Source organism: Dermochelys coriacea, chromosome 1, assembly GCF_009764565.3.
Source record: "Dermochelys coriacea isolate rDerCor1 chromosome 1, rDerCor1.pri.v4, whole genome shotgun sequence".
NCBI classification, from domain to species: domain Eukaryota; kingdom Metazoa; phylum Chordata; order Testudines; family Dermochelyidae; genus Dermochelys; species Dermochelys coriacea.
In genome coordinates this window covers 214,257,787-214,325,026 of record NC_050068.2, presented here as the reverse complement: position 1 = coordinate 214,325,026, position 67,240 = coordinate 214,257,787, and the positions used below count along the sequence as shown (strand labels likewise).

Genomic DNA, 67,240 nt, shown 5'->3' with positions numbered 1-67,240 from the left:
GTTTGTCCCATACCTGCCCTGAAGATGTGTGAACTGCCTCTCTGCTCTTGGAGAGTTTTTGCCTGGGCTTATTTTAAGCCATGAGGAAATATTTTCAGCCTCATAACTACATACATGAAATTATAACCTATAACATTACAACATTATTGTAACAACAATGCTCAGTGCATCATGAGCCTTCCGATATGACTAACTTTGCATTGGACACCACACAATCATTTTACAAGGATGAACATGGGGGTGCTGGGTGTTCCTCTGAGGTACAGAGAGTCACAATTGCACATCAGCAAATTATTCTGTTATGGGAGGAAAGGAGAGGCATGTTGGCCAGTACGCTCATGTACTGAAGGGGCCCATTGGCCAGTGCTCTCCAGCTCGGGTCAGAGTGCATTGCACAGCATGTTCTAATGGCATAGGGGTATGTTGGCTGGCTTGACCTTTCCAATTTCCAGTCAGGGACTGCCTACCTGGACTCAAACAGCACAATTACTTTTCAGCCTGCCCATGAGTTCTTCCACCTGTTTTTCTGTTATTTTTCTTCCTCCTACAGTCTCCATCACCATCTCCACGGTGGTGGCTCATTGCAGTGATTCTTGAGATCCTCTGTTTGGCTTTGCTGATAGCCGCGAGAGTCTTTGATGCCAACTGTAAGTATCAGCAGGTAGATACTACAGGTGATCATTTTACTTATAAACATACAGCCACGGCATGGGGAAATCAACTCACATATTTCCTAATGGACATGCATTTAGACATATAGGGCCAAATTCTGCCCATTGTCTCCAGTGAAGTTATACTAGCAGAGAATTTGGCCTATAAACCATGCCAAATGCAAGCATTAACAATGTACAAAACCCTAAATCCAAAGTAAGTTATCCTCTCCCCTATACGTATCAGGGCATTAGTCTCCTGGGCTTATCTGTCACCCATAGCCAGCTCTCCGAAACCTGGGGCTGGGCCCTGCTGGCTCAACATAGGTGAAGACTGATGGTTCTCTCTATTTCCCTCCCTCTCCATTCTGCTTCTTTGTCCCCTTCTATACCCCACTCTGGACTATTCCATTCTCCCTTCTGCCCTGTCCCCTTCCCCTTCTGTCACGTCCCCCACTGCCTTCTCTTTCTCCTCCTTTTGTTCTGTCTGCATCCTTGTTCCCCTTCCATTCCCTCCTCTTCCATTGTCCCTCAGTTACTCCAGGTCTCTGGTTCTTACCTCTCCTGAATTCTTATAATTATTGTAAATTGTTAACAAAGGTACCGATGGATTTTGAATAGAAGGGCCACTTAAGAAGAAAACAGAAAAGATAAGCAACTGGTAGAGCAATAGGCAGAGGCAAATAAACTCTTTCTCCCTTCTTCCAAATCTCTCACCCATCTTGCATGCCACAACTTTCAATCTAGCAGCTGCTCAGCTCCTCTAATTCCCTCTCAGCCTCCAGCTCTGATGGCTGCACGTCCCTGCCATTTTCTCCCTTGACCATGCTGGTCCCCTAAACCATTCTTGTCAGCTGCACAGGTCCCAGCCTTGGCTTCTTCTTCACTGCCATTACATCCGCTCTGCTCAGCTGAGTACTTTTGGAGGAAATTCTAGGATTTGGCTGACTTCCTTTGCTATCAGTTTGTCCTCTCTTCCTTCAGCTCTGATCTTGACCCTACAATCCTATTTCTCCTCTCTTATCTGCTCTCAGGTCTCTAATCCTTGACAGCTCTTTGTTGCCTTAGCCTCTGGTTAAACTCATCAGAAGTGGTTCCTTGTTCTTCCCTTTTGCACCCAGTATTTTTCCCCTTTATTGATATTCATATGTGAACAGAAGAACAGCCATACAAGGTCAGACAAATGGTGCATCTACCCCAATATCATATCTTCTGACAGTGGCCAATGCCAGCAGCTTCAGAGAAAATGAACAGAACAAGGCAATTATCAAGTGATCCATCTCCTGTTGTCCAGTCCATGATTGTAGCAGTCTGTAGTTTAGGGACACACAGAGCATAGGATTTTGTCTCTAATCACCTTGGCTAATAGCCGTTGATGAACCAATCCTCCACAAAAATATGGTTAAAGATGCATGAAATATGGTTAAATATGCATGAAAACATGACTGTGTCACAAGTTAAGAGTTTAATCTAACCAGCCCTTGGCTAGTGCCATTTATCAATCTCTTTTACTATTTAATGATACTTTCATTTTACTCTCATTTTAAGATAGTCAGCTCATTTGACTTCTATCTGCTTATCACTCTTTAAAATCTGTTTGCTCCTTTGCACATTTGCTAGCTCACCTGTTTACACAATTGCCAGACTAGCTTCCCAGCGACACACTGCCCAGCCATTAACTTCTGCTTCATTATCTTGGCAAGCTGTGCAGGCTTCTGCTTCATTTGGCATAGCCATTAGACAGGAAACTGGCTCTTCATCTCTATCTGCTGATGCAGAACATCGGGGAATACTGACTCAGGCAGAAACATTCCTTCATGATGTCTGATTCTTTACCAAAGCCAGGTGGATATCTTCCCTTTCCAGACATACATTAAACATAAAAAGAAAAGGAGTACTTGTGGCACCTTAGAGACTAACAAATTTATTAGAGCATAAGCTTTCGTGAGCTACAGCTCACTTCATCGGATGCATTTGGTGGAAAAAACAGAGGAGAGATTTATATACACACACACAGAGAACATGAAACATTAAACACAGTGTTCTTCAGCCTATTCACCCTAATTCCACATTGCTAACTGATTAAGCTGAGTCATAGACCTTCAGTGTGTCCAGTGGGTTGCAGCAAAGAGGTGAATGTTGTCAGCAAGACTCAGGTAATTTCAGTTCCCCTTTCTTCTCACATAATTTGTCCTAAGATGTTCTCCAGGCAGGAGATGGACATCTTGAAATGGAGTATTTTCTTCTCATAAGTGGCTGACTCTCACATTGGAGTAATGTTCATTATCAAACTTTCTTTTACAATACCACAGCACTGTAGGTGTACATGGCTCCTTTCCAGCAAATGTAAATAGGTGAGGCCTGATTCTGAACTGACTTACAATGGTTTTACCTCAGTGCAGTTTCTCCTAATTTTACCAGCTAGCGTCCCCCCTCATGGCTGAGTGTAGCAAGCTCTCCATTTCTAGTGCCATAGATGCTGGAACTAGGGATGCTGGGGGTGCTGCTGCACCTCCACGCTTGAAGTGGTTTCCATTATATATAGGGTTTACAGTATGATTCAATGGCTCTCAGCTCCCCACTCTACAAATTGTTCCCGCTCCCCTGTCTAGTGCCCCTTGCCAACAACCACTCCAACCCTGCAATGGTCTGATTCTTCTCATGACTTGGCTTTCCAGCCAGGCTGCATTCAGTCCCACCCCTTCCAGGGTAGGAAAGTCCCACAATTAATAGTCCAATGATGCTATGCCAGCTCTTTGGCTCCTAATTGTGGGCCCAGTGTTCCTTATAGCCCTTGTCTCCAGGCTTTCAATAGTCCTTACCCCTTGTATCAGGGTTTACTGCCTCATAGGACTGTTCCTACCTTAGCCTGTCGCTAGATCCTTTTCCACAGCCCCTTTCCAGGCTCAACGAGTTCTTTCCAGCTCCTGTAAGGAGCAATGTCTCCCAGGGCCTTCTCTTGGAGGTTGGCTCCTGCCCTTTTATCATAGCTCACTACAGGACTTCACTCCACCACCGTGGCTTCCCTGTTTCTCTCCTGCCCTTTTACCAGAGTTCTCTTCCTAGAAGAGGATCCCAAGGCCTGGTCTTCCTGGGCTTCCTGCCTCCCTACTATCCTGAAGCCCTTCCTTTATATTTCCACTTAGCTCCGACCCAGCTGGGACTCATCCTTAACTGGGCCTGACACACACTGTAATTGCCACCAGATGCCATAATTGAGCCCCCCAGCTACCCTTAACCCTTTCAGTGCCAGCGTGGGGTACACACCCCATCACCCATTAGTCTAAGTGAGACCAGAATATGGTCCATTGTTCCTATCTCAAGACAACTGTGATGCAAAATTAGACCAAAAACACTGCAGCAGCCTTGTTACCAGATGTGCCCATTACTTTGGGGTATGCTCATTTATTAGGGTTACTCTTCTGGGGGGAGGGGTTTCTATAATTCTATTAATGTACTGCTTGTGTCACTTGTGTGTTCATATGGAGCTCTACTCCTTCTTTCTGCAAGTCCCCTCCCAATGGAACTATCCTGCAGGAACTAGGTTCCCCAGGATTGGATTTCTCCAGCCCTAGGACTAGATGAACACACACACAGACACACACACACACACACACACACTAACAGAGCAAGTCTGAGTGGACTGAGTCATTGAGCACTCTCAAGCTGATCCCCTTATATGTCCCTGTACTCAGTGGGCTGGGTTAAGCAGCACTTTCAAGCTGTTACCCTTATGTGCCCCTGGTCTCAACAGGCTGGGTCAAGCAGCACTTTCAGCTGCCCCCTGCCCCTTATATGTCACAGGTTTAACACATCCCTATCCCCACTTTCACGTCACAATTGTACGGGTAGTAACCCACTGGATGAGCAAACCCCACAGTATTTTGGGCACTGCAGGGATCTTTAGCTTAGGTAAAAGAAGCGCTGCTGCAGAGTAAATGGGGGAAGCTAAAAACACAAAAGAGTAAAGTTCAGAGAGAGAGAGAGAAGCAACCAGTTTAACCATAAAAGTTATTTATTGAATAATAGTGATAACTACACAAGGAGGGCTAAACAAACATAATAGTTACATTATTAAATACCTGAGGTAGAAAAGAAAACAGAGAGTGAGAAAGAGGGAGATCTCACCCATTCTATGGAGCTTGAACTGGTCGGGGTTCCCAGGTGATGGTGGTAGCTCAGGGTCCTGAGTGCTGGAGACAGGCAGAGCTCCCAGCACAATCAGTCAGGAGATGGAGTCTCAGTGGACCTGTTGCATAGTTTTGATCTAAGCATTAGAACACGACTGGAGGGTGAGTAGGGATTTTTGTAGAGAAAATAGAATGGTTCAAAGGAGAACGCTAGATTTGTTTATGGATAAACTGATGACTCAAGGGTTTTCTTTAGGCTAGACAAAAGGAGCTGATCACTCTTGACTATGGGTGGTGTTTTCTTCCAGGGAGCTCACAATGCAACTAGGCTGCTTCAGTATTTTGAATATCAATCAAGGATTTATTACTAGAATTGGTCTGATAATTGCTGACCTGGGTGTGTGCAGGCATAGGTTTATTAATATCTGGAGCAGAGATTCCCATGATGCAGTGCTTCCCTGCTTTTCTGGTCCCAGAGTTCAGTGCGGTTCTCTGTTCTTCATTCTTTATGCTAATCCCTGTCCCATCTTTCATGCAGCTGAGCTAGGGAAGTTGTCTCTGTTCTTCATTCTGTATGCTAATGGAGATGTCTTAATCTTGTCACCCTTGTCAGGAGGGGTCTAGGTGTGTCTCCCAATGACTTTCACTGCTCTCTGCAACCTTTTTCTCTGATCGGTTTTGGTTCAAGCAGAGACTGGTGCAGGGTGGAGGTGTCTTTCATTAGTCAGACAGGCTAGATACTATGCCCTGATTCCCCAAAAACACAGAGCTCACTTGTATCAGCCTCCAGTGGCTGAGGGCAGGACTATGATTTATAACATAAAACATTACAGCTGTTACAAAAAGAAAAGGAGTACTTGTGGCACCTTAGAGACTAACAAATTTATTAGAGCATAAGCTTTCGTGAGCTACAGCTCACTTCATCGGATGCATACAGCTGTTACAGTGATCATTGTTCTGTCAATTATTTCATTTCCTCCATGGCCCAGTAAAAACAATGTATTGTTCCCTTATTCTGATCTGAAGCCTCTCATATGTCCTTCCTGGAAACCAGAGAGCATGACAACCTCACCCAGGAGAGGGAAAACCTGGAGAACCTCACCGAGCAGCTGGAGCTTCTCCAAGCACAGAACTTAAACCTTTCAGAGGCTGTCCAGCAGCTGGCAAGCTACCGAAGTACTAAACCATATTGGGGAATCTGCTGTCATCCCAAGGCAGTTTCATAATTGTATGCAAAACTGTGTTTATACACTTGGAGCCTGCTTCTGCTCATGGTGAAATCAATTATAATTTTGCCATTGACACTTCAATGGAAGTAGGGCAAGTTCCTTAATCATGCAACAGCTAATGCCATTTTTGGCATTAAGTCCTATTACAAATAGACTTAAAAAATAATGATGGGTGAGTGGTACTGGAGAGTTTTAAAATGCAAATGTTTCCAGCCATAGAATGATATTTTGCTAGGTAAATTACTCTGAAATTAAACTGCATCACCCTCAAATGACTGATAAATATGATGTAACCCTCAACTTGGTTTTGTTTTGAAGGCTCCAAATGCCGCCTTTGTCCAGATAAATAGCTAAAACGCAGAGAGGATTGCTACCACTTTTCTAATTAATTTAAAATTTGGAAAAAGAGTAAAGATTATTATTCTTCACTTGCTTCCAAGCTGCTTCAGATAGACGGCAAAGAAGAACTGGTAAATATTTCTTTCTTTTTTAATACTGGTAGACATAAATCAACAAGATAAAAATGTCTTAATGGCCTAGGGCAGAATAAACTATACAACCCACTGTTATATGGCTAAAGGAAAGCTGCAGCTATTCATTATTTAGAACACAATGTAATTGCAGTATTTATTAGAAATGCTTTTCACTGTTCAATTATCTTCCTAACAGGCTGTAATGCTGCTGGTGCTTGCTTCATTGGCCCAATACTGAGAATAACCCCACTGGTTTCCCCTCAACTGACATTAAAAAACAAGTAACTGCTAGAGTAGATGGGACAGAGCTATTTTCAGCACTGTTACAGAACATTAGAGTCCTGTAGGGTCAAATTGACATGTCCTATGCACCACCTGAGTCCCATTTAAGACCTATTGTGAGGGCTTATGTGGGACTTAAAAGCATTAAGGCTGTGTGCTGGCTTTCTGCTTAGCACACTTTTGGGAGCAATAAAAATAATTGATAGTAGGGCTGTTGATTAATCGCAGTTAACTCACAGTATTAACTCAAAAAAATTAATCACAGTTTTAATCACACTATTAAACATTAAAATTTATTAAATATTTTGATGTTTTTCTACATTTTCAAATATATTGATTTTAATTACAACACAGAATCCAAAATGTATAGTGCTCAGTTTATATTTTTTTTATTACAAATATTTGCACTTTAAAAATGATGGTCCACACTGCTTTGGATTGTTATTAAGTAGCACCCATCATCAGCATGGACGCACGTCCTCTGGAATGGTGGTTGAAGTATGAAGGGACATATGAATCTTTGGCGCATCTGGCAAGTAAATATCTTGCAACACCGCCTACAAAAGTGCCATGTGAATGCCTGTTCTCACTTTCAGGTGACATTGTAAACAAGAATCAGGCAGCATTATCTCCTGAAAATCTAAACAAATTTCTTTGTCTGAGTGATTGGCTGAACAAGAAGTAGGACTGAATGGACTTGTAGGATATAAAGTTTTACATTGTTTTATTTTGAATGCAGTTTTTTGTACATAATTCTACATTTGTAAGTTGCACTTTCATGATAAAGAGATCACACTACAGTACTTGTATGAGGTGAACTGAAAAATACTATTTCTTTTGTTTTTTTACAGTGCAAATACTTGTAATCAAAAATAAATATAAAGTGAGCACTGTACACTTTGTATTCTGTGTTATAAATGAAATCAATATATTTGAAAATGTAGAAAACACCCAAAAATATTTAAATAAATGGTATTCTATTATTGTTTAACAGTGCGATTAATTGCGCAATTAATCACAATTTTTTTATCACATGATTAATCACAATTATTTTTTTAATAGTTTGACAGCCCTAATTGATAGTAATTAATAATGGTGAAAACATGATTGAGACTCAGGACAAATACAACAGCATGAACTTAGGTCTTGGGAGATAAGGGAAGGAAGAGATGATTTTCCCTATTTCATTTTAAAATTATATAATTTTCATATGGAATGATAGCCATTAAAAAAATAAACTTTGTCATCCATTAATACAAAATTACCACATTGTTACTACAGTTATTTCCTGCTAAAAATAAAGAAAACAATGTATGGTGACTGTTGACAAAAAGTGATTTGCTAATGGCTACAATTATATTTTGTTACTGATCTGAAAACTTAAAAATGCAAATCTACTCTCCAAAATGACTTCATAAAAATGACAATTTATTATTTCACAGATTAGCTCCTTGTGTGTGCAGTCAGAGTCAGAGCTGCTTAGCTTAGTGATAAAAGTGATACTTTGAGATAAAATTTTCAAAAGCACCAATGTGATTTGGAAGTCAAAGACCCATTTTCAAAAACAAATTAAGTACTTAAGAGCCCAAAGTCTCATTGAAACTCATTGGGTCTTAGCCTCATAAGTGCCTGGGACACGTTTCAAAATGGCACTTTGGCTCCCAAGTCATTTAGGTGCTTTTGAAAATTTTACCCCAGATCGTCAGCTAAAGTAAATCAATGTTGCCCCATTGGCTTCAATAGAGCTACACCAAATTACACCATCTGAATTTCTGACCTTCAGGCTCCAGGTTGAGTTTACAGGGATGGCAGTTAGATAAAGGTATATTTTTACCTGTAATTTGTCAAAATTTCATCTTGAGTTACTGGGAGGCAATGGACAATGAACAAAAAAGTTTGTGATGTCATTTTAGCAGACGTACTGAATAATAAATATGCATTTCAATAATAAAGCATGGTCCCAGTGCTGTTGTGCTAGGGATTGTATAAACATATAACAAAGAGACAGTTCCTGCTCTGGGCAATTTATAATCTAAGCCTCTCAAACGATAAAAGTTCTGGGTCTGATCTTCAGTTGGTATAAACTTGTGCTAAGTCTTTTGAGGGTAATATAGCTATGCTGATTTACACCAGTTGAGAATCTAGCCTATTTATCTCCTAATATCCTCTGAAAGCACTTTAATTTTATTTGAGAGAACCAACTATAAACCTATGTCACAATAAAATGCCCCCACCACACCATATTACCCCGGCTGGCTGGGATTTGTGATACAGGCTTTTGGCTCTTTGGCAGCAGAAAGCTATGCTACTTAATCAAATGTTTGCACACAAACAAGCTCTCTGCTCTCTCATATAGCTATGCTGATTTACACCAGTTGAGAATCTAGCCTATTGTCTCCTAATATCCTCTGAAAGCACTTTAATTTTATTTGAGAGAACCAACTATAAACCTAAGCTTCCAGTATGGGAGAGAAAAAAGGAATGGGAGGGCTGATAGACAGCCAGCTATTTTATTTCAGGACACTAAAAAGAGGGACTCAGCTGAGAAACTTAATTCTTTTTATTTTTCTTCTGGTTAGCATATCCTGAGGGCGAGAATTTTTCCAAACTGAGTGAGATCATCTTTGGTCTGTGAAATCATTAACTGCATGAAACTCCAGTGATGATACATATCACTGTGCAAGAGCACTAACATTGATTACTCTAATGAGACTATCCTGTCATTTCCAATGAAATATTCAAATGGGAGAAACTTACATTAGTTCTCTTGTTCTTGTGCAGGATTTCATAATGCAGGAGTTATTTAAACTTTCTGATGTTTGCCACAGTTTTCGTTACCATGAAAATTACTGGTTTGGACTGTCATATAACACAACCATTAAGAAGTGGGTATGGGAGGATGGCATCACTTTATCCTCTCATCTGTAAGTATCTCTTGGCATTTTAACCCATGTTTGCAATAGGATTAAAGGTATCTGCCTTAAATGAAATGTGAAATCTGACTTTGCATTCCAGGTTTCAAATCCCAGAAAACAATTATATATTTTATCGGAATGGGGGGGTTTGTCCCTATTTTCAAGGTGAAAAAAGTCCTTGCTGGAGATTGTTGGCAATTGGGATATATTATCTGTGAGAAGAAAGGCAGATTTAGTGCCTGGCTGGATTAAGACACCAAGAAGAGAAGATGAAGCAGAATGGAACAAAGATAAGTGTATCCCAGAACTTTTGAATTGATAAGAGACTGGTCCCTTGGGATGTTACAAAACAACATATGTTGTTATGTACATTTTTATTAAACAAAACTGGTTTTAATGATCGGGACAAATATTGAGGGATTAGGAATGTGGAGCAGCAGCCTCATTTGATACACTACATCCTTGGGAATGTTCCTTATCTGGTCAAACTTCTCCCACAAACCTGAATAAAGGAGAGATTCTGCTCTTAGTTACACAGTGGTAAAATGGTAGTAACTCCTTTGAAGCCAATGGAGTTACTCCTGATTTACACCTCTGCAAATGAGAGCAGAATCTCTCAGTTCAGAAGCACAGGGAGCTAAACACGAGCACACTAAAGAGGAGTTTCATCACTAGAACTGATTTTAAAGCAAAAGAAGAGTACTGATGCACCCTAAAGTTTCTTTGGCTTGTCATTCCTACCTGCCTTCCTCTTATCATTTTTAGAGCCATGTGCTCAAACCAGTGACTGCAACCAGATCTGAATCTCTGTGAAGTTTGGGAAGTTCTGACCTGGGTATTAATTCTAAAGTTTTAATAATAATCTCTCATTATTTTAAATGACTGTTTGATATAGTCTGTCTCTCTCCCTTCCAGCATGGTTCTTCCTGCTGCCAGAGCTTGGAGTGATGTTGGAATATTACTAGATAGTAGGAAATGAAAGGAGTGAAACATCAAAAGCTCAGCTTTATGACCTCACTGCAGGATGAGATTAGATGGGCTGGGAAGCAGCAAGCCTACTAGACCTAACGGGTCACATTCCATTCGCACACCAATGCCATTTCTACGGCCTTTTGTGAATGCAGAAAAAGATTGACTTAAACACTTCTTGGAACCATATTTATAATTAGCGCCCTACCAAATCCACAGTCCATTTTTGCAAATTTCATGGTCACAGCAGTTTTAAAAACTTGAATGTCATGGTTTCAGATATTGAAATCTTAAATGTCATGGTGCTGGAACAAAGCATGAATATGTATTTTTAAATGGCAAAATATAAACACATAAAGTCTTTAAGTCAGAGTTCCTCAAACTGGGGGTCCCGACCCAAAAGAAGGTGGGGAAGGATGTTGCTAGGCTATTGTAGGGGGAGTCGCAGTATTGCCACCCTAACTTCTGTGCTGCCTCCACAGCTAAGTAGCCGGAGAGCAGCAGCACCAATGCTAAAGGCAGCACCAATGCCAGCAGCAGCACAGAAGTAAGGGCGGCAATACCATACCATGTGGTGTTCAGCCTCTTAATCCTCCACCGCTCAGCAAATGGGATTGGAGACACTTTCCACATCCAGGAACATCTGTCACCATTTATGACAGTGCAAACTGGCAGAAATTCTTTAGTGAGCATTTACACTGGCAGTGGATCTGGCCTTTTTTCTGGCAATCAGCCATCACAATGAGAAAAGTTAGAAAACCACGTGAATAAATAGTTAATGGACTTTGTAATGTCTTTTATATAAAAATGTTCAAATATGTATTTCCAGCCTACATTACTTTTATTTCCAGTTAAGGGAAACAACAAACAGACAAAGAACTATAGCGTGTATGAGAGAGAGAAAGAGAAAACAGTGACTCTGTAACATTTTGCATCTGAAATGAGCTGCTCTACAAAAATGGAAAAAAGTCATAGCACTGCTGCCACCCCATCCCCCTCTAGCTAATAAATGCCTTGTATTTAAATTGACTACAGAATCCTAACACCTCTTTATGCATGTATGTGGGTACACACACACAAACACACACACATACTTATCAAATATGCCATTCTGTGCTAAGAATCTTCATCTATATTTTTGTAAATTTTCCAAGATTATGTAAACTTTTAGCTGATCAAAACCTCTCATGCATCTGGAGTTTTCAGGCACCGTGAGCACCTCAATTGATACAAAAGACAAACCAGTATTTTAGCAAAGTGAATTCCAAGGTAGTTGGGCAATTCAAATTGAAACTCTCTCTTGTAAAGATACATATGTCCACCCCCGCAGAGCTTTGGTGAGAAATACAGCACATGTACAAGCCAGCTATTACTTCCTGTGTGGTGTCAGCCAAAGAAGGCACATAAGAGTCCAGTTCATGTACATGATATCTGCGACAGGCCCAGGGTTGGACACTGATATGGCGTGATATGCTGTTCTTTTTCTCCCCTTTAAATATTCTCTTGTTTGAGGAAAAAAGCCCTGCAAAATAGAATGCTAACAGTCATTTTGGGCCTCCTTTATTCACTTCAATGTAAAATAAGGGTACTCAGCACCTTAGGATCTCACTTTGGGAAAGCAAAATACTTCATTGCATCTTAAGAAATAAAAGTATTGACCCAAAGTGTATTGATGGACCCTAGCCAGCTACCAAAGGACTGTGACCTGGATTCACAAAAGGTCCTTAGATGTTGTGATGCTGGGCATTGTGGGAGAACCAGGTTCAATTTCTCTCCCCCACTTGGTAGGGAGAAAGAATTAACACCAGGATCTCCCACTACTCAGGAGAGAATGCTCTAATCATGGGGTTAAAGGCTATTCTTATAGTCACCTTCCTCACTCTCTCCTGTTGAAGTTGTTCCAGTCTGGATAAATAACTAAAAAGTGACTGGAGCAGGGGGACTGGACCCTAGATCTCCCCCTCTCAAGTGAGTGTCCTAACCCATGGACTAGAGTCACTGTCTTGGTATTTAAAGTTATTTTACTGTGTCTAAATACTTAAATAATCAATGGGACAGGAAGAGAATGGTTGCAGGGCCCAGTTCACCTGCTCCACTCACTCTTTATTTATCCAAACTGGAACAACTTCATAGGAGAGGCAGAAGAAGCCTCACATCAGATTTATTATGCCGCAGGAAACATAATTCCAGCAAAGGATGTTTTCATGGTACGCCCAGCTCCACTGAAAACAGAAAACTGTGGAAACCTCATGTGAAAAGTCTGTTTGCTCAGGGTCTGAGTCTGCTTCTTTTGAAATTAATGGTAAAATATGCCACTGACTTCAAGACTAGCAGCCTCAAGCTTTGTAAAAGTTTGGATGCCTATTAAAAAAAAAAATCTCACAAGCTCCCAGATATTTTCAGATAAGACTTATACGTCACTAATTATAAAATAGACTATGAAGCATGCAAAATAATCCATATGATTATTCTAATACATTTATCCCTCTTCTATGCAGACACTTCTGAGATGAGGGTGGCATGGTGAAAAATAGACTTAGTCCTTCTCTCCACTGGGATGTTAGTCACTAGTGTAGTTGCCCTGTGGCAAATTACTAGTGTAGATACAACTGACATCAGTGCAGTGAGGTTTGCTCTGGGACAGCTTCCCCTCAACTGGAGTAAGCTTGCCCAATGTAAATCATACTGAACCAGTATAGATCACCAATGCAGTTATACTGGTGACTAAAACCCTAGTATAGACAAGGCCTGAAATTCACAGTAAAATGGCATGCACTTGTACATGCCCTGAGCAAAGGGTGTCATATAAAGTATAATATCCAAAGCCTCTGTCACCACTAAATCTTGACTTCAAATCCAGCAGCTCACTGTTATTCGCAGAATACCTATGCTGTCACAACATTAAGACAAAATAGCTATGTGGTCATCAATTTATTTACGCAGCACATAAAGCATTGCCACATTTGTTACAGAGTAGCCATGTTTGCTATTCACACAGCAGATTAGATATCACCACCATGTAATTTTCACAATACTCTACCATCACCTTTTATTCTTACCCTATCCATGTAATCTCCATATTGTTTTCATATTAGCTGTGTCATGACAGTAACCAGATGCATTTTACAATGCTAAAGTAACATCTCAAAAAACTAAAGCAATTACCCCAGGAGCTAGAGACTGAAAGGATAAATGTATAAGAAAATAAATTGCTCTGCATCACTTGGGCAGAACAAAGGCTCATCAGATGCCTTCTCTGACAGTGTGATCTCAGTGAGGACTTCTCTCTGAGATGGTGGGATGGGAGCTTTTACTCTTGAGCAACCCTTTGACAGCTCAGCCATCACTCACCAGGAGTGGCAGATTTGTATAATTTTTGGTAGTGCCTAGAACGGGTCCAAGTCCCCGCCTCCTCCCCAAGGCTCTGGGAGGGAGTTTGGGTGCTGGGTGCAGGCTGTGGGCTGGGGCAGGGGGTTGGGTGCAGGAGGAGGTGGGGGTGCGGGCTCTGGGAGGGAGTTTGGGTGCAGAAGGGGGTTTGGGGTGCAGGTTCTGGGAGAGAGTTTGGGTAGAGGGGTGCAGGCTCTGGGAGGGAGTTTGGGTGCTGGGTGTGGGATCTTGGCTGGGACAGGGGGTTGAGGTGAAGGAAGGGTGTGGGAGGGGGTTTGGGTGTGGGACCAGGGTGTGGGGCTGAGCCAGAGATGTGGAGTTTGGGGTGCAGTAGGAAGGCTGCCCTGGGGCCGGGGTAGGGGGCCAGAGAGAAGGACTCTCCCAGCGCTCTCACTGATGGCAGCAGCAAGCTCTGGGGGAGAGAGGAGCCCCTCCCCCAAGCCTGACACTCACCCAAGACCCCCCCCAGGCTGTTGCTCAGGAGGTCCAGCCAAGATAAGCCCCTCCCCACTGGGAGTCACCTGCCGGGGGGGGCTGCCATGCACCTCCTTCCTCCGCAGGCGCAGCAGCTGCCTTAACCCGCCCCCGGTGCCACTCCCTTGTAGCTGGCAGTGGCCAGTGAGGAAGTGCAGCGTGGAGCTGCAGGGGAAAGCCGCCCACTGCCCAGGGCAGGCAGGGACGCTCCGGGAGAGGCACGCAGGGGTGGCAGGCAGGGCCAGGGTGGCAGGCAGGGCTGAGGGAGAGACCTGGCCCAGAACATTGGTGGAGCTGGGCCCCCAGGCCCTGAATTTGCTGGAGCCTGGGCATCACGGGCCCATACAACTAGCCGCCCCTGCCACTCACCACAAAACAAGGCACATTCCTGCATCAAGTGGTATGTTAATATAGCTATTTCTGCTGCATCCCTTAACATTCAGGGTATTTAATTCTATCAGAATACACAGTGTCCACTATTCTGCAGTTGGTTATGACATAAAGCACCATGGGGTGGAATGTTTAAAAGCAATGTTACCCTTCATCTGATTGGGCCCTCAGTCAATAGAGGAGTTAGAGATGGAAAAGCCTTATTTGGTAACACCTAATCCATCCACTTTCTTATCTCTAGGGCCACTCCAAGATTGTGTCCTATAGCATATTCTTCTTTTAAAAGGTTCAAGCAATGGCACTTCCAGCACTTCCTTGGAGGGGAATGGGAGTGTGGGGCGGGGGGCAGGTAGGATGACTTCCAAAAATCCTCACAGTTAGGAAATGGTTCTTGATATCCATCTGTAATTTCCCTTCATTCATTTTCACCCAGTTTCCTCCCACTTACATGCTTTGGAACCAAGCAATCCCTTGCCACCCATGGTGTCCACCTCTTGTAAATCCTTGTAGACAGCTTTCATAGAATCGTAGAATATATGGGTTGGAAGGGACCTCAGGAGGTCATCTAATCTAATCCCCTGCTCAACGCAGGACTAAACAACTTTCAGTCCCATCCACATAGTTGCCATTGCTGCAGGTCAGAGCCTTCTCTTCACATGTATGACTAGAAAAATCAGCAAAAGGGGTGTGTCGTGGGTGACAAGATTTTTTACCACCCCCACCCTTCTCCTATGGTGGTACTGGAATGCTTCCTTGTCACAGATTTCATTCACTCAAATCTGTACAACTTCGTAACTGAGCACCACCTTGAGGCCACTCAGAATGATTGTTCCTGTTTGGTTGGTCCCCTTCAGTGCAGCCAGTCATGATGTAGAGAGGTGTTTGAGTGGTGCAGGATATACTTCTCAATTCCAAAGTGGCGAGTTGGGAGTCCCTTCTGGATCCTAGTGTTTATTTCAGAACTTCCCACCCTCCTAACTACATTCTGCATTAAAAAAAATTAGAGGAACCCCTCCCAACACACACTCCATTCTGATTTCCAGAGGGGTCAGCCCCTTGTTTCCCCAAAGAGAATCCACTCCTTCCCAGTACACACAGGCATGCTTCAGAGCACAGTGTAGTCCCTGGCGAGACTCCTCAAATCAACCCCAGCCACATCAGCATATAGTTCAGGCACCACCAGCTCAGGCACCTGGAGCACCACTTGGTCACTGCTGGTCTTCGCTGCCGTTTGCAGGCGCTTGATCAGCTCTGTGGGTGGCGGCCGGTCTGTAGCATTCCACCGCCAGCAGGACTTCATGATACCATACCTGTAAAACAGAGGAGTGGTGAGAAGCCAGGAATGAGGAACAAGGACAAATTTATGCTACAAAGGAATCCCCACCCCTCACTAAAAACTCTGGAGACCATACCTTGATCTCACCTACATAAACATAGCATAAGCTAGCATAAGGGACCTTTGAAATCGCACACTTGCTAGTATTAGAATTCACCTATGAGAATAGAATGAGGGAGGAGGGGTCATGTTCATTAAGTCATACCACTTCCTTCCTTATTGAGAGAGCTACCAGGACTCCTTGTTGAATGTCCAGGGGCTCTTTTGTCCAGGACTGATGTCAGCATAGGAGGTACTGTCCCACTAAGATTATACATTCATTTAAGGGAGAATTCCTTTATTTCCAGGGGGAACGGACAAGTTATTATCACGGAGACTCCTGTACCATTTGGAAGACCTGATCACTGCTTTGACATTTCCTCTAATTTCTGAGAGTCAAGAAAACCAGGTTCAAATTGGGGTAGACCCAGATGGTACAACAGCACATCAGGACAGATGGGGGATCAAAGTGGCAAGAAGAAACTTCAAGCGAAGGAAAGAGTCCTTTGGGCAGTCAAAGTTTCATACAGTAGCATCCCAAAGAGATTAAAGAGATCTGTTAGAGCACATCTGGTCCATCCTCCCATATCTCTTTAGCCAATAAATAATTGCTGCCTAGTCTATTCTCCAGGCTTTTTTTGAGTCCTAGTTTTAAGTGTCCTAAGTGACTGGCCTCCTCTGTTTCCTTCCTTCCTATAGTCTCATAGCGTGTGATTTTTAAAGGTATTTAGGCACCTAACTCCCACTGAAATCTATGGGAGTTAGGCACCTACAAATCTTTTTTTAAAAATCTGTTCCATAGTCCCTCACTGTTATTTAATGTTCCTCAATATCCAGCCTCAACTTTCCCTTTACTCACTTTCATTCAGTTTAGCCCTTGCAATACTCTCTTTTACCAGTACCAAAGTAAATAACTTAGCTCCCTTATTATTTACATCCTACAAATATTCTAGTCCATTCCATCCCCCTCAGATATAAGAACATAAGAATGGCAAAACTGGATCAGACCAATGGTCCATCTAGCTCAGTATCCTGTCTTCTGATAGTGGCCAATGCCATGTGCTTCAAAAGGAGTGAACAGAACAAGGAAATTGTCAAGTGATCTACCTCCTGTCGCTCAGTCTCAGCTTCTAGCAGTCAGAGGTTTAGGAGTTGCATCTCTGACCATCTTGGCTAATAGCCATTGATGGACCTATCCTCCATGAACTTACCTAATTATTTTTTTTAACCCAGTCATACTTTTGGCCTTCACAACATCCCCTGGCAATGAGTTCCATAGTTTGACTGTGCATTGTATAAAGAAGTAGTTCACTATGTTTGTTTTAAACATGCTGCCTATTAATTTCATTGGGTGACCCCTGGTTTTTGTGTTATGTGAAGGGGTAAATAACACTTCCTTATTCACTTTCTCCACACCAGTCATGATTTTATAGACCTCTATCATATCCCCCCCTTAGTCATCTCTTTTCCAAGATGAAAAGTACCAGTCTTTTTAATCTCTTCTAATATGGAAGCTGTTCTATACCCCTAAGCATTTCTGTTGCCTTTCTTTGTACTTTTTCCAGTTCTAATATATTTTTTCTGAGAAGGGGCGACCAGAACTGCACACAAAATTCAAGGTGTGGTCATACCAAGGATATATATAGTTGAATTATGATATTTTCTGTTGTATATATCCCTTTCCTAATAGTTCCTAACCTCTCTATTCAAATCTTTCCTCCACTCCCTTAATCATTCTCAGAATTCCTCACTAGTCTGTCAACATCTTTCTGGTAGTGAAGTGCTCAGATATAGACTGAGACTGAAAAAAAGAAGAAATCCCTCAGCAAGTAGTAGCAAGGACAGTGTGTGATCTTTGAGGGTAGGTGTAAATAAGTAAGACAGTGGTGTGCAAACTGGGGGTTACCCCTCTGGGGAGGGAGGTGCAGGAGGTTCCCTGAGAGGAGCACAAAGAAACTGGGATCACATGGCTCCCATTGGACCTGCTGCCATAATATCAGGAGCAGGGAACAGAGTGGGTATTGCAAGTTAGGTGTGGAATTAATAAAATAGTCCTCCCATGCCACAAAAAACATGAATGCCCTGGCCAGCAGATGCCGCTTTCTAGCACCCAGCTCTAAAGACAGCACCAGCAACAGCAACAGCACAAAAGTAAGGGATTACTTCAGATTACAAATTATGGGGGGAGGGGAGACAAATTCCATGAATGGTAAGAGGGATGTGACTGGAAAAATTTGCAAACCGTAGCTGTAAGAGCTTCTCCATGCAGCTCTGAGCTAGGAGCAGAGTATAAGCCCCACCACTCAGATCAGGTTAGAAGAAGAGGAAGCCCCTTACATAGCTGGCTGGCAGGTGGAGGGCCTCTTCATGACCTTCCATCTCTGAAGGTGTTGTAGGATATGAGAAGGTGGCACCTCAGGAAACGGTGGAGCCCCTGGAAGAGAAAAATTAACAACAAAAGTTAAAACTATCAGAGAAAATGATTTCCAGGCTCCAGCTCCAACATGAGGCCTATACTCTTTCCTACCACAAATAAACCGGCAAGGGTGTGATGCCAACTTTCCTTTCCCCTCAAAGAAATGCTGAGTGATGAATCATGAAAGGTTAACACCTGATGGCTGGACAGGGTAATGGCACAGAGCAAAAGTAGCATCTGTAACTAGATTAGGGTGGCCAATTGTCCAGGTTTTTCCAGGATGATTCCTTTAACATCGCTGTCCCAGATTAAATGGTTCGGATTTCCCAATTTTTTGCAACTCAGAAGTGACAGCCCTAAACCACAGTGTGGAAATGTTTCAGAGTAGCAGCTGTGTTAGTCTGTATTTGCAAAAAAAAAATGTGTACTTGTGGCACCTTAGAGACTAACACATTTATTTGAGCATAAGCTTTCGTGAGCTACAGCTCACTTCATCGGATGCATTCAGTGGAAAATACAGTGGGGAAATTTATATACATAGAGAACATGAAACAATGGGTGTTACCATACACACTGTAACCAGAGTGATCACTTAAGGTGAGCTATTACCAGCAGGAGAGCAGGGTGGGGAGGGGAACCTTTTGTAGTGATAATCAAGGTGGGCCATTTCCAGCAGTTGACAAGAACGTCTCAGGAACAGTGGGGGGTGGGGGAATAAACATGGGGAAATAGTTTTACTTTGTGTAATGACCCATCCACTCCCAGTCTCTATTCAAGCCTAAGTTAATTGTATCCAGTTTGCAAATTAATTCCAATTCAGCAGTGTGGAAATGTGCAGCATAAAGGAAGGTGAGGAATAAGGGTGACACACTGTGGCAAGACACAAGAACTGCAGTCTTTTAATCACTTAAATTCTTTATTCTTTTTTGGTCTTTCCTATCTCTCTCTTCTTCCCATGTTTGTAAGGACAGAAGAAGAGAGGCACATTTTTAGATACGGCATAAATTGAATCCTTATTTGGGGAATATGAAGATAACTGCTGGAGAAGCCCCTCTAAAAATGTGCTATATATCAGAAATGGAATCTGTAGCGATGAGATAGCACAGAATTTAAAGAATGGGATATGGAACCTTTCATTTCTAGGGCAATGTTTCCAGAATAGCTAGGGGGACTAGATGGCTCAGGAAGATTGTGGAACAGGGGACAGAGCCTTTCTTTTTTAAGTTATCTGACACTAGGTGAGTAAATGCAGAAAGATATTCTCATCTGAAGGCTGTTCTGTTGTCTCTGTGAAATGAGTTGTAGAGGTCTCAGTCCAGTTCCTAGCAAACAGAGGTGACCACATGACATAAAAGACACCATGGCCATTTCCCACACACTCTTGATTCTGATGTTGCATGCAGCAGCAGTAGAATGTAGCCCATCTTTTTTCTGTAGCCATAATGCCAATGTAATTCAGACCCATAAGTCAAAATTTTCAACCTTGGGTGCCTAAGGTTAGGCTCCAGAATCCATATTTATGCTCCTAAAAGGGCATCCTGGTTTACTGAGGTAAATCCCATTGACAGGAAATCCAAAAGGAGTAGTGGATGATCTACATCTTTGAAAAAAATCAAACTGTTTATTTAAACACCTAACTGTACACATTCAGGTTTGAGACTGTTAGCCTGAGCTGTCCCTTGACACTCCCACCTTTCCCTAGGATTTTATTTTTTCTTCTTACCTAATGTGATCATCTCATACAGTAAGATTCCAAAGGACCATCTGTAAGAAAACACAGTGTCAGTTTCACTGGCAGGTCTTATTCCAATCTTTAGCCTGAAAGCAACTGAAAAAAGTAAGGTAGTAATTTAAACATATGATAACAATGAGTGTGAGCTGGGGAGGTGAGCAGAGGGAGGAACGGGCGAGCCGCCAGGTGGAGCTCCATTCTGGAAGCAAGGGTGAGCCCTACAGTGGAGTTTTGATCTGGGGATCAGAACACAATGTTGTGTGAGGAATTGAAAGTGATAGATAAGGTTTGAAAGCTAGATATAATTTCACCCCAGAACAAACCATACATGTCTGCCTTGATGCTGGGAGGTTTCATTAATAGCCGCTCTGGTGCCTGCCACTTGAGGGGCACAATCTGTGTGACACAGCTGCTGCCATAGGTGTGGGTTTCACATGCCAGACCCAGCCCACAGAGTTTGGCAGTGAAGTCAGACTGAAGCAGGACATTTCTGGCTGCCACATCCCCATGGAAAAGCTTCTTCTGCTGGAGAAACTCCTGGCAAGTTGGAAAAAGGGGAAGAGTTAGTCGTTTTTCTTTTTAACTGACTGAAAAAATCAATTAATTTATGCCCTTTGCCCCCACCAATGGTGCATGCACCACAGTGACCTGGGTCCCTGGCAGCCAGCCATGTGGTGAGTGTACCTGGCACACCTACATAATACCACGAGGAGCTTTTATCAGAGGCATATTCTCATTGGTTAGGCTAAGAAGTTCCAATACGACACAAAGACCTATCATGCTTCCGCAGCCCTTTGGCCTTTCGTGCAAAATTCTTAAGGAAACTCATTTCAGCTACCACCACTGAAAGCAGCCACCTATAGTGAATATCCATCAGCAGGGGCAACACCTAATCCACCAAAGGAGGGTGGGAAAATCCAGCAATAGAGGTCCTTGCTCCTACTGAAGGGAAAATCCACCAGTCAGGTGATACCTACTCCTATTGGATGGGAAAATCTGCCAAAGAGGACATTCTATTCCTAAAAGAGTGAAAATCACTAATTGAGAGACCTTCCTCTTCCACTGAGAGGGAACATCTGCTCTAACTAGTGAGAAGTGGGAGGGTAAATCCATCCAGTGAGGGAATCCAGTCCTGCTGAAAGGGAAAATCCAACAGTGGGGAAACCCATTGCCTCTTCTCTTTTCCCTGTTACTCTTGTGTTTGCTTCTCCCTTTCTTTGCTATAACATCTTCACTCATGAAACAGAAGGGCATTTTGGGTTTCTCTAATAATATTCTGTTCAGCATTATTATTGTATTTGTGAGATTCACAAATCTTTTTCTAGCTGGGTTAAATATTTGTATTCCAGTAGTGCCTAAAGGCCTCAACTAAGATCAGGCCCCATTGTGCAAGGCACTGTACAAACACATAGTAAGAGAAACCCCTGCCCCAAAGAGCTTACAGTCTAAATAGAAATGTATTATTATCCCCATTTTACAGACAGGTGACTGAGACACACAGAGCTTAAGTGACTTGCCTAAATTTGTGACAAAGCTTGCCATTGAACATTGATGTTTTGAGTTTTTGTCCAGTGCCTTAACCACGCTACCATCCTTCCTCCATTTTTATCTCTTCTGTTTCTTGGGAACTTCCATTTTTAAACTACAGTTTTTCTAATGAAATGTCAGTTTGTGCTACTACAGCAGGTAAACAATACAGATTCTTGAACGAAAGTAATTCCTGGCCTGTTTCAAGGATTAATAGAAACAGGCAGTAACAGTGTCTTATCAAATCTAAGAGGAACTAAAACCATTTTTGCTTCCTATTTAAATCTAGCACCCGTAATTTTTAGTGGATTCTAAATTTGAAAGAATAGAGTTCCCCCAGGTTGGACTCTGACGTTAGAGTGGGTTTCTGTCTCTTTCTTTGTCTCTCCTATCATGATAAATGAATCAAGATGCAGACTTACCAAGGCAGCTGCAACCTGCTGCCCGACTTTATATACCTGCCTCTCCGTGAAGTCATACGGGATACCATCCATGGTCATTACATCCTAGAGAAAGAGAAGCAGAAAGCACATCAAACAAATGCCATAGTAGAGAAAAAGAGGGGGAATTCTGCTTCTTTCTGATGAGATTCTGGTTTCAGCAAATGGCACCATATCCATCTAACCCTTGCATCCTTCTACAGGCATCACTCTCCTTACACGCCCCATAGCAAATTGGCATTATTGGCCCTGCTTGAGATAGTTATTCTTTATAAACATTTATAATGCTCAGGTACTGCATCAAACACAAACATGGAAGAGATAAAAAGGTGAACGGTTAGACAATTGAAGGGTAGGTGCTACGTTGGAGGAATGGATGGTTGGTGGGGTAGGTGAGTGATATAGTGGGGATAGCTTATGTGTAAGCAGCAAGGAAGGGGAAGTGTGACAGGAGGGGAATGACTAGGTAGAAATATACATACATAAAGAAGCAAGAGTTGTATTGTGAATGGATGGATGGTTAGAGAAGCCTATGGATGGATGGATTAAAAGAACCACACAGGATAAAGATATCTTCTTAAATAGATGTATGTAAGAGACATGGACAGAAGTGGAGGATAGACATGATAACTGGTCTGGCATTCACTTCCTCAGACTCACCCTGCGGCAGGTCCACAAGAAATTCAGGAGGTCCCCATGGGACACATCCTCCAGGATCATATAAAGAGGCAGCTGGACTACACAACATCCTATCAGTTCAACCATGTTATCATGATGACCAAGGGACTGATGGAACTTAATCCTTCCCAGGAAATTCTTCACCTCACTGGGTCCAGCAGTGTCTGAAAGTACCAGAGAAAAAGACAGTATCACCACAGGGAGGCAAAGAAGAGAAAAGATCCTATTCAATATTCTCAACACAGATTCAAAGAATGATAGGACTGGATGGGACCTCAAGAGGTCATCTAGTCCAGTCCCCTGCACTCATGGCAGGACTAAGCATTATTTAGACCATGCAATACAACCTCCTTTAACATGCATATATACTGCTTGTGACTAAACCCTGCTAAGACCAAAGTTTAACCATGACTAGCTGACATAATGATTAACACTACTTGTGCTTGCCTACAGTGAATGCAAAATCATGGTCAGCATCTTGTCAACTCACACCTTTACAGGCATATTCAAATATGATCAAATTCTATAGTGAAGTCAAGGCCATAGAGAGAGATTGAGAGGGTACACAGAGAGAGAGGAATCACTGGGGGGATGCACATAGGAAAGTAGGGTAGCTCACAGCAGAGAAAGGGGCAGCCCCTTGTGCAACTGCTAAGAAAAAAAACGGACTCAGAGCTAGAGAATGGGGAATTTCTAGTGGATTCACACAAGTGGAAGTGTGTACAATGGAGTACTCCTGCCACCTCTGTTACCCTGTAAGGCTTTCAGGATGACTGTCTTAGTCTTCCCAGGGTTCCCAGTCTCCAATTCTGCTCTGTAGATTCCCCCAAAACTGCCATTGTGTATCAGCTTCGAGGACCCTGGTATGAGTCTGTCTCGTGGTATTTCTAGCTCCTTCAGAGTCAAGGCTGCAGATCTTAGTAGACTCTCCACAGTTGTCTCACTCAGCTGGATGCAGGTATTCTCTGACTCACTGTGTTCCTTCTGGTTCTTGTCCTTTGCTGGCAATGGGGCAACAGCTGTTGCAAAAATAAAAGCCAAATGATATATAAGTGTTTGGGGGATGAATTTTCCTCTTTTACATTTTGTCACTGGCCATGAACTGTTCCCTTTGGCTCATGCTCTATTATGATTTTCAGAATCATGGCTGGGGAAGTGTTATTTGGTCTCAGCTAGGCCAGCCCACAAGGAGACAGAGGACTTTGCTTCCCCAGGACTCCCACCAACTTGGCTGAGAGGCTGGAGAAACTGAGACCTGAAATTTATGGTGTATGTAACTTCAAAACCCTTGTTTTCTGGATACTCTATCTTTACACGTCTAAGAACTCTGCCTGTGTGTAGATACAGCAGCCATTTTGTTCTCAGAATTGCTGTAGATTGTTACAGAGTCCTTAGAGTGTCCTGAGAGACCTTACTTTCATTCTTTCTTAATTCCCTTAATATATACCAATTAATAAATACCAATTCACTTTAGACTGGAAGTGCTTGTTCTGCTCTTTGTGCATGGATATAAAACAAGCTCAAATCTGGGTGTCTTGCTTTAGCCACTTTGCAAACCCCAATTCTGTAGCGTTGCCAGCCACAACTGAGTGGGCTCCTGGGAATTGGCCACTATAACCGGGAATCAAATTTGTGATACCCACACAGAATATGCCAGCCAATTTAGCCTCATAGTGTTCCTAGCCATAGGACACCATGACTGGAAACTGAACCTGGATCCACTGCAGTGCAGAGTATTAACCTCCAGATGACACTGTGGTCAGCCTACACTGGCCCTGAAGGAATTGAGGCTAAAGCTTGAAACCATGTCCCCTGCATGACAGGTTTCAAGTGATTTTACCACTACATCATCTAACTCTACCCTCAGCAGGGTGAGATGACACAATGCTCTACGTACCTGAGTCTCCTCTATGCTACAACCTCCACCCTGGCTACCATTGGTGGAGCTGTACTTGTGGTGAACTAGAGGTCCCAATTTTCCTAATGTAGACAAGACCATTGAGTTCCAAGCTCAGGCTCTTCAGTTCTCATAGTCTCTGACAGCCCTGGGGGTGGGAATGAGAGACTTGCCATTGAACCCAGCTCTCTCCTCTTTGTTACCTTGGCATCTGGGCAGTTGCTGTTGCTTCGACCTCCAGCTTCGATAGCGGAGCCAAAGGATCACACCTAACAGGATGACAAAGACACCCACTAGGAAGACGGGGATGATGATCACTTCAGTCTGGTACTCACGCACAACTGTCAATGGGAAGAGAAAACGGGAAACAAGGAGTAACCGTTATTGCTCAGTGAAATCACTGTGTGTACAACACTCCCACACTGAACAGAGTCTGTACAACACCATAACAATAGTCCATTCTAGTAATTTTCAACATGAAGGAGCTATCTATCCATGCTGTGCTCATTGCAGTAGTATCTAAGCACCTCATCAACTGCTAGCCTGGTTTCCAGAGGGGCTGACTATTGAGACTCCCACTGAAGTCAATGGGAGTTCTTCACCTTTGAATATCAGGCCACTTCTTTAGGTGCCTTGTGGTGGATGGGATCTCCTGGAGTCCCCCACAGACCACGGTTTGGGTTGCTTCCTTTCTCTGACACTCACAGATTCCTACCCCTGCTTGGGGTAGACAAGAGTCTCTCTCAAAAAATAACAACACACACACACCTTTCCCCCTCCCCGGGGGCAGCAGAGACCAAAATAAAGAAAAGGGAAATACAAGGCGTTCAGTCTCATGGGCAAATCTTGGTCCAAGTTCATCTATAGGCATTTTATTGTCATGATCATGGGTAGAATCCTTCCCTAGACCCTGCCCCCCTCCAGTTTTTTGGGAAACATCCACTCTGTACTTGGTCCAGGCAATCCCAGGATCAATGAGTGCCTTCCCCTTCACTAATCTGTTCCTGTAATCAGCTGTCTCTGAGGCACAATAATCTTCCCCAGTTACCAACCCTTGGACAGGTGTTCCCTTCTTAAGCTTCCTCCTCCAGGCACAGAAAGTCTTGCAGATGTGTGGACGAACCCAGAAGAGTTTATTATCTTCTTCCTCAACAGGGATGCGTGAATGCATGACACCCACCGCTCCACCACATACTTGTATATAAATTTGTTAGTCTCTAAGGTGCCACAAGTACTCCTTTTCTTTTTGCGAATACAGACTAACATGGCTGCTACTCTGATTATGCTCTAATAAATTTGTTAGTCTCTAAGGTGCCACAAGTACTCCTTTTCTTTTTGTGAATACAGACTAACATGGCTGCTACTCTGATACTTGTATATGAAAGTGTTAGCCAGTGCATTTAGGGATCACTCACCAATGAAATGCAGCTAGCTCTGGGATGGAGCCCGGGCAGCCATTCTATGTCAACAATGCTGCAGAACAGTGTAATTGAGGTGAATAACTTCTCCCATTAAAACACTGGGGGGGGGGGGTATTAGGGAGGAAGAGTAAATTAACTGGTTTGGAATTTGGCCAGAATGCTGGGGTTAACATCCTTACTCTCTTGGGTTACAATACTCTGGGATGCTGCCATTCTCATATAAAATGATAAGTACCTTCAACTCCCCATGAAATTAATAGGGGCTGATGGTGCTTGGCACCTATCGCTATCGGTCCCTTGAAAAATACCATGCAATCTTTAAAGACCATATGTGGTCAAGACCTCATCTCTATGGCTCAACCAAAATATGATTTCCCCTAACCTCCTGCAGGGGCATTGATTTCAGTAGTGATTCACAAAAAAGAGACTCTCCTAATAGTCACAAATAGCATTTCTTGCAGCATCTGGATTTCCTTTGGTGATCTGCCAGAACAGATAAGGCTGCCAAGCCTGCAGCTGCAGGGCATCCCAGTGAGAATGCTTTTGTGTTGTTTATTGCTTATACTCTAGTGCAGGGACGGCCAACCTGAGTCTGAAAAGGAGCCAGAATTTAACAATATACATTGCCAAAGAGCCACAGTAATATGTCAGCGACCCCCCATCAGCTCCCCCCCCCCACTCCCAGCACCTACCAGCCATCGGCAGCCCCACTAATCAGTGCCTCCCCCTCTTTCCCCACACCTCCCGATCAGCTATTTCGTGGTGTGCAGGAGGCTCTTGGGGATGGGGGAGGAACAAGGTCAAGGCAGGCTCGGGGAGGGGGCGGGAAGGGTGGAGTGGGGGCAGGGCCTATGGCAGAGCCAGGGGTTGAGCAGTGAGCACCCTCTGGCCCATTGGAAAGTTGACACCTGTAGCTCCAGCCCCAAAGCCAGTGCCTATACAAGGAGCTGCATATTAACTTCTGAAGAGCCACATGTGGCTCCGGAGCCACAGGTTGGCCATCCCTGCTATAGTGCTACTGGTGTGAGTGCAACACTGATTTGGGCTGACTCAGAGCTCTGTGATGATAATAATTTGACCCTCAGGTGGAATTAGTATACCTTCGTCTGAACCCTGATCAGGGTGTTACATCGCTCCTCCTGTTTAACAGGAAATCTTCATCCATCATTCCCCTATTCTTTCCACCCAGCCATACACACCAGTGCTGGAAACATATTCTTTGTTCTCCACCCTGAGTGAAAAAACCAATACACTCAGCTGGAAAGGCAAAACAGATGGGGTCAGGTGTGAAGAAGAGGTCATACATTGGGATTTACTGCAGGGGAGGCCCAATCAAATCACTCTTTGGAGGTGAGGATGGCTCACAGTTGACTGAGCAGGTCCTGCTGCTCAGCTTATGAAATCTGGACACACAAAAGTAAAAGGCAAGGAGACAGTAGCCTTGAATCTTACCACATAACTTGTCACTGTTGTTGCATTCCAGTAGCACGCGTCTGAGTCTCCTTACGTCCCCTGCCATGATCAGTTTGGTGTGAGCATGTCCTTCATCTCTGGAATTTCCACTGCACAGATATGAAGCATTACCATAAATACAGTGGCAGGACCAGATGGTTGCTGGGAAAGTGGGTGAGAAGCTATGCTATTCACCCTCTTTGTCATTGGTTCTAATCCAGCCTCAGATTAGTGGGATGACGTGAATCAGAGACTTGGAGAGCTATAGGCACTTAGGTGTTAATGGTCTAATATGGCATAGTCAGAATCAATTTCTGGTGATGGCATCTCAGTACAGGAGCAGAGGCTAGGTTTGTTGTGCAGTACCATGTGGGAGAGTCAGATACCTCTCACTCCTCAGGAAGACACAAGTTAAAAGACATTAGTTTACTTATATTTTAAATTATCTGTGTAAATCACATTTCAGATGCAAGAATAACTCAGTTTTTTATCTCCAGGCCTATAAAACATCAGGCACATATGCATAAGACACCACATCACACCATTCTACCTGGCATTCCTGACCGAGTGCTTTCACTATGTTCTTGCATCATGAACATACACTAAGAAACAGCAGTTTTTTGATTAAGGTCTCCAGTACTGATTCCATATTACAGACATAATCAGATCTGTAAGGAAACTTCATACATATGATTCATTACACCTGTAATTCTCTCTGATGTTCTTTACACCTGACATTCTGCTCAACATGGAAATATGCACCTTTATACCTGTAATTATGTATAGTGACCCTTTATCAGTGGAAATCTCTATAACTACCATTTGTGCACCTTTGCATACATAGGACTAGATTCACCAATACACACTAGTTGCTTTGTGCTACTCTGGCATTGCAAAGCAGCTGTAAACCTTCTTTAACCATCCAATTAATATGGATTTACATCAGTTTTGCATTACTTGAGATGCATAAAGCAGCCAGAAGGTACTGGTGAGTCTGGTCCATAATGCTGTGCAGTATCTAGGTGTGGCCATAACAGCTGCAATTCTGTACAATATGCAGGGGTACAGTTTCATACCAATAATTCTGTTCATCATAGTTGTTTGACTGTACATCCCACACTTTTCAAATATTTACAAATATTTGAACCATCAGATAACATATGACAGCACACCTATAACTTCACAATATCATCTGTGCAACACGGCATTTTCTACTGTGCAACTCTGTTTTTTTCTACTATACATATTTTACATTCTATCTGTCTTTAAATTGTCTCACCTGAACTCCAATGACAGGGTGATAGTATATACACTTGTGAAATACAGGCAGGTGACTATTTACCATGTCAGTAATGCTTACTCAGTGACAAACTTGCATCAGCTCCAATGCTAATATTAGTAAACATTTCCAGGTATATGTCAGCTTATTGGTAAAACTGTAAAACATACAGGTATATGTGTCATTTGGCATAGAATGTTATGAGCCTTGCAAGATAACATAGCTGTAATTCCTACATATAGAGTGGGGTGAAAAATGAAAAATGTTTCTATTGTAAATAATGGGTCCTTTTCATTATTTATTGATTGAGACATCAACTGATCAAGATCAAATTTGGTTTACTAATCAAAGACTACAAAAAACAATGAGGAGTCTGGTGGCACCTTAAAGACTAACAGATTTATTTGGGCATAAGCTTTTGTGGGTAAAAACCACTTCTTCAGATGCATGGAATGAAAATTACAGATACAGGCATAAATATATTGGCACATGAAGAGAAGGGAGTTACCTTACAAATGGAGAAACAGTGATGACAAGGCCAATTCAGTCTTTAAGGTTCTACCGGACTCCTTGTTGTTTTTGTGGATAGAGACTAACACAGCTACCCCTCTGATACTAATCAAAGACTACACAGCTAAGATCAAACAGCACAAGGTTAATTTACCAATTCTGCAATATCAGACCTGCCCACCCACACTGGTATGCATTACAGAAGTTTCAATAGACTTTTATAGACAGGATATTTATCCCACATTACAATTTGTGGCAAGTGACGTGACTGGTACCATTCAATCATTGACAAAGGTCAATTTTGTTGCCAATGGCTTATATATTACATTTGCTCTAAATTTCCAGCATAACAAAGTATCACAACAGTGTAACCTTTTAACTGCAGAGTTTAGTGTGGGTTTAAAACAAGAGTTTTAACCAATTAAACATTAATGTCACCTTTATAACTAATATTCCCTATGCACCTGTAAGACATGCTATGTTTTCCATATACGCCTTTCTTGTGTTTCAGTTATAATCAGAATTAAACATAAAGGTGTTTTTTTGCAAAGCACAGCTAATCATAAAGTATAAAAAATGTAAACAGCAGGAAAAAAATAGATTATACCTTAAGATATATTTTCTGTTCTATAAGCAATATGAAATCTGCTTGCTAATAACTCTTTATTGTCTCTCTTAACCTGACTGTGCAAAGCTTCCTGGGGAATTTTTCTTGACACTTCTTTAGCATAGTCATGAGAAATGCTTAGGTTTTAGGCCAACATGACAACCCTATTCTGTTCAATTCTAATTTAAGTTCAATTTGACCATATTCACGTCCCATCCATTCTTATTTGCTTACTGCAAATATTTGTGCAAGCATTTGTTTGCACCAATATTCAGGGGAAACTCATGACCATGCAAATGTTTTTATAGGAATATATGTTTTTATAGGAATAAACTCCTGGGAAAATGCATATGTGTATTGGAAGGGCTCCTGTTGCCATCCTACATCTTTCTTTCTTTCTTTCTTTCTTTCTTTCTTTCTTTCTTTCTTTCTTTCTTTCTTTCTTTCTTTCTTTCTTTCAGATTGAAGATACAAGGAGGGAGAGAGAGAGAGAGAGAGAGAGAGAGAAAATGACTGTAGTGAATTAGAAAATGGAGACCAGTAATTTGATCAGTGCTCTTGGAGTAGGCCACAACACAGCTGTGGGATAGTATTCATGAAAACCTTGATCACAGCCCTGCCACTGATGCAATTTTAGTCAAATAAGAAATACAAAAATGTGTGCTCACCCCCTCCCTTTGCAGCTAGACCTAGTCACTCACACATGAGACCAGAGTCTCAACTGGTGCAAACTGGCATAGTTCCAATGGAGTTGCACTGATTTAGACCAGCTGAGGATCTGGCCCATTATATCTAAATTGTTTGAGAGAGTTACTGTGGTGAATGGTGGTAGCTGACAGAAAAGTGAGTAAATTCATTCACTGTACTTGTATTGGACCAGTGGGACATTGTTCACAAAACTCGTGCCCAGAAGCCTGGCCCTGAGAACCCACTAAGACATTTCATACAGATCATTACATAGCTGCTAAGGCCTTGATCCTGCAAGTTCTTGCATGATTTAGAGCTGACTGTGCAAGGCTGCTGCATTTCAACACAATTGTTAGTGTTGCGCTGTGTCCTTACAGACACAAATAAGGTTTATAGCCTTTGGTGGTACAGAAAACACTCAACAGAGCTGACTTTAGGATACAATTACAGGTGGGTGTTTGACATGTGCATAGAAAAAAAGATGGGAAGAAACAAAGTGGGATAAAGCTAGGGCCTGCAATGTGCTGGATGATCATGATGGTCCCTTCTGGCCTCAAGTCTATGAATCTACAAGCAGCAGTTTGGGAATTCCTAGCTGGAGCTGTATTTCATTTTTTAATTTTCTTCCTGCTCAGTGCAACACCAGATTCACCTGTTTTCAGGGAGTGGCTCTGAAGTAAGCAAATCATTGAAACCAGAGTCAACCAGAAGGACGATTGTACTGAAAAGTCAATAAGATCATCCCAAACCTTTCAGCCCTACCTTGTAAGCAAGCAAACTAAGTAAACCCACCTCAGGTATTATACACGCACACTGTCATGGACAAATACATGGACACAGTCACTAATAGGTACAATCTTAGGCACTTGGATTCCCAGTTACACACAAGCACTCACACAAATAAATACATGCATTTGGTCCCCGATTCAGACACACATGCAGATCCACACAAAAAAATGCACATTCATACTTATACACATATGCACACCCAGAGACATGTGTGCGCGCACAGACTTGTATCTACGCACAGATATGCTTGTATGGTTACAAAGGTGCTCAGAGCCAAACAAATTCACACCAGCATCTAGACACAAAGGCTGTATCTACATCATCCCTTTCTCTGAAAAAAATCCCAATGTTGCTAATACTGGTGCACTCTATCAGCAATAGCTGTGGCGGGAGCATTAATACAGGAAGTTGTCTATCCATGATCAGGGCAGGTCTACGCAAGCTGGTGATAAAATAGCTGGCAGCAACCAGCACCTTATTTGCACTGGCACTCACACTGTTACTCCTTTTGGTGGAACTGCACTGCTGTGCACAAGCCCATTCACATAACAGCTCCTCCAGCAAAACTGAACCAAATGGGGACAAAATCCAGAACACCATTCCATTTAAAACAAAATTATAATAATCTTCTGAAATATTTTTCAGTGTTATTTTCAATATAAAGCACAAATTGATTCTAGTAACACTTGGCACTTTACATGGGCCACTCTTCTGATCTTCAATATAGCAATTCTTGTGTGCTAGGATCCCAGCTTTGAAGCGTAGAACGAATATTAACTGATTGATCACAAAGCCCCTGTGTGGTAGATAAATATTATTATCCCCCTTTTAGAGCCTTGAGAACAGAGAAGGGTTATATGGAATTTAACATTTCCCAATTCCCAGTTCCATTCTAAATACACTCTTTGCTAATTAATTGTGTAACAAGCATGAAACTGTATCCAGAGGCATGAAGTGTTCAACTTACATGGTGTTTAAAAAGAGTTTAAGTAAATGAATCCCTGAGGGGACTGGCTGGCTTAGCACATTTGCTACCAGGCTATAGACACTCACACTTTTCGGTAGGCAAAGTGAACCCAGCTCAGTTCAGTTCAGTATTGACTGAAAGTTGTTATCATCGGATAGTTTTTGGGTGGTTTGTATGAAATGCATTGGTAGCTCTTAGTCCAATTCCTCTTATTTCAGGTGTTCACATCACAAATACATGGTTACAACACAAACTAATCGGCTTCCTGCTGACTGTCTCAGCAGAGATCAAACATGAAACACACTCTTAAGACTAACCTACCTTCTGTCTTAAAAATGGTCCCTCCAAGGTCAGGGTTAAGGCACATTAGTGGAGGCACAATGAGGAACCTTGCATTGCCACTGCCTATGCCATACCTCTTCTGTGAATAAATACAGCACTTCAGTCTACAGGGTTGCCACCTTGCACCAGAACCATGTTCTCACAAATGTTTCAAAAGACAAATTAAATAAAAGACACCTTCTCTCTAATAACAATACAGGGGTATTTCTTGAACTACAATATTATTCTAGACAGTATGTGTAGACATACAAATGTGAATCTATATAGAGATTTACAAATATGTAACAGAGAGAAAGTCAGAACTAGAGTGATCGCCCTTAAAAACACTCTTAATTCCATGGAAACTCCCTGATTCTCTGGGTACCAGTGCTACTTACTAGCCCTTTCCTCAAAAGCAGAGACTAGAATGAATTCATATCTCCTGTTCCTTGCTCAGTAAGAAAGATAGATAGATACATAGATATTAAGGTCAGAAGGGACCATTATGATCATCTAGTCTGACCTCCTGCACAATGCAGGCCACAGAATCTCACCCACTCACTCCTGCGATAAACCTCTCACCTATGTCTGAGCTTATTGAAGTCCTCAAATCATGGTTTAAAGACTTCAAGGAGCAGAGAATCTTCCAGCAAGTGACCTGTGCTCCATGTTACAGAGGAAGGCGAAAAACCTCCAGGGCCTCTTCCAATCTGCCCTGGAGGAAAATTCCCTCCCGACCCCAAATATGGCGATCAGCTGAACCCTGAGCATATGGGCAAGATTCACCAGCCGGATACCCAGGAAAAAATTCTCTGCAGTAACTCAGATACCACCCCATCTAACATCCCATCACAGGCCATTGGGCCTATTTACCATGAATATTTAAGATGAGTGCTGACACTTTTGAAATGTAGCTCTGAGGTCCTTGAGTCGGATGCAGCAAGGCAGCAAAGGATATTTTGGCAATATCTGAGAACAGTGATAGATAAAAACAAGTGAAGGGGGTTTTTCAACAATCTATTTTATTATATACAAACAAGCATTCAACTTCAATCCTGTATAGCAAATTCACACAAGCATAGGTAACAGAGATAATATTTTACAGTTCATACAGTGAGTCTCACTGAGCTTTTCCCATCAGTGTAGGTACTCCACCTCCCGGAGGGGAGGTAGCAATGTTGATGGGAGAAGCCAGGATTTTAGTTGGGATAACTGCATCGCTTAGGGGTGGGTATTTACCATGCTCATGAATGACATAGCTATGTTGACATAAGTTGGTAATGTAGACCAAGTCTGGGATTCCAGACTACCTTGTCTCTGTTATATGAAGAGATGTAATACCCTAGGTACAGATGTGAGGGAGCTGGAGAATAAGGGGCAGTCCCCATTTGTAATATTGCTCTGTGATTAAGTATTGCCCTGGCAACTAGTGCAGTCGCTGGTAAATTGTTGGGTCAGCTGTTCTGACATCTCTTCTTGAACCTTTTTGTACACAATGAAAACTTCACTTTGGAGCTGTCTGTCCTCCATTCTCATTTCCATCTCCTTTCAGAAGTAGTCTTGCTTCAGTTCCTTGCCCTCCTGCCTGGGCCTGTCCTATTTGTCAGAGGTGGCTCTTGTTTTCTTCTCTTCAGCTTGAAACATTTGGTCTGAGTCTCTATTCATGTGTCTGTGCATATCCACAAATAGGTCTTTTCATATTCCTAGACCTGAGGTTTCTTATCCATTCCACTACCGTGAATCCCATCCACTTGCCCTCACACCTGCTCTGGGACAACCATAGTAGACAATGTATTAAAAAGTAAGCAATGATAGTTAATTACCAGAGCAACAGCCCATCTTCCCTGAGAATGCAAGTAAGAAAAGTGACACTTCAGTTCAGTTTCAAATTTCAGTGCCTTCTGGGGAGCAATGAGGAAAGGAGCAATGGTCTCAAGTTGCAGTGGGGGTGGTTTAGGTTGGATATTAGGAAAACTATTTCACTAGGAAGGTGGTGAAGCACTGGAATAGGTTACCTAGGGAAGTGGTGGAATCTCCATCCTTAGAGGTTTTTAAGATCTGACTTGACAAAGGCCTGGCTGGGATGATTTAGTTGGGGTTGGTCCTGCTTTGAGCTCATGAGGTCTCTTCCAACCCTAATCTTCTATGATTCTATGATTCTTACAAAGCACTTTCTCATTGAACTAGCAATGGTAAGAATATATAATTAGAATTCATACCTAATACTCCTCATAATAAATGAATTAGTGGTGATAGCTTATTATGAAAATAGGAGCAAAACAATTGTTTGGAAGGGAAGAGGAGTTGTGGAGGTCAGTGTAAATAGATGTTTTAAAGGTTATATTTTGTAGGTGAACAGAGACCTCAGAAAAACTCTGTGTTGAGGGTCCAAGAAAAAGAAAAAATAGATGTTTTCGAGAGAAAGAGGGGAAATGATGCTAGGCTTGCACCAGAGACATTTGTACAGATGATGCTGGAGAAAAAAGTCTGTGAATGAAGAGGCTGTTGTAGGTTCTGTGATGGTACAAGGAATTATGCATGACCCCTAAATTTCACAGCCAGGTTTGAACATTTACTTTATGAACAATTTTCAAATACTAAGGACTTGTTAAGCCATCCAGATGGTCTTTAATTATTAGATAGTCACACAGACCTGGTTAAAGCTGATGGGTGTGCTAAGCACTTTTTCTTCAGGCTAAATGGAAGGAACCATTCAGCACCTTTTATGCAGTGACAACAATAGAAGCCACCATCCAAGGGACTGTGTCACAAGGAAAGCCTGGAGCAACACTCAACTCAAGGAGAGTTAGGCCATATCTACTTATGTTGGTATAACTTATGTCACTCAGCAGTGTGAGAAAAATACCCTCCTGAGGACAAAAGTTACACAGATATAAGCGCCAGTATGTACAGTGCTATGTTGGCGAGAGAGCTTCTCCTGCAAACATAGCTACTGCCACTTGTTGGGGGTGGTGTAATTATGTCCACAAGAGAGCTCTCTCCCATCAGCATAGAGCAGCTACACAAGAGGTCTTACAGCTGCGCAGTTGCATCAGTACAGCTGGGCTGCTGTAAGCTCTCTAGTGTGGACAGAGCCTAAGGGGGTTTCTGTTGGGGCTGGTTGCAAACAGAGATACTAAAGGATTTTTTGGAAGAAACTGTGTATCTGAGAGTTAGGAAGCCCACAAAGCCAGAAAAGCAGTCATGAGCATAGCCCTGAAAAGGAGCAGAGCTCCTTGGGCACAGAACATGCTGGACAGGCAGGCTTGGAAACTCTGAGGGAGGAAACTGCTGGCTGTTGTTTGTTTCTGTAGTGTTCAGAAAAACATGACTTTGTGTACACACTTTGTAAATAAACAGGATTGCACCAAAAAATACATCTGACGTGTAGCATTCAAAATGGTTGCTGACAGAAACAACCCAGCAAGGCCCCACATACTGGCTAATTGTTCAGATAAAAAGGGGCAACAGACTGAAATTAATGACTAGGAAAATTTATTTTCCATTAAAAGAAACATTCATAATAACTCTTTCCCCAGCTCTTAAGCCTGCCAAACTGGCCTTCATCAGAACATATTTAATCAAAAGCTACATACCTGGTGTACAGGGCCCCTTGTCTGCTGATTCCTCCTCTTCCTTCAGAACACCCCAGCTATCATTACCACTGCCCTGTCTGGATCCTGGGACTTCACAGAGATCCTGAAAACCTGGTAATGTCCCTCTGGTACACTCAGGCTTGATCTACACTAGCAACTTATGACAGTATAAAATCCACACCACTGAGAGACGCAGCTATACCAACCAAACTCCAGGTGTAGACAGCACTAAGTTGATGGGAGGGCTTTTCCCATCAACATAGCTACTGCTTCTCAGGGAGGTGGATTACCTAGTCTGACAGGAGAAGCCCTCCTGTCGGCATAAGTAGAGTCTTCACTGAAGCACTACAACGGCGCAAGTACATCGCTGCAGCATTTTAAATGTAGACAAGCCCATAGTCCATGGAACAAGGAGTATTGTCCTCTTCATCCCTCACCTATCATTGCAAGTTGCTTCCATTCTATTACGCAGCTCCTCAAGCTGCAATGAAGGGCGAGTTCTGAGGATTCAGTCAAGCTCGTCATAAAATGGACATGCTTTCCACCCTGAACCAGACATATATGATGTAAAGCTAATGTAAATTAGACCAGAATCAGGTCCATAGGTATGTATCACACATACATAACACAGAACTTATAAACAATGTGTACAGCATTTCTCTACATTAGAGTTCTCAACTCCCTTGTTTCTGATGGACAGACCTTAATTTTGTGCAAAAATCTTCCTCTTCACCCAAAAAGTCCCCTAAAAGTCATTTCACTTAGACGGAACTGAGATGCATGTCCCCTGCACAGCTCCTTTCTTACCTCCCTCTCCCCCAACATCACCATTACCACTAGCATTTACAAAGACAGGTATTCTCAGCACAAACAGCTGAATAGCTAAAGAGCCACATCATAGAGTAGGTGACACACAAGTAAAATTTCTTTCAAAGATTTAAATATACATCATCTATTATCTTCCAGCAGTGTTTTCTTTTGCCTACCTGAGTTAACCCCCTTCTACTGACACTGTAGCCTTTTCCTGAAGCTCCAATCTGCTGCTTCTTTCCTAGGCATCTCACAAAAGTGCTGACAGCTATGTTGTGTGTTTCCCACCAGGACTAGTTCCTTCCTGGTGATTTTTGTACCCTGGACCTGCCCAACTTCCCTTCTTTGCTCCTCAAAGTCTTCTCCGCTGTCTCCCCAGGGAGATCATGTGATTGTACTTCTAACACTCTGGCTGACTGGTACACACACACTGGTAAAACGGGTCTGCCTGGCTCTTCCACATACAAATACCCCCTGCAGCTTTGACAGCAAAGGCCAGAGAGAATCCTGGGCGGGGACCTCAGAACATAGTGAGCAAGAAAGAGAAAGAAAAGCAGACAGAGAAAGATCAACAGAGGCACAGAGAAAGAATGAAAAAGAGAAACTAGGGAACAAGAAAACACCCAAAGTAACACACTTCTGTCATATTTTTTCAGAAATAATTGGTGCACAGAATAAAGAACCTGTAAAAAAAAAAATCCCAAAAGCTAAAGGCTCCAGACACCAGGAAACTTTCTCAGGCAGAACAGATCCTGAGGGACAATATGCAGAGATTTTTCCAAATATTTATTCTACTTTTTTTTCTCCCTTTGTGGGTGAATTAGTGACTCAGAGAGGGAGACAAAGACTGATAGCATTGGGTAGGCTGGCCACATAGACAGAGGCAGTGCAAGCTTTCTTCGCATATAAACCTATCACTTCACCTCAGTCCTACCCTGCAGCCCCTTTGCTATTGCAGTCCTGGGCTCACACACAGCTCTGTCAATGCCCCTCAACCCCGACCTACCGCAACTCTTCATCTCAATACAGCTATTTCAGTTCTTCACAAAGCTCTGCCAATGCATCTCATATCTGATTCTTGACTAGCAGCTCCGCCTGCTATTCAAGTCCTGTGTCACACACCCAGCTCAGTCAGAGCACCTCAATCCTGATCTGCAGCACACACTGCTATTCCAGTTACAGAAGTCACCTCAGCTGCCACTGTAAAACCTTCCATTTGAGTTTCATATTACTGCTATCAAGTTATGCGAATGGGTACAGGATTATTTCATCAGCTATTTAATAAAAATGGGTGGTGGTTATATTACAACAGGAAATTACATATCACCTGCTGTTGAGACACAGAGTCCGTTTCCCAGGCAATGACATGCTGCAGGTGGCTTTGGAGAGAGATGCATGCTGATATGATCACAATCAACCACCTGGAGCAGAATAAACCTTTTCCCTATTAACACTTTGGTGTTGTGCTTATGATTTTCTTTTGGGTAGATTTTAGTGGTGGTAAAAGATGATGGTTTGACAATGCCGGAGAATGAAGTAGTTCATTTGACCATAGAAGAGAAATAGCACAGATGGTGGTGGTGCTCCCTGCACCTCCCTCGGCCATTGTGCCTTAGCTCTTCACTATACAGCCTGCCTGTCGGAAGTAGGAAAAAGAGTTGCTGGTTCTCTGGTCCATCATTGCTTGGTCTTTCTAATGAGACTGGCAGTAAGGGCAAATTAGTGTCAGTGAAAGTGTTTTTTTGTGATGACTCTTGCCCACTGGGAACCAGTGAGGCCTTACCTGCATTGAAGATTTGCCCCAGTTACCAACATTGATATAACATCATCAGTGCAAATTCCAGGCACTATTTCTTATTAACATTGGTGCAAGGGCAGATGAGTTGAATCTGAGGGGTGTTTCTTCTGTGAAAACAGTAGGAACTCCATTGTACACCCTGTTCCCTATTGAAAGATGGTAGAAAGAGCAGATGAATCATAAGGGTCTGTTCTCTATTTAATCAGGGTGCAAGGTCTGTGAGGTAACACCTATGGTTACATTCCTCATGGAGACCATAGGGAACATGTTCAAGTTTCCTGTTTCTATTAATGGACAACCTGTTTCCCTTCTTCCAGTCTCATTTCTCCCACCTCCTGACTCTAGGCAGAATGGTGGGAGAGATAAGGGGTTCATATTCTAAGCCTGCTTTTGAGCAGCTGCTTCTGTTGTTATTGATTTCCCCTTTTAAATCTATTTCCTGTGCTCTTCCAGTCAGACTGGTTGAAGGAGATATTTGCAGAGTTCAGAGTTCAGACCTCAGGACATGGCCCCCTCCCTGTTACACTCTCTTGCCCCTCTTCTTGTTCGGTTCAAAGGACAGGAATCAGTCACTTTCAGATTTTCTCTTGTGAAAAACAAACATTTCTTCTAGGAGAAAACCCTCTCTCTCTCTCTCTTTCTCTCTCTCTCCACATCATAAAGAAAACACAGCATTGTTTAAATATTTTTGTTTAAGTAGATATTTTTAGCTTTGGTGAGAGGTAGTGGATTGACAGCCCTGCTAACTCAAGTTGTATTTTGATCTCAGAACAGCAACAGCACAAGCAGTGACAGTGGAAACTACACAGACATACACCATCCCTACCAATATGCTTATGGAGGTGGGATGATAATTCAGTCACTGTGGTCATTTCAGTCCTGGGCCTCTCTGATCAGACTGCCAACAAGAGTGCCAGTTCCTAATGGCTAACTGCCCACATCACAAATATAAACAAACAACAACCACTCTTATCCCCAAATTATTTTTAAAAGATGTGAACAACCATTAGATAGGAACAATTTAAAGTATGTAGCAGCATGGAATTGGAATGGAATCAATTCCCTGGAAATGAAACGTCTATATCCTATTCCTAAATCCCAGTGAGGTATTCATTTCCCTTGCAACCAGCCTGGAACCAGTAATTTAGAAGTGACAGGTTGCCTGGCCCTACTTCCACAGTCCAGTCTGAGGCTTGATTAAAAGAAGTGCCCTACATTTAAAAGGTTCTGCAGCTGATTCACTGATCACCCTGAGCCTCCATAACATGGGACCAGATGGAAGGCGGTATCCTAAAGGTGAAAGGTTCTACACCCATTCCATGATTTCCATGAGCCAGCTTTTCCTTCGTGAACTGAGTCAGAATTAGAATAGATGACCTAAAAGTGAAAGACTCAATCTCTCACTCCCACAATTCCCCTGAGCCATTGTCCTCCTTCATGCAATCTACCTATGTTCACAGTAAACCTTCATCAGGGTTGAAGATAACAGTACAGTATCTTTAACATATAGATTTTTCTTGAAAACGTTGATGTTGCCATTGTTTCCACTTCACCCTCTCATCTTTTACTGATTAGAAATTTCTAAAGAGAGGGAGCAGAATTACCTGGAGGATAAAGAAAAGATTATAAAGTTTTTCCTTATACAAATTTATAAATGGAAAGACCTTCTATGTATCTTGTGCATTCTATCTATCTCAGGAAGATCAATCAGTATATTCTCCAGTGCTCTGTCCAGTTTTCTTTAAATGAATTATAAGAATATAAAAAGGATCATACTGGGTCAGATTAATGGACTGATGCCAGACACTTCAGGCAAAACAGGGCAGTTATCAAGTGATCCTACCCTGTTGTTAAACTGGTTTAACTGGTTACAAGATAGGAAACAAAGGAAAAGATGGACATGCACAAGTCCATGGGGCCGGATGTAATGCATCTGAGGGTGTTGAGGGAGTTGGCTGATGTAATTGCAGAGCCATTGGTCATTATCTCTGAAAACTCATGGCAATCAGGGGAGGTCATGGACGACTGAAAAAAAGGAAATATAGTGCCTGTCTTTTAAAAAGGGGAAGAAGAAGAATCTGGGAAACTACAGACCTCAGTCCCTGGAAAAATCATGCAGCAGGTCCTCAAGGAATCCATTTTGAAGCACTCAGCAGAGAGGAAGGTGATCAGGAACAGTCAACATGGATTCACCAAGGGCAAGTCATGCCTGACCAACCTGATTGCCTTCTAAGATGAGATAACTGGCTCTGTGGATATGGGGAAAGTGGTGGACATGATATACCTTGACTTTAGTGAAGATTTTGATACAGTCTCCCACAGTATTCTTCCCAGCAAATTAAAAAAGTATGGATTAGATGAATGGACTATAAGGTGGATATAAAGCTGGCTAGACGGTTGGACTCAGCAGGTAGTGATCAACAGATCAATGTCTAGTTGGCAGCCGGTATCAAACAAAGTGCCCCAGGGGTTGGTCCTGGGGCCAGTTTTGTTCAATACCTTCATTAATGATCTGGATGATGGGATGGATTGCACCATCAGCAAGTTCACAGATAACACGAAGCTGGGAGGAGAGGTAGATATATTGGAGGATAGGGATGGGGTCCAGGGTGACCTAAACTAATTGGAGGATTGGGCCAAAAGAAATCAGATGGGTTCAACATGGACAAGTGCAGAGTCCTGCAATTAAGATGGAAGAATCCCATGCACTGCTACAGGCTGGGGACCGACTGGCTAAGCGGCAGTTCTGTGGAAAAGAACCTGGGGATTACAGTGGATGAGAAGCTGGATATGAGTCAACAGTGTGCCCTTGTTGCCAAGAAGGCTAACAGCAAATTGGGCGACATTAGTAGAAGCATTGCCAGGAGATGGAGGGAAGTGATTATTCCCCTCTATTCAGCACTGGTGAGGCCACGTCTGGAGTATTGTGTCCAGTTTTGCGGCTCCCACTTCAGAAAGGATGTGGACAAATTGGAGAGAGTCCAGTGGAAGGCAATGAAAATAATTAGGGGGCTCGGGCACACAACTTATGAGGAGAGGCTGAAGGAACTGGTCTTATTTAGTCTGCAGAAGGGGGGGGGGGATTTGATAGCAGTCTTCAACTACCTAAAGGGAGGCTCCAAAGAGGATGGAGCTGGGCTGTTCTCAGTGGTAGCAGATGACAGAACAAGAAGCAGTGATCTCAAGTTGCAGTGGGCGAGGTTGGATATTAGGAAAAACTATTTCACTAGGAGGGTGGCGAAGTGCTGGAATGGGTTACCTAGGGAAGTGATGGAATCTCCATCCTTAAAGGTTTTTAAGGTCCAGCTTGACAAAGCCTCAGCTGGGATGATTTAGTTGGGGTTGGTCCTGCTTTGAGAAGGAAGTTGGACAAGATGACCTCCTGAGGTCTCTTCAAACCCTCATTTTCTATGATTCTATGGTAGGAATTAATGGTCAGTTTTCAGAATAGAAAGAGGTAAATAGTGGTGTATCCCAGGAGTCTGTACTGGGACCAACATATTCATAAATGATCTGGAAAAAGGGGTAAACAATGAGGTGACAAAATTTGCAGATGATACAAAATTACTCAAGATAGTTAAATCCCAGGCAAACTGTAGAGAGCTACAAAAGGATCTCTCAAAAGTAGGTGACTGGGCAACAAAACTGAAGATGAAATTCAGTGTTGATAAATGCAAAGTAATGCACATTGGAAAACATAATCCCAACTATACCTATAAAATGATGGGGTCTAAATTAGCTGTTACCACTCAAGAAAGAGTCATTGGATCTCTTGGAGTCATTGTGGATCATTCTCTGAAAACATCCACTCAATGTGCAGCAGCAGTCAAAAAAGCAAACATTAAAAAAGGGAGCGATAGTAAGACAGAACATATCATATTACCCCTATATAAATGCATGGTACACCCACATCTTGAATACTGTGTGCAGATATGGTTGCCGCATCTCAAAAAAGATATATTAAAAATGGAAAAGTTTCAGAAAAGGGTAACAAAAATGATTAGGGGTATGGAACGTCTTCTGTATGAGGAGAGATTAATAAGACTGGTGCTTTTCAGCTTGGAAAAGAGACAGCTAAGGGGTTTATGATTGAGATCTATAAAATCATGGCTGGTGTGGAGAAAGTAAGTAAGTAAATGTTATTTACTCCTTCTCATAACACAAGAACTAGGGGTCACTAAATGAAATTAATAGGCAGAAGATTTAAAACAAACAAAAGGAAGTATTTCTTCACACAACGCACAGTCAACCTGTGGAACTCCTTGCCAGAGGATGTTGTGAAGGCCAAGACTATAACAGGGTTCAAAAAAGAACTAGATAAATTCATGGAGGATAAGTCCATCAGTGGTTATTAGCCAGGATGGGCAGGGATGGTGTCCCTAGCCTCTGTTTGCCAGAAACTGGGAACGAGTGACAGGGAATGGATCACTTGATGATTACCTGTTCATTCCCTCTGGGGCACCTGACATTGACCACTGTCGGAAGACAGGATATTGGGCTAGTTGGACCTTTGGTCTGACCCAGTATGGCTATTCTGATGTTCTTATATTGTACCGAGATGCATCTCTTCTTTATCTCCTACACTGTAACTCACTATACCCCACTCCCCTCCCAGAGCTTCTAGCAGTCAGAGGTTTAGGAACACCCTGAGCATGAAGTTGCATCCCTAACCATCTTGGCTAATAAGCATTAATGGACCTATCTTCCATGAACATACCTAATTCTTTTTTGAGCCCAGTTATACTCTTGGCCCTCACAAATCATAAGACTTTCCACTACACTCCCTATCAATATAGACCCCATTGTTACTAAATCTTTTCTGATATCCAGCTTGAAATTTCCTTTGCCCAATTTTTTCCCATTTACTATTAGTTACAGTCCTAGCTCTTAAGAATTCTGACTGTCCTACTGGGGATTTCTGGTCCTGCAGAACAAATTCACTTAATAGCACTAAATTCCTTTAAAGAAAATACTCCCTGCCTATAGGGAAGGTGAAATTTTAAGACTTCAGGAATGCATTTCTCCCTCACTGTACTCTAAAAATGGATGTCAGCATCCTCTGCATTTGCATCTTACAGATAGTTATCATGGGGCAGAGAGAAGAATTCTAGTATGCTACCAGAATATTATTCCATGTTTATGCTGATCCCTATATGTGAGAGACAAACTTCTAAACCAACATTTTTAAAGTTAATTTCTTTCTTTTGAAAAGGATCAGGCTGAAAGCCATTAGAGAGTCAAATCCCCTAATGCTTTACAAGAATGAGTGCAGTAAAGTGGCAGTGCAAACTACTTGTGTACTCTCACTATCATTCCCACACACAACACTGTTGAGGTGCCTTATCTTTGCCCCAGATGGAGCACTCAAGGGCTGACAGGGGCGTTCTCCATATCTCTTTCAGGCAGTGACCTCTCCACTGAGACTGCCTACCACAGGGCCGATTGTGGTAGTGATTTTTTTGTGACACAGATGCTTGTCAGCTAGTAATTGGAATGAGACCTGAGACTCGTGAACATTACCGCTGTGATAGACCCAGGCCAGTTGGATACAGCAGAATAGCCCTATTGGGATCCGGGAAGTGCTAAAGGATCCCCCCCCCCAGCCTAAGAGGGGGATCCACAGGACTTGGACACCAAATGATTACGAGGGACAACTAATGAAATAACAGGGACAGGAGTGTGGTCAAAGGGTCAAGCGAAGAGAACAGGATGGGGATACCGCGCAGAGAATCCCGGACAGTGCCCACTGCTCCTCAAAGGCGTCAAAGGAGTCAGTGGACGCTGCCCAGAGGAACTCTGCCCCGATACGTGAACGGACGGAGGATCGGAAATAGGTCCCACAGTCACAGGAGACTCCATCGGACAACCTCCTCACTCTGGTTTTATAGATGGCCATTTTAGCTAGGGCCAGGAGGAGGTTGACCAGGAGGTCCTGTGACTACAGCAGAATAGCAGAAGGCAGATATACTGGCCACTGAATTAACAGTTTTCTGTTCCCTGTCTGACCAGAGCAGGGGCTGCTCCAGGCTAATGAGAACACCTGACTCCAATTAACCTGCAAAGAGTCAGGTGAGGCCATTAAACTAAGGTGATCACAGACTCTAATTAAGGCCCCTCTGATAATATAAAAGGGCCCACTCCAGTCAGGCAGAGAGGAGCCAGAGCAGAGGAAGTGTGGCTGAAGGGCTGGTTAATGAAGACACCCTCAAGTCATTGGTAAGGAAGCCCTAAGGTAATGGTGAAGAAGGGAGAAGCAGGAGAACTGTGGGGAAGTGACCCAGGGAAATGTAGCAACTCTGGCAGTAAAAGGTTGGCTGCCAACAGCTGCTACCATTAGGGTCCCTGGGCCGGAACCCGGAGTAGAGGGCAGGCCTGGATTCCCCCCAACCCACCACTACAGAAACATCTCCTGGGAAGGGAAAACAGGCCCCTGTCAGGACAGGAGGCTAAACTGTTTTGGCATGAAGCCATAGAAGCAACAGAGACTGTGGGAGTTCTCTCACCAACCTCCATTGCTGGCTTATGATGAAAAGGGCTCAGTACACTGTATCCCTGGCCCTAGAGAGAGAAGGACTATGTGGAGGGTTGCAGTGAGCCTCTGAAGCTAGCATAGACTGCCTGGAAGCGCAGGAACCACGGGGACAAGGTCAGAGCTCTGCCACACCTCTCAGTTCAAACAGGTAATAAATTTCAGGAAACTGTTCAAAACCAGTATGAGGGAGATTAGATTAGATTAGATTAGTTTAGATTATCTTGGATAGGATTAGATTAGATTAGATTAGGGAAGAGGATGTGGTGTCTTTCACCTGTAGGTCACTGTTTCCTCTCTGTATCTAGGTTGATAGTGATTAGAGGTTGTCATCTGACAAGCCATTCAGAGAGTGGTATGAAATCTGTTGTGCATCCCACACCAGTTCCTAACTGGGCACATGGCAACATTAAAAACAAATTGCACCTGGCACAAATGAGGTCTCTTATCTCAGCAGAGACACAACAGACTAAATGACCTTTGGAAAATAAAGTTGCATGCTAGGGTTCAGGGTTTAGTAGGAGATGGTGGGTGTGGGTGAAGGTTGCAGTCTCACAGGCTGCACTGTACTCATTTAGTGGTGAACAGAAGCCATTAATCTTCAGAGCTGTCAATTGACACTCTCTCCAGCACCAAATTTTCTTAAATTACAATAGACAATAAATCATGCAAACTAAGACTGGAGTGGCCTCACCCTTAATTATTTTATCATTAAGCCACTATTGCAGATATATTTCAGAGTAGCAGCCATGTTAGTCTGTATCCGCAAAAAGAAAAGGAGTACTTGTGGCCCCTTAGAGATTAACAAATTTGTTTGAGCGTAAGCTTTCGTGAGCTACAGCCCACTTCATCAGATGCATCATGAAAGCTTATGCTCAAATAAATTTGTTAGTCTCTAAGGGGCCACAAGTCCTCCTTTTCTTATTGCAGATATAGTTTTGCTAATATCAAAACCTGCCTGGGCTTATTCAATCCTTTCCAAAGTGCCAACAAGACATTGCCTTCATAAAAATAAGTTGTTTGGGGTTTTATATTTTAGGACCTGATACTGCCCAGTATTCAGTGGGACTACTCAGAAAGGAAGGTAATCTGCAAGGAAAGTGTGTCCGAATCAGGCCCTCAATATATTTGTAAAAGCATGGAAGTTTTCTGTATTATTTTTTATAAATAATGTTTGCACCTCATAGCTAGGGTTAAGATTCTGGCACAGGTATTTTTATTAAAAGTCAGGGACAGGTCACAGGCAATAAACAAAAATTCATGGAAGCCAGTGATCTGTCCCTGACTTATACTAAAAATACCCTGGGGCGGATGGGGTGGGGATTAACAGTCCGAGTGCTGTTGGCAGCTGCTCCAGCCCCATTGCTGCTTTGGGGCTCTGGGCCAACTGCTCTGGGGGTAAGCCCACCGGCCAGTTGTTCCAGTGGCCTCGGGGACCACTGCTTTTGTGGCCCCAGGGCTGGCCATCAGCTGCTGTTCCAGCGGCCCCAGGGCTGACCACCGGCTGCTGTTCTGGTGGCCCCAGGGCTGACCACTGGCTACTCTTCCAGTTACCTGACAACCATTGCTCCGGTGGCCACAGCTGCTCTGGTGGCTTGGGGATCATTGCTCCTGCATCCCTGGGGCTGACTGCTGGCTGCTGCTCCAGACCCACCACTGCTCCTGCAGCAGGGGCTGACAGCCACTGCTCCAGCCACAGTGGGGCTGACCCAATCCCAGTCGCTGCTTCAGCCCTGGAGCCACTGCTCCAGCAGCCCTGGGACTAACAGCTGCTCCACACTGCCCCAGGAGAAGTCCCAGAGTCCCAGAAAGTCACAGAATCCGTGACTTCCATGACAGAATCATATTCTTAAAGTAATATATAGATAGGCATCCTAAAGCCTAAGCTGTAAAGAAGTCTTAAGGATGCTCGTACACTACAACTTTTAAACAAGTTTTAGCCAGTCAGGAATATAGTTGGTGCCAAACTTAGTTTGTACCCAGATACACCATTAATACATAGGGTTGCTAACAGTCCCTTATTATAAGGGACATCCATTTTTCATTTCTGTACAAGATTGGGAGTTGCTGAGTGTTGCAAAAAGTAGCAAGAAATGCCTCTGTAAAAAACAGGGGAGTACTGCTTATTATTATTATTATTATTATTATTAGGAGAAAGGGCGGGGTGAGGGTGATAAAAAAGCAATCTCTCATTTTTGAAATACAATATTGACAAAAGTTAGTAACCATGGCAGCTAACAGTGTTTTTCCCTTGCAGATAAACTGAGACATGGTTGTCATTGGGTAAGTAGTCTGGTGAACTGTTTTCATATTGGTTTGCGGGAGGGGGGCAGGCACAAGCTCACCCACGGCTAAAGGACGCTCCCCTCGCCTATGGGGAGGATCCACTGAACCCGGAACTCAAATAATTATGGGGGGCAACAGAAAAAAATAACAAGGATGGGTGTGAAGGTCAAAGGGTCAAAAGTAGGGAACCTGAAGGGGATACTGATCAGAAAACCCTGGACGGCACTTACTGCTCCTCAAAGGTGTCAAGGGAGCCAACGGATGCCACCCAGAGGAACTCTGCCCAGATATGTGAGCCGAGAGAGAAACAGAAATAGGTCCCACAGTCACAGACAACCCTCTTAGCCAACATCCTCTCCCTGGTGTTATAGATGGCTACTTTGGCCATCGCTAAGAGGAAGTTGACAAGGAGGTCCTGCGACTTTGTGGGGCCAGAGAGAGGGTGTGCATGTTTAAGAGGGGGGAGGGGGAAAGTGCAGCCAAAAACGTAGGAGGTCCAGGAGGAGCTGGAATAGGGGCTGCAACCTGGCACACTCAAGATAGGTGTGCACCAGGGTCTCCCTCATGCTGCGAAAGGAACAGGCAATGGGAATGGGGAGAAGTGTCCAAGGTATACACCCATACTCACGGCTCCATGAAAGAGCCACCAACTGATATCCCCAACAGTCCGTAAGGCTAAGGTGGAATATAGGCTGGCCCACCGGGCTTCCTGACCCTCAACAGGTGGCATTAGGTCCTGCCACTCAGTGTCGGGGTGGGACATGAGTGAGGAAATGGAGAGTATGGACCATGAGCATTTAAAGATGTGCCCTTGGTGCCGTTTGAAAGTGAACCGGCTGCAGGACTTGCAGCTGGCTCAAGGTATACAGGTGGGGCGGCCAGGGGAGCTCAGAGGTGTGGAGTGGGCGGGGACCATAGGACCCGCCTGAGGTAAGCCCAAGAGGTGGCAGGCAAGGCTGCCCTCACCTCCTGAAGTGTGCACTGTTTTGAAAGGAAGGAAGGAATCTCTAACCATGGCTGATATTTAGCCAGTGCTCCTTTCTGTGGATGAAACAGTTCATTGCCCCAGGTGCTGCTGATGCTGGCCTGTGGACATGTCCTTCAGGCACTCTGCACCCTGTTGAAGAAGTGTGAGTGAGCTGCCTAGAATTTATGAGAATGCAATGATACAAGCAAGGTCAGGCATCCTGATATAGGCAATTATGTACACATGTTGTGACAAAGGTATGGTATGAACACAGCTACACAGTGTTTGTTCTGAGTTAGAGGAGAGGATCATGACCTGGTTACAAAAAAAACCCATGGTTAGTACTTGTAGCATAGACAGGGCCTAAATGTGGAAGCTCTTGTGAACACAGCAGAGAAAGCTGTAAGGACCCAGTCATGGGGCATTGCTGCCACATAGTGCCCCCTACTGGACAAGTGTGCCACTACACCTGCTTCCTGTCTCACTTTCCTCCCTGAAGGTGAGTCTCCTCAGTTCTCCACACTCCAGTCTCTGCTGGAGATATGGTTTAGGCTGGGAGCTCCAGGTTCCTCTGCCACTCACGGTGGCTCAGACCTCCAGTCCACCTGCTGCCTGCAGTGGCTGAGAGCTGTGGAGCCCCTGCCATCCACAGTGGCTGAAAGTTCCAAGGCCAGTGGCTTGGAGCTCCAGCTCCCCACCACCACCCGCAGCAGCTGAGAGCTGTGGGGCGCTCTCCGCCGGCTGGAACTCCAGAGCTCCCGCAGGCTGACAACTCTGGCCCGCCACCCTAGGGCTGAAGCGGAAAATATCACGGAATCTGTGACTTCCGTGACCTCTGTGACATAATCTTATCCTTACTCACAGCATAAGGTTACTATTTTACTGTCTGCTACATTGCAACAAAGAGTTTACTCAATCCTGGAGGGTATACACTTCACCAGGAAGGCAGACAATGACTCTAACTCAGTTGCAGGTGTTTAACAGAAAACACAGTGAATCCACTACTGGGAGTCTCTCCGACTCCCTTGGTGAGATGCATAATATGGATTAAAAAGGCTGCCAGTGAGGAGGAGACACTGACTGAGCCCTGGTCTACACTACGGGGGTTAGGTCGAATTTAGGCGGGTTAGGTCGATTTTAAAATGACTGCATCTACACAACCAACCCCGTTCCGCCAACCTAAAGGGCTCTTAAAATCAACTTCTGTACTCCTCCCCGGCGAGGGGAGTAGCGCTAAAATCGACTTTGCAGGGTCGAATTTGGGGTAGTGCAGACGCAATTTGACGGTATTGGCCTCTGGGAGCTATCCCAGAGTGCTCCAATGCGACCGCTCTGGACAGCACTTTCAACTCCAATGCACTAGCCACACAGGAAAAGCCCCTGGAAATTTTGAATTTCATTTCCTGTTTTGTCAGCAAGGCGAGCTCAGCAGCACAGGTGACCATGTAGTCCCCTCAGAATCCCAGATAAGTTCCAGCATGGACCAAAAGGGGGACACTGGATATGATTGCTGTATGGGGAGAAAAATCTGTGCAGGCTGAACTCCGATCAAAAAGAAGAAATGCTAATATATATATATGCCAAAATCGCACAGGGCATGGTGGAGAGAGGCTATAACAGGGACACAGTGCTGCATGAAAGTCAAGGAGCTCAGGCAAGCCTACCAAAAGACAAAGGAGACAAACGGTCACTCCGGGTCAGAGCCTCAGACATGCCGCTTCTATGATCAGCTGCATGGCATTCTAGGGGGGGACCCTACCACTACCCCACCACTGTCCATAGACACCTGCAAGGGGGGAGTCTCACGCAACATGGAGGAGGATTTTGTGGAAGAGGAAGAGGAGGTGAATGAGAATGCACAGCAGGCAAGCGGTGAATCCATTCTGCCCAGCAGCTAGGACCTTTTCATCACCCTGAAGCCAATATCCTCCCAAGGCAGGATCCCCGAACCTGAAGCTGGAGAAGGCAGCTCTGGTGAGTGCACATTTGTAACTACAGTACAGGGTTTAAAAGCAATAGTGTTTAATGTTTGATTTGCCCTGAAGAATTGGGATGCATTCACGGCCAGTACAGCTACTGGAAAAGTCTGTTAACGTGTCTGGGGATGGAGCGGGAATCCTCCAGGGACATCTCCATGAAGCTCTCCTGGAGGTACTCTGAAAGCCTTTGCAGAAGGTTTCTGGGGAGGGCTGCCTTATTTCGTCCTCCATGGTAGGACACTTTACCATGCCAAGCCAGTAGCAAGTAGTCTGGAAACATTGCAGCACAAAGCATGGCAGCGAATAGTCTTGGGTTTTGGTTGCATTCAAGCAACATTTTGTCTTTATCTTTCTGTGTTAGCTTCAGGAGAGTGATATCATTCATGGTCACCTGGTTGAAATAGGGGGATTTTTGTAAGGGAACAGTAAAAGACCCGTTCATGCTGGGTTGTTTGCGCTTGGCTAAAAGGGACCATCCCGGAGAATAGCCACGTGGTGGGGTTGGGGGAGGTGTGTGCTGTACATTCACCCGAAAACTGCAGCCTCTCCTTTTAAATGTGAAACCCAACCGGCATTGCTTGCTGTGGGAAAGGATAGCGCTGCAGTTTGAAACCATTCACACATGTCATGAAGGCGTAAGAAGCCAACCCCGTGTACCAAAAGGCTTACCCTGGCTGCCTGGAAACCGAATTCTGTTGCCCAGCCGCTTGTGATGTGTCACCATACCAGCAGGCACTCAATATAAAAGGCAAAATGCGACCTTGTACCTAAAGCACATATGCTGTCTGCTGTGAATTGCTTGATTCACTGTGAAAAAGTCTCCCTTTTGTTCTCAGAAATGTATCATCTTAAATATTACTCTCCTTTTTATCTCCCACTAGGTGCAAATGTTTCTATGCTCCCCCCATCATCTCCATCCCTGTGGTTATCGCAGATTAGAAGGTGAAAAAAACCGCACTCATAATGACATGTTTTCTGAGCTCATGCAGTCCTCCCACGCTGATAGGGCACAGCTTAATGCATGGAGGCATTCAGTGGCAGAGGACAGGAAAGCATTAAGTGAACGCGAACAGCAGAGGCAGGAGGCTATGCTGAGGCTAATGGGGGAGCAAACAGACATGATGAAGTGTCTGTTGGAGCTGCAGGAAAGCCAACAAGAGCACAGACCCCTGTTGCATCCATTGTATAACCACCTGCCCTCCTCCCCAAGTTCCATATCCTCCTCACACAGATGACCAAGAATGTGGGGGGGGGAGGGAGGAGGCTCAGGACACCCAGCCACTCCACTCCAGAGGATGGCCCAAACAACAGAAGCCTGTCATTAAAACAGTTTTGATTTGTAGTGTGGCTACAATAAGCAATGTGGCCTTGTCCTTCCCTCCTCCCGCACCCCACCCAACCCGGGCTATCTTGTAGGTTATTTCACTTTTTTTTTAATTAATAAAGAAAGAATGCATGATTTCAAAACAAAAATTACTTTATTTCCTTTGCCAGCTGTGATCAAAGGTGAGAGGGTGGCTGGCTTACAGGGAATTAAAATCAACAAAGGGGGCGGGTTTGCAGCAAGGAGAAACACACACAACTGTCACACCATAGCCTGTCCAGTCATGAAACTGGTTTTCAAAAGCCTCTGATGCACAGCGCGCCTAACTGTGCTCTTCTAATTGCCCTGGTGTCTGGCTGCTCAAAATCAGCCGCCAGGCGATTTGCCTCAACCTCCAACCCCACCATAAATGTCTCCCCCTTACTCTCACAGCACACAGCAAGCAGCAATAACAATGGGAATATTGGTTGCACTGAGGTCTAACCTAATCAGCAAACAGTGCCAGCAAGCTTTTAAACGTCCAAAGGCACATTCTATTACCATTCTGCACTTGCTCAGCCTATAGTTGAACTGCTCCTTACTACTGTCCAGGCTGCCTGTGTATGGCTTCATGAGCCACGGAAGCAAGGGTAGGCTGGGTCCTCAAGGATAACGATTGGCATTTCAACATCCCCAATGGTAATTTTCTGGTCTGGGAAGTAAGTCTTTTCTTGCAGCTTTTCGAACAGCCTGGAGTTCCTAAAGATGCGAGCATCATGCACCTTTCCCAGCCATCCCACGTTGATGTCAGTGAAACGTCCCTTGTGATCCACTAGTGCTTGCAGCACCATTGAGAAGTACCCCTTGCGGTTTACGTATTGGTTGGCAAGGTGGTCCGGTGCCAAGATAGGGATATGAGTTCCGTTTATCTCCCCACCACAGTTAGGGAACCCCATTGCAACAAAGCCATCCACTATGACTGCACATTTCCCAGAGTCACTATCCTTGATAGCAGAACATCAGTGATTGCATTGGCTACTTGGATCACAGCAGTCCCCACAGTAGACTTGCCCACTCCAAATTGACTCCTGACTGACTGGTAGCAGTCAGGCATTGCAAGCTTCCACAGGGCTATCGCCAGTCACTTCTCAACTGTCAGGGGAGCTCTCAACTTGGTATTCCTGCACTTCAGTGTGGAGGAAAGCAACTCATAAAGTTCAAGGAAAGTGGCCTTATGCATGCGAAAGTTTCGCAGCCACTGTGACTCATCCCATACCTACAACACTATGCTGTCACACCAGCTGTTGTTTGCTGGACCCACAATCGGCATTCGACTGTATCAACCAGCCCCACTGCCACCATGATGTCCCAGTTGCCACAGCCCATGCTTTCAGGAACGTCTGTGTCCATGTCCTCATCACAATGGTCCTTGTGCTGGCGTCTCTTAACCTGGTTCTGCACATACTCCAAGATAATGTGTGAGGTGTTTACAATGCCCGCAACATCAGTGGTAAGCTGAGCAGGCTCCATGCTTGCCATGGTATGGAGTCTGCACGGGTAAACCAGGAAAAAAGGCGTGAAATAATTGTCTGCTGTTGCTTTCACGGAGGGAGGGGTGACTGACGACATGTACCCAAAACCACCTGCGACAATATTTTTGCCCCATCTGGCATTGGGAGCTTAACCCAGAATTCCAAAGGGCAACGCAAACAGAATTGTGGGATAGTTACCCACAGTGCACTGCTCCTTAAGTCAATGCTAGCCACGGTATTGAGGACACACTCCGCCAGCTTAATGTGCTTAGTGGGGACATACACAATCAACTGTATAAAATCGATTTCTAAAAATCCACTTCTATAAAATCAACCTAATTTCATATTGTAGACATACCCTGAGTTAGACTGAGACAGTAGAACTCTAACTAAGCATTTTAGCCCTCGGGCAAGCAACCATATTTCATAGAATCATAGAATCACAGAATATTAGGGTTAGAAGAGACCTCAGAGGTCATCTAGTCCAACCCCCTGCTTAAAACAGGACCAACCCCAACTAAATCATCCTAGCCAGGGCTTTGTCAAGCCGGACTTTAAAAACCCCTGAGGATGGAGATTCTACCACCTCCCTAGGTAACCCATTCCAGTGCTTCACCACCCTCCTAGTGAAATAGTGTTTCCTAATATCCTACCTAGACTTCCACTACAGCAACTTGAGAACTTTACTTCTTGTTCTGTCAGCTGCCACCACTGAGAACAGCCTAGCTCCATCCTCTTTGGATCCCCCCTTCAGGTAGTTGAAGGCTGCTATCAAATCCCCCCTCACTCTTCTCTTCCACAGACTAAACAAGCCCAGTTCCCTCAGCCTCTCCTCATAAGTCATGTGCCCCAGCCCCCTAATCATTTTTGTTGCCCTCCGCTGGACTCTCTCCAAATTGTCCACATCCCTTCTGTAGTGTGGGGACCAAAACTGGACACACTACTCCAGATGTGGCCTCACAAGTGCCAAATAGAGGGGAATAATCACTTCCCTCGATCTGCTGGCAATGCTCCTACTAATACAGCCTAATATGCCACTGGCTTTCTTGGCAACAAGGGCACATTGCTGACTCATATCCAGCTTCTCATCCAGTATAATCCCCAGGTCCTTTTCTGCAGAACTGCGGCTTAGCCAGTCGGTCCCAGGCTGTAGAGATACATGAGATTCTTCCTTCCTAAGTTCAGGACTCTGCACTTGTTCTTGTTGAACCTCATCAGATTTCTTTTGGCCCAATCCTCCTATTTGGCTAGGTCACTCTGGACCCTATCCTTACCCTCCAGCATATCTATCTTGCACCCCAGATTAGTGTCATCTGTGAATTTGCTGAGGATGCAATTCATCCCATCATCCAGATCATTAATAGAGATGTTGAACAAAACCGGCCCCAGGACTGACCTCTGGGGCACTCCGCTTGATACCGGCTGCCAACTAGACATTGAGCCATTAATCACTACCCGCTGAGCCCAACCATCTAGCCAGCTTTCTATTCACCTTATAGTCTGTTGGGGTTTTCATGCGAGCCGGACAAAGCACAACAGCCAATATGGTTGGTAGCTAAGCCGTTTATCCGTTATTTTCTCATTGCTTTTATACACTCCTTTTACATAATATTTTCAACCCCCTCCAAAGTCCATCACCCGGTCGCGGAGACATCTCGTTGGTCGAGCAGCCTCAGCACGGGCCATGCACGTGCGTCCTTCCTCTTGATTGGAGCACAGCTGTCCGCTATCAGTTGTCAACAAAGTCTGGTGTTGCCAGTTTGCCTGGATCACGTTCCAGCCTGTAACTCTTTCTCAAAGCTCATTAAAGGTTCACCGCGGCCTTGACTAGCTCCTAAATATTCTTAACTAGCTCACAGATACACCGTGTTCCCACAATAGTCCATTCATCTAATCCATACTTCTTTAACTTGCTGGCAAGAACGCTGTGGGAGAAAGTATCAAAAGCTTTGCTAAAGTCAAGGTATATCACGTCCACCACTTTCCCCATATCCACAGAGCCAGTTATCTCATCATGGAAGGCAATCAGGTTGGTCAGGCATGACTTGCCCTTGGTGAATCCGTGTTGACTGTTCCTAATCACCTTCCTCTCCTCCAAGTGCTTCAATATTGATTCCTTGAGGACCTGCTGCATGATTTTTCCAGGGACTGAAGTGAGGCTGAGCGGTCTGTAGTTCCCCGGGTTCTCTTTCTTCACTTTTTTAAATATAGGCAATATATTTGCCTTTTTCCAATCACATCAACTAACTCCCTCAGCACCCTTGGATGCATTAGATTCGGACCCATGGACTTGTGCATGTCCAGCTTTTCTAAATAGTCCTTAACCTGTTCTTTCACCACTCAGGGCTGTTTACCCCTTCCCCATACTTTGCTGCCCAGTGCAGCAGACTAGGAGCTGAACTTGTCTGTGAAGACGGAGGCAAAAAAAGCATTGAATATGTCAGCTTTTTCCACATCATCTGTCACTAGGTTGCCTCCCCCAGTCAGTAAGGGTCCCAAACTTTCCCTGACATTCTTCTTGTTCCTATCATACCTGTAGAAACCCTTCTTGTTACCCTTCACCTCCCTTGCTAGCTGCAAATCCAATTATGCCTTGGCCTTGCTGATTACACCCCTGCATGCTTGAGCAATATTTTTATACTCCTCCCTAGTCATCTGTCCAAATTTCCACTTCTTGTAAGCTTCCTTTTTGAGTTTAAGCTCATCAAAGATTTCACTAAAAGAAAAGGAGTACTTGTGGCACCTTAGAGACTAACAAATTTATTAGAGCATAAGCTTTCGTGAGCTACAGCTCACTTCATCGGATGCATCGGATGCATGAAGTGAGCTGTAGCTCACGAAAGCTTATGCTCTAATAAATTTGTTAGTCTCTAAGGTGCCACAAGTACTCCTTTTCTTTTTGCGAATACAGACTAACACGGCTGCTACTCTGAAACCAAAGATTTCACTGTTAAGCCAAGCTGGTTGCCTGCCATATTTGGTATTCTTTCTGCACATCGGGATGGTATGTTCCTGCGCCCTCAATAAGGCCTCTTTAAAATACAGCCAGCTCTCCTTGATTCTTTGCCCCTCATATTAGCCTCCCAGGGGATCCTGCCCATCAGTTGCCTAAGGGAGTCTAAGTCTGCTTTTCTGAAATCCGTATTTTGCTACTCTCCTTTCTTCATTTTGTCAGGATCCTGAACTCAACCATCTCATGTTTTGTGCCCCTAGAGGCAACGTGTCGAGGCCAAACAGAGTTACAGCTTCCTTTCCCCCAATTTGTTCCTTCCTGTTAGCAGAGAGGTTTTCAAACTGTGAGGTGCACATCCCTAGGGCGATGCACCTCACAGTTTGAAAACCATCGCTACCTGCAATGAGCTGGCAGATTGGAAATTTGTGGAAACCACCCAACCTGCTCAGGCCCCTGGCTCTCCACTATGTGGGAGAGGGGTGCTGGCTGACTGCCCAGCAGCCCTCTCTGCCCCACTCCCCAAGCCGTGCTGCCACTGCATGAGCTGCACCCTTCACACACTCTTGCCTCTGTCCTGAAGAAGCCTGGCAGTGGCCAGCTATGCCCCCTGGAGCTGGTCCCTGCCCATGGAGCCTGGCTGCCTTTAGATACTCCCGGAGGTGCTCCCTGCATGACGCATCTCCCTTGGGTACCCCGCTCGCTGCCCGGGGACCTGCCATTACAGCCACATAACTCTCCCCACACTCCCTGCGTGCAGAGTGGAACCACCCCTTGATCCCACTGGCTGCCCTGCCCCAGCCCCAGCCCCAGCCCCAGCCCCAGCCCCAGCTCCAGCTCGGTGGCAGCTGTGCTTGCAGTCACACAGCCCTAGCTCTGAGCTCAGCCACGCAAGTCTGGTGTCCAGTTCAGGAACTGGAGGCAGGCAGCTGCTGCTGACAGGATGGACTCGCTCCCACCAGCTCCAGAAACCGAGGCCATGAGAATGGATGACCCCTCGGATTACCGCAATTCAAGTTGCCAAATAGAGGAGGACATTGCTGGAGAGAGGGGGAACTGGAGGGGGGGATTACAGTTGGAGGGTGCTGGAGGAGGTATTTGGGGAGCGCTGGGGTGTGTTTGTGTACTCGGGGGTGCTGGAGGGGTATGTGTGTACTGGGAGGTTGTTGGGGGATATTGGAGGGAATATTTGGGGTACTGGAAGGGTATGAGTGTACTGGGAGGAGGCATTTGCAAGGTACTGAAGGAGGTACCTGCTGCGGGGGGTACCCACTGGAGATGGGAGGCAGTGTCACTCTCCCCCTCACAGTGGCAGGGTAGATGGCACAGACCCAGAATGCTGTGCCGGCCCATCCATCAACACTTCCCTGAGGGCTTCTCCCCCTCCCGGGCAGGAGCTCAGTGCCTTGCCTGCCTGCTGCCACCACCATAGTCCTAGTGCTTCGGGAAGACCCTGCTCCAGCCAGAGTCACTGGGCCTGCGATCCTGTGGGGAGGGGGGTCCCTGAGCCCCTGGGCTCCATCCGACGCTGCTGGGCCCGATCTGGGGGAGGGGGAATGAGACTGAGCAATCTCTGCTCTGGCTGATGTCACTAGGCCCAATCCTGGGGTGTGGGGGACTGACACCATTGGACCCAATCCTGTGCCACCCCATTTTTCGACCCCCGCCAGCTTTGCAACCTGGGTGGCTGCCCTGCTTGCCCTGGCCCAGTTACAGCCATGTGAGACAGAGACAGAGATTATGGGGGGGTGCACACTATCTCACCCACCCCCAATGCTGGGGTGCCTAGGTCAAGTGGAAACTACCTAAACTTGCAAGGAAAGGCTAAGCTTTAGGTAAGATAATATGGGCTAGGTTCACAAGTGGGACTTAGGTACCTATGTCTAACATTTAGGCATCACTGATATTCCCAGAACTATTCCGTTGGTGCTACCTAACCCTATAGGCACCTAAATCTCCACTGGTAAATTCCCCTAAATAGGTGCCTAAATTTCTGCCACTGGGCATGCACACAGCCACCTAAGTCTTGACATTGACAAGCTGCTCAATACCTAACTCACACCTAAACTCGGGTGGGATTTAAAACAAGGAGTTTCGCCTTTGAGGCCCAATCTGGTAGGCATACTCAGAAACATGGCCCAATGAATATTTAATTAGTTACACAAAGTGGAACAGCTTCAGCTGGAGAGATTGAGAGACTCCCTATCACAGAATACCCTAGACTCCAGTGGTTAGTATGCTCACCCAGGAGAGGAAGTCCTTGCTCCATATCAGACAGAGGAGGGATTGGAACCCAAGGTCCCCACATCTTGAATCTGTCAACTGGGATATTGTGTATAAGAGAGGTGGCACTAGGGTGACCAGATGTCCCAATTTTATAGGGACAGTCCTGATTTTGGGGTCTTTTTCTTATATAGGCTCCTATTACCCCCCACCCCCAGTCCCGATTTTTCACATTTGCTGTCTGGTCACCCTATGTGGCACCACCTCCTCATTTTTTCTTAAGAAAGGACAGGCCTGGCTTAAGAACTTAACTTCAGATGGTTCACAGCTGTGAATCTGCACTGGAGGAAAGCACCTCACTATGGCCTGGAGTTAGGTGCCTAAGTCTTTTTGAGGGGCAGTGCTTAGGCCATATACACCCTGCTTTACATTTCCTATGGGCTAGATTTGGCAGCTACCCACTCAGATTGCTGGCTTTTGTAAATCCATCTCTTAGATGCTTAGCTCCAGAAGCAGTCCTATTCATGTTGCCAGACAGTGCAAAATGTTTTTCAGAGCACCCTGTCCCCCTGCTCCCCTAGCTGAGCAGCCAAAGAGTGCAAGGGGGAAGGCCAGCCAATCAGAGCAGAGCAAAAAAAAGCTAAGCAACACAGCAGCATGGTGCACCCTGGAAACTGGCATCCAGGATGACCAACCTGCTCACCAGCCTTTAGAACTACCTAACTATTCCCATTGATTATGTAAGAAGCCTGGGCACCTAACTCAAGCTGTGAATTCCACCCAGTGCCTAAAAATTAGGCATTGCAAAGCTGCTTGCTACAATGCCTAAGTCCCTCCTGTGAACCCACCTCTAAGTGTCTAGGCCTGTTGTTGTTTTAATCCTTTTCATCTCTGTTTGTTATGTTCTTAGGAATACTTTGTTTTGACAAGGCTGTTCTCTGTCATTCATGTTCACAGTGTTCGCAGCTCTCAGTAGGAAGTCTATAAGAGGGCCAAAACCCAGCTGGACCTGTTGATAAATCCACACCTGTACTTCTCTGAGGGTACAATCCTGGAAGGGAATAATTATTAGATAAGCAAGTGTTGTTTACTGCCTAATTTGTACTCATACTACAAAACCAGATCAAATATCAGTTTCATAAAAATGCACATACGCATAAGCCCAGCAGCCTCCAGAACATAGGTGTAGGGTTTCTGATTCAAATCCTTGTCCCAGTCTCTTGCTTTCCTGAGTCAAGAGAAGGATGGAGGTACTGTCCCAAGGGTTGAAGTCCTAACCCTACAAACATTTCTGATATGGGAATAGATTGGTCCAATTCTGTAGGACAGATGGCGAGACAAACTAGATGTACACCTACTCAAGTTTTTGGCCTGAGATTTAGCTTTTCAAAGATTTCTTAGCCTAGACAGTGGGTATAATAGGCTTGGGGAGGCTAAACCATGGTGGCCACGTCTGGTCTCTGCCTCTTTCCGTCCCTGCTCCCCTGGTTCCCCACCACCTGTCACTGCCTGGCTGAGTCCCTCCTCTCCTCCACTCCACTCCCTGCTTCTCCTCTGCAAGGCCCGCACTGCCCCACATCCCTCTTCTTGTCCACCCCCCCGTGAGGCCCCCATGCCTGCCGTTCGTCACGTCCCTGTATACAGTGGGGGCCTCACGAGGGAAGGGGGTATGAAGTAGAGGGACGCAGAGAGCAGTGGGGACCTTGCTGCGGGGCGGGGGGAGAACGTGGCAAGTGGTGGCGGGGGGGGGGGGGGCAAACGGGGAGGGGGCCAAGCAGAAGTGGAGGAGGGGGCAGGGCCTGGGGTGGAGTGTGGGTGGGGTCACAAGCAGAAGGGGCGGGACAGGGAGCTAGCCTCTCTCAGGGGAAGCTTTGCCCACCGCCCATGTTTCTTTGGTTCTCTGGGTGGGCGGTGGTTTCCAAAATCACAGGACTTTTGATACAACCAAAGTTATCAGTGCCCCAGGTTGTGGTGCTGCAGCAGCCACAGCCATGAAAGTGACATGAACTAAATTGTACAGAGAGTAGAGAGTTGTGTCTTTTCCAGACAGTATGCAGGGAAAATATGTCTTGATTCATTAAGCCTCGAACCACCCTCTTGTCAGAATTCACTTAAAATTAGGGATAGATTACTCTTTTAATTTAAAACAATTACAATTTTAAAATTATTCAGTGTCAGTTGTTTTTAAGTGGAGCAGGAAACCAGGCATGCGTGTGGAATGGGAACAAGAAACAGGAAATGTGGTGTCAGAGAAGAGGAACATCTCAGGCTTTTCAGTTTCCCAGCTGTTTCCGGTGATAAGTAGGGGGTGAGAGACAACTAAATGGACCAAAGGTTAGATCTTGTGGTATAGCAGGAGTCAGGACACAAGATTAGCTGGATTAATGGTTCGATAGATACAGCATGGCAAGAAGTACCAAGTAGACCAATGGTTTGATTGGTACCGCAAAGTCAGAGACTACACTAAATTCACCGGTGGCTTGAGAAGCTCGTGTGGGGCCTGAGATAAGCCACTGCGGCGGATGACAGGATGGTTTGCTACTGAGGCGAGATGGGCCAAGGGACTGATACAGTGCGGTGTGACGGACCAGGGGACGTTTTCCTAGCTCCTGGATCTCTCACTGTAAAAAGCGCGTTTACACCCCACGGTGGGGGACTGCTTCCACCTTCCCCTTTGGGGTTCTTTTCGGGGGAGGGGCTGGGGTCTTGCCTGTCAGAGCCCGCTAACTAGATATTAACGAGAAAAATAAACCTTTACTTTAAATTAGAGTGGCATAGGGAGTGTCAAGCCAGCACAAACCCTCCCCCGATTTAATGCGCCTCAACGCCCTAGTTATTAACTCAGCTTCCCAGCATTTGCCCTCCCGAGCCTGTTTGTCCTTCCGCCTAAAGCGTGAAACGTATATTTTATTGTGCGACGGAGCATCCGAGGGGACAGATTTGCGAGAAGAGAGGACGATGACTAGGGCACATCCGTTTTTAGTTTCCCGCTCTCGCCCACTTGTTTTATTTTCTTTTTCCTCAGTTCGAGGCAGCGGACACGTGACACGGCGGGAGGCGCGTGGAGTGGGGGGGAGAAGGGCGCGCGCGTTGGCCCAGGAAGAAGACAGTTGGTTTGGGCGGGAAAGAGGGAGGGTGAGGCGCTGGCGGCCGTTTAAACTGGGCTATAAAACGGCTCGCCGCAGGCGGGGGCGGTCCCGGGGCAGAGTAGCGGAGCCAGCCGGGCTGTCACGGGGAGGGGGGGTGATAGGGACCGGGGTGGGGGGGAGCTCTGTCTGCGGGGGCAGGACACGGGCGGCGGGTGTTTAGGATCAACGAGCCTGGGGCAGGGGGTTGGCGGGATCCTCCCCCCCCCCCCGTTGTAAGAGGGGCGGGGACAGAGCAGGCCGCTCCGCAGAGACCCTGCCCTGGGGACAGAGCTGCTGGGGGTGGCTGAAGGCGACGCCCAAGGTATTCCCCCGTTTCTGAGGAGATGTGAACGGACTCGCTGCGTCTGTGGACAGATAAAGAATTGTGTCCCCCTGTTGCCAATTTGACCTTCAAGGCCCAGCCCCCTGTTGTATTGCACGGGAGGTCAGGGGCGCTCTGCTCAGACACCAGGGTCTGGCTCCCTTTGCAGGATGGGGCCCAATGCTTTACAGCTTCCTGTGTCTTAAAAGTGGTGTAAGATGGTGAACAAATGCAAACAGCATTGTGGGACAAGAAGAGGGTGTGTTCTGTTACAAGCAGGGCTTTGAGACAATCTCTCCATATCCTGGCTTCCTCGTGAAATTTGTACGTGGTGGCCTGGCTGCTTTAAGCATCATAGGGTCTGGGTTTAAGGCTGGAAATCTTACCTTTTCCTTAAAATGCTTTTAAATCTAATGGGGAAAATTGACTTCCTTACTGACAACATTTATTCAAAATAGAAGCTAGAAAGATATGCCCATCAAATGTAACTGAGAAATTACCAGGGGGAAAAAAACCCACCAACAAAACACACAACTCTTAACATTAGAGCTATATATAATTAGTTCAATGTTTTTGGATTCACCTGCTCCCCCTGGAACTTTTCACAAAAGTCACTGGGTTCACAATTGGCTAGTACCAACATTTTGAAACCTGATTGCCTGAAGTTAGGTATCTAAATCTATATTTCAGCACCTAACCAAGTGACCTGATTTTCAGGTGTTGAGCTCCTGCAGCTTCTGATGAGGCGGGGTGGGCAAACTTTTTGGCCTGAGGGCCACACTGGGATTGTGAAACAGTATGGAGGGCCCGGTAGGGAAGGCTGTGCCTCCCCTAACAGCCTGGCCTTTGCTCCCATCCACCTCCTGACTGCCCCACTCAGAACCCCTGACCCATCCAACCTACCCTGCTCCTTGTCCCCTGACCGCCCCTTCCCAGGATTCCTGCCCCTAACTGCCCACCCGGGACCCCACTCTCTATCTAACCCCCCTTGCTGCCTGTCCCCTGACTGCCCCCCCCGAACCTCTGCCCCTTATCTAACCCCTGGTTCCCGCCTCCTTACCATGTTGCTCAGAGCGGCAGGACAGGCTTATTAGAAAACCTGGGAGGTGGACGGGCGCAAGCTGCGCTGCCTGGCAGGAGTGGCAGGCCAGAGTGCTGCCCACGAAGCAGCGTGGCTGCAGGGGAGGGGGGACAGCAGAGGAGGGGCCGAGGGCTAGTCTCCCCGGCCGGGAGCTCAGGGGCTGGGCAGGACAGGCCTGCTGGCCGGATGTGGCCTGCAGGCTATAGTTTGCCCACCTCTGTGCTAAGGTCAGTGAATTGTGGAGGCTCAGCATCTCTAAAAATCAGGCTATTTATGTGGATGCCCAGGTATGGTATATAAGTGCCTATCTTGACACTCAAGTTTGGTTTTAGTGTATTGGGGGAGATTTTACATCTTTCACTGAAGCATCAGGTATTGGCAACTGCCAAAGCAGGTGGATGAAGAACCCAGTCCAGGATAGCAGAAGATTAGAAAGGATCTGCTACTGGTCTGATTTAGTACAGTGCCCTATAAAGTTCACAAAGAGCATGAACTTGAGCCCGCAGGGTGTTGATCTTTGTGTCCAAAACTTCTATTGATTTGAAAATGCTATGCAACACACAAGAGCCACACCGCATCATACAGGCTCTAAATTAATTTAGCAAGTGAATCTAGGATATTAATATATTTAATTTTACATATCAGAGCTACAATTTAAAATGTTATTTTCCCCTTAGTATGAAAAAGTTTTATTTCCTTACTCCCCCTACTTGCCCCACTCTTGCTTTTCTTGTAGATGGCCAAATCTGAACCTCGGGAAAGAAATTATGACAACATGGTAAAAATGCTTGAGGACTTGAACAGGGACTTAGAAAAACTTCTGGAAGAAATGGAGAAACTATCAGGTGCAGCTTTTTTCTGGGGAGGATATAGATTTGCTGCTAGAGGCTGAAGACATTACAGCAGTGCATAGAAATAATAATAGTAAACATGCAAGAGAAGAGGAGAGTGGACTTCAAAAGTCTCTGTATAGCAGAAATATAAGAGGAGAAAGATTGAGATCTACTAATCTGTTAATGACAGGTTTCAGGAGTAGCAGCCGTGTTAGTCTGTATTCGCAAAAAGAAAAGGAGTACTTGTGGCATCTTAGAGACTAACAAATTTATTAGAGCATAAGCTTTCGTGAGCTACAGCTCACTTCATCGGATGCATTTGGTGGAAAAAACCTTTTTTTTTGGTGGTTTTTTCCACCAAATGCATCCAATGATGTGAGCTGTAGCTCACAAAAGCTTATGCTCTAATAAATTTGTTAGTCTCTAAGGTGCCACAAGTACTCCTTTTCTTTAATCTGTTAATGAGATTGAGTTCTAATGACCACAATGTATTAAACTGAGGGATGTGTCTGATGGAGAGCATCAGTACATGAAATCCTTAGTTACTACAGACAGTGATAACAAACATGGTATAAATGTCTGCAGGAACAGACTATTCATATTTAACATAATTCGTAATCTGGAAGGCAATAATAGCTCAGTTCATAAATGAAATTCACAGATTATACTAAAGTGGGAGGAGTTGGTAGTGAGAACAGAAAATAATACAAAGGAATTTACAGAGCTTAAAAACATAATTAGAACATAAATATAGATTTGCTTTGGAAAAACATTGGAAGAACTGGTACCTCCAAGATCAGAGAATGACAAACATTGATTATCCAACTGGGAAAGTAATAGGTGAATTTAATCTCAATTTTGTATACATAATGGGAAGGGGTTTAGATAAATCTTTCCAGACATTTTTATGATTCCCTTCTAGATTTCCCTGTAGCTTTCTCCTCTTCAGACAATGCAAGCTAAAGCATTTTAGCCAGTCATCATAGATACGTTGCTCACCTATGCTTACATTGTCAATTCTGGAAAATACTACTAGTTTAAGTGTTAAATTACTTATCATGCACTAGAATGGCCATAACCAATGAGCAGATGTGCCGCCCAATCAGGGACCAGACTTAGAGCTGAGCTTGTCTCAGCAGAAAGTCACTCTTTCAACTCATCTAAGATACTTGAAAGTGAAGTATGGGGGGATTTCCTCCACCAATATGCCTGTGCATGTTTCTTTATTGTAAGGTCATGTGGTTTGTAAATAGAGTCATTTATGCAAATGCTGATTTGTTATCACAAGGTTGTTATTGAGCACAGGACTGCATATGCTATATTGTTAGTTATTGCATAGCTTCCCTAAATTACAGATATTATTTTTTCAGTATGCACAGAATACTGCTTCTTACCTTCATATCTACAAAAGACAAGATCACACATTTCCCCACCCCAAACACCACTGACTACTAGAGCTGGAGAAATACTGTAAAAAATAAAAAAATCTTTCAGCAAATATTCGTTTACATTTATATCAAATTTGCTTATAATATGTTTGCATCCTTTGTGCCCATTTTCTACAGGTATTCCAGTGAATAAATTTATTGAAAGGGATGTTTTCAGAATCATAAAATTTTAAGTGGGTTTTAAAGAATATTTGTGGAAAGTGAATTTCAGATTTGTAAACATGAATATCAGCACCAGATTCTGAGGCCTTGTCTACACTAGAAGTTTCCTTCAATTTTCTTACTGCTGCAGCACCAGTAATAGCAAAACTAGGAACATTAGTGTAGAAATGCTGCTACTGGTTCCAACATTTTAACTCCATAGTATTTTGAGACAGTTTGTATAAAAGTAGTTATAAAGTTTTATTGATATGCTCATGAGCACTGGTGTGTGTGAATTGTTTCTCATTGTAGGACTGCTTGTGGGATGATGAGCAGTTTGTACCGATTTACTGTGGTATATTAATGGTGAATGCTTAACTGATTATCAGAGGATTACTAACAGTAGTTTAACAAATTTATTTGGGCATGAGCTTTCATAGATAAAAAAAACTCACTCCTTCAGAGACATGGAGTGAAAATTTCAGATGCAAGCATTATTATAAGTATATTATATTCATATATTAAATATAAATAAGTATATATTATTATTATTATTATAAGTATTGTATTATAAGTATAATAATGCCTGTATCTATAATTTTCACTCCATGCCTCTGAAGAAGTGGATTTTTTACCCATGAAAGCCTATGCCCAAATAAATTTGTTAGCCTTTAAGGTGCCCCCAGACTCCTCGTTGTTTTTGTGGATAGAGACTAACATGGCTACCCCCTGATACTTAACAGTAGTTTGTTAGTGTAGGCTGCCTAGATACTTGGAGCTGTTCTCATTGGTTTGATATTGTGGGAAAGATGGGATTGTGCAAACTGATTTGTTACTGCAGGGTTACTTGTGAGCACTGAGCTGAGTGTGCTCTTTGGCTATTATTAGAGCTAGTTAGAATTTTCTGACTGAACTTTTTCTGTGAAAAAATACCAATTCATCAAAAGCAAAATGTAGAAACTGTCGATTTCAATGAAATTTTGTTTCAAAAGAAAATTTGAAAAAATATTTTTGTAAGGTTGAAACATTCTATTTCAGCCTTTTCAGAACAGAATGGTTTGATTTTCCATTTTGAAATGACATTTCATTTCAGTGTTTTAAATTTGATATAATGTAAAATGAAAAAAACAAAGTTGGAACAAAACGTTTTGATTGACTCAAGAAAATTTCATTTCATTTCTTGAGAAATTTCATTTTTTGTTTAGTTTTCACTCTATTTTTTCATGGAAAAAAATCCAAAATTGCAGATTTTTCTGTGAACAGAAAAAAATCACTTCCCACCCTGTTCAATTTATTCCATTGTAGGAACATTCAGCC

The 67,240-nt window shown here is 44.3% G+C and overlaps 2 protein-coding genes across 2 annotated transcripts in view; one reads left to right on the top strand and one right to left on the bottom strand.

Moving 5' to 3' along the window:
- Window positions 1–14,402: 14,402 nt before the first annotated feature.
- STYK1 (serine/threonine/tyrosine kinase 1) lies at window positions 14,403–39,343 on the bottom strand. Its single transcript, XM_043513715.1, has 10 exons — window positions 37,580–39,343; window positions 27,838–27,947; window positions 25,168–25,305; window positions 23,820–24,086; window positions 23,050–23,231; window positions 22,372–22,455; window positions 20,751–20,959; window positions 20,414–20,454; window positions 18,612–18,708; window positions 14,403–16,209 (listed from the first exon to the last, which is right to left on the bottom strand). The coding sequence occupies exons 2-10, from the start codon at window positions 27,902–27,904 to the stop codon at window positions 16,005–16,007; spliced, it is 1,290 nt and encodes a 429-aa protein (XP_043369650.1). The 5' UTR covers window positions 27,905–27,947; window positions 37,580–39,343; the 3' UTR covers window positions 14,403–16,004.
- A 22,937-nt stretch (window positions 39,344–62,280) lies between these two features.
- The window catches only part of SYCE3 (synaptonemal complex central element protein 3), a 5,408-nt gene continuing 448 nt past the window's right edge, over window positions 62,281–67,240 (top strand). Inside the window, exons 1-2 of the mRNA XM_038373980.2 lie at window positions 62,281–62,420; window positions 64,238–64,346. Of these exons, the coding sequence (XP_038229908.1) occupies window positions 64,238–64,346 (109 nt within the window). The 5' untranslated portion in view covers window positions 62,281–62,420. The remainder of the gene's footprint in view (window positions 62,421–64,237; window positions 64,347–67,240) is intronic.

Excerpts from the sequence above, each read along its gene's own strand:
- STYK1 (XM_043513715.1), bottom strand. The coding sequence starts at position 27,904 with ATGGCAGGGGACGTAAGGAGACTCAGACGCGTGCTACTGGAATGCAAC. Across the intron at positions 23,232-23,819 it reads CATCCTGAAAGCCTTACAGG|ACACTGCTGGACCCAGTGAG; the intron begins GTAACAGAGGTG and ends TGGTACTTTCAG. Across the intron at positions 22,456-23,049 it reads TCTTGTGGACCTGCCGCAGG|GATGTAATGACCATGGATGG; the intron begins GTGAGTCTGAGG and ends CTCTTTCTCTAG.